Raw genomic sequence first — 60,328 nt, forward strand, 5'->3', positions numbered from 1 at the left:
CCCGCCAGGGGGGGAGGGGGGGGGGGGGGGGGGGGGGAGAGGGGGGAGGGGGTGGGGATGACAGCATTTTTCAGGTTTTTGGCGTTTCTGAGATTCGCCCCGTCCAGCTTCTCACCGCGCTCGCGCCTAGCGAGGGCTGATGCTCCGGCCAGTCTCGGCTCTAGGAGGGGGTGGGGGAAGAGCCGGTCTTTCCTATCTGGACGGCCACCCCTTCACGCCCTGCGAACAATGCAGCGCCCACCCCACCCCCAACACGCACACACATTCCCCATTCCCCAAGGCACGCTCCGCGGGCGGGCGGCGGGTTCCTCCGCCCCACGAAAAGAGCAATGGAACAGTTCACGGCCGCCGCAAGTTCCTGGTCTTCCTTCCTTTCCGGTGATAAACGGCGGGGCTACAAGCCAGTTGCTGCTCAAGATGCTCCACCCGCGGGCTCAAGCCTGTCTCCCTTGGCCCTGCAGGGGCCCAGATCAGAACCGATAGTCCCTTGACCTCCGCAAGGCGCAAAAGCTGAGCGCCAGGGCGGCAAGAGGCGCGACCGGTGCTGGGCGCAGACCCTCGGCGGGCTCCTGCTGCCTCAGTTCCTCCCTGCATGATCTTTGGCTCTCTACAGCGCCGTGGAGGAGCTGGGTGTGCGTAAACACCGCATCTTCCCCAGACGTTTTGGCCGAGGACGCCTGGGTGAGGTCCGGAGGGTCAGGGACCTTCCCGTTTCCCCTCCCTTGGAGCTCTGTATATAAGCCCAGCACTGAGGAATCAAGGCCACAGGTCTTCACTTCCCTGAGGCCTGAACCCTGCCTCCCCAACCTTGCCCTGCTTAGCTCCAGATTTACGAGGGCTTGCTCTTCCTTTCGGTATTAGGAAGAGAAGCGGAGGGATGAGTTGAAAATCATCTCCGGATTCTTGCCTCCTGTACACGGCTGTATCCCTAGCCTCTCCCTCCTTTCCCCACATTGCCCGCTCGGGGACTTATGTTTGCCGGAGGGTAGCCTCGCCTATCCGGAGCGCTCGGTCCTGTGGCGGGGCACCCGCTGATGCTCTTTGGCCCGGAGCTTCCCGAAAGGTGCCTGCCTCCGCGGGTGCTCGAGGCCACGCAGAGGTGCTTCTCCCTCCCCGCCTCACCTCACCCACAGACCTCTCTTGCCATCATTTCATCCACCCTTATATAAAACCGCGCGACCCACCCGCCCCCCCCCCACCCCGCCATCCTACCCGGCGCAGCGCCCCCTCCCTTGGCTGCGCCTGGGCGGGCGGGCGGGGAGCTGAAGGGACCGGGGCGCGCTGGAGGCGCGCAGAGCTCTCCGGCAGCCCGCGCTCGCCGCGCCTGGGGAATTGGCTGTGGGCGAGGCGGCCCCGGCTGGCCTTTATCGCTCGCCCCGCTGGTCGCTTGAAACTTTATCAGCGAGTCTCGCCACTCGCCGCAGACGCGAGCGGGGGGCGGGGGCGCAGCAAGGCGCCGGCGGCCGTGACGAGGCGCTCCCGGCGCTGAGCGCTTCTGCTCCGGGCACGCATGGCGCCCGCACACGGAGTCTGACCTGATGCGGACGCAAGGGGGTTAATATGAACGCCTGTCTCGGTGGAATCTGGCTCTGGCTCCCTCTGCTCTTGACCTGGCTCAGCCCTGAGGTCAGCTCTTCATGGTGGTAAGTGCACGCGCACGGGCGCCGGGGTATTTTGGGGATGGGAGTGGAGACCGCAGGGGCCACATAGACCCTTCCCGGCGGCGCTTCCCCGCGGCCGGGGCAGTCACGGCTTCCGACCCGAATCCCAGCTGCTGCCCTCTCCTATCGCCCCTTCGATTTTCCTCGGAAGCCCATTCCAGCTTCGACAACTTCAACACCCCCGCCCCCCTCCCAATTCCCCCTCAACTGAGAGCTCGGATGTTCGGTGTATTTGGATCCAGTTGAGCGACAGCAAAATCGGGATCTTTGAGACAAGCGCTAGCCGGGTCTCTAGCTCTACTAGCACAGACGTGTGTGTGCGCGCGCGCGCGTGTGTGGGGGTGAACTTACCTCCAAAACTACTATCGTGCCCCCATGCTCCCCCTCCCCCCAGAAAACCCTCAAGATAAAAACCGACGGGCCAATTCAGGCGGGCAGGAGCGGTAGAACCCAAAGCGTGTGATTTTGCCTTCTTTCCCGTCCTTCCACATTCCTAGTGCTTCACCCCAGTGGGGCGGAAGAACATTTTGCTGCCTCCAGGTAGAGACCTACCGCCTTAATGCGAAGCTCCAGAGGCCGGGGGCTCTAAGATGTCAGTTCGAAACCACAGTCACCCCAAAGAGTAACTTTACTGCTGTCCCTTATACGTGGATCTTCGATTTATTCTGCATAGTGAGGGAACTTTGAAACGTAACAGGTCTTAGCATCCTTAAAAGTTCCAAAGGGAGAGGCTCTCCCCACCCAGAAACTCATCTCCATCTCCTTCATCTTGAGAAGAGATAGAGTTGAGAGCTCTTTAACGTTCTTGCACCTAAAACCTTCCGAACTGATACTTAAAACACTGATTCAGGAAGACCTGTTATCTGTTATGATGTGCTGTTTTTTTTAAAAGAATCTGGCAAAAGTAAGGCGTCTCAGCCCAGTGAGAGACTGGAGCAGGGAACTTTAGGAAGACACGAGCTCTTCAAAGGAGCAAGGCAGAGAAAGCATGGATGGAAAGAGGGGTTCAATTCCTTCCTAAGCCACTTTGAACAGAAAGGCGTTTAGCCTTGGCATTGCTGACACAGGATCAAAGATTGATTTATCAGAGTGACCGTTTTTCAATAAAATGACTATTTCTGTTTCCATGGGTGTATAAACATTATTTATTGCCCAGGCTTTTTGTCACATTGTCTCTCAGCTGTCACTTAAATATATTTTTGGGGAGTCACAGCTGTAATGATTTTATGATCATATAAAATAATGAAAATACAAGAAAAAGACATTCTCCTTGTTTGATCGCTTCAAAAGACACCTATGGCAGCTTGGGTTATATAAAAGGTACCTTTCTAAACATTTCACAACTAATAGAGAACATCTGCGTAGAGATGATGATGTAATTTTTTGTTAAAGTTTCTTCTCAAAAGTACTTTATGGAGCTATAACACTGTTTGATTCTTCCAAACATGTAGTGTCCTTAATAACAATAGAAAGATTTTTTTTCCAAAGGTTCTCTATAAAAGCCAAAAAGAGCTGGAAAATGGAAATATTTAACAGATTCTTTAGTAGGAAGAGAATGGCATGCCTGTGCAGAGAGTATAACATCAGATACCGGCAGGTGTTGATTAGACAGATACAGACAGTTTAAGACACTTAAACATTAGATCAAATAAATGGCAGTGAGGTGCTTCTAAAGGTCGGCTTCCTCCAAAGCCAAGTCCACACACATTGTGTATTGAGATCAGAGTCTTCTTGGAAGAATTCTTCCAAAAACATGTTGCCCCTTCCCCCCTCATCCCATTCCCCAACTGCAGACCTTGCCTCTCCCACCCTGCCCAGAGCATCATCTGGTGGCCTCGGCTTCACGTCCAAGAAACAGTCAGCACTCCGTTTTGGGGTGGCTTCTACCAGATCACTCACCATGCCTGCTGTGCCGCTTCTCCAGTGAACTAAAGTTAAATAACCTTTGCCTTCTACTATCCCCCAAAGGATAGGAATTCATATTTGAAATGCTGCTTTGAAGTCTTCCCTCTCCCGGGAAACACCGTGTGAGGCCTCGCTGTTCTGTGCTCTCCCCCGTGTTGGTCCTTCCCAGGTACATGAGAGCTACAGGTGGCTCCTCCAGGGTGATGTGTGACAATGTGCCAGGCCTGGTGAGCCGCCAGCGGCAGCTGTGCCACCGACACCCGGACGTGATGCGTGCCATCGGCCTGGGCGTGGCCGAGTGGACAGCAGAGTGCCAGCACCAGTTCCGCCAGCACCGCTGGAACTGCAACACCCTGGACAGGGATCACAGCCTCTTCGGCAGGGTCCTGCTTCGAAGTAAGTCTCCCGCCTTCACGCAGCTCATGGGCTCTACCCTCATATACACACACCCTTATCTGGTCTTCAAAGTCCCTGCTCGTCTTGTCTTGCATGCTATTCAGTCAGAGGCTTGTTCTGTTGGGTGGCATTTGGCCCATTTGACAGACAAGGACTCGAGAAATCAAGAAACTTGTCTAAAGTTTTGGAAGAGGATGTAGTGCCCCAGGCTGGTGTCTTTTTATACTTGGCTCTGTCCATCCACGTCAAGTCACAACGCTGCCTGTCCCTCCAGGTTCAGATTTTGTCTCTAGAAGAAAGGACGCAGCAGCCACAGAGCGCTTTTGACTTTTTAACTCTTCTTTCTGGGACTTGAAATTTCCAGAAGGAAATGAGCCGAAGATTAGGATAGAATGCCCAAATCTTTTATTGGCCATAGATGGTCATTATTACAATAACAAGTCAGTGTTATTAAGAAGCAGAGACAGATCTCTGCTCACCACCTTTGACCTCCCATTCGGCTACTCAGCTTCGGGTCCCCCTGTTTCTAAATTAAACATTTTTTTCAGTAAACTGTAAATTCTGTGAGGCAGGAACTCATCTGCTTTCCCTGCACCTTACTTGGTACCTTGTGTGTTGTAGGCATCACTCATTCATTGAATGGTTGAATGAATGGATGAACTTGTAGTGAGTGCCTATCCTCCAGGTACATTTTAAGCAGAAGGGTATTTATGGACGGTAGGGGTGGGAACCATGAATGCACAGAGGTAGACCTTGGAGATATTGCAGGTTTGGTTCCAGATCACCACAATAAAGCAAGTCACACGAATTTTTTTGGTTTCCCAATGCATATAAAAGTTATGTTTATACTATGCTGTAGTCTATTAACTGTTGAAAAAACAATGTACGTACCTTAATTTAAAAATACTTTATTGCTAAAAAAACGGTAACCATCATTTGACGATGCAGGTTGCCCCAAAGCTTCAGTTTGTAAATACACAATATCTGTGAAGCACAATAAAGTGCAATAAAATGGGGTACGCCTGTGGCTTCTTTTCTTTTTTTTTTAGAAAGCACATTGAACATTATCTAATTACATAATAAACTTCTTAAAAGTTCTGAATGTGGAAAGTAGCTTACTAACTTGTACACCATCAGAGAAAATTAACTGAAAATCAGATCTTATTTTCAAAACATCCCCATCCCTTAACCTGGTCTTAGCAGCATTCTCCAAGAAGTAGCACATCCCATTTGCTACTGGGAAATCTTACTGAAAACACAACAGTTTATGTGCGAACCCCAGAAACAGGAAACTTTCCACTTGTTTTTGCCCACCTCCCCCCTCCCAATCCTAAGAAAATCATTCGGGCTGTGCACTTGGTAATGCTTAACAGAGGGTGTTTCTATCAGGTAATCATCACAGCCCCAGGGTTTTATGAGGCCAAATGCATAACTGAATGTCTCTAAAATCCCCCAAGGGCATAGTACTCTCACTCTCAGTGTACCCCTAAAGTTAATTGACTGTGATATTCTGCAATTTTATTCTCTGGTTTAAGAACTACATTCTTCCGCATTCCTTTTGGAGTTTTGATATGACATCACAAAATTTTTGAAAGGATGATAATAAATTTCAGCTACATGGAATTTTAAGACTTCACCTAGATTAACTCACCAGTGAATCAATTAATGGACCTTATCAAAGAGAGTGTGCAAATATCTGGCACAATAAATCTTTGCATATATTAGGTACAGGCTCTTGGTGTTAAAGATGTATCAGGATTTTTCCTTTTCAAAGGTCTCAACCATTTTCCAATGATTACAAATTAAGTGTACTTCTCATTTATAAAATGATCACCTATAGAGTCTGTCTATGAAAATCCATTAAGATGTCTCCATATTGAAAAAAAAACCCTTTCCATAACAAATCAAAGGAAGCAAGTTTGACCACTGATTCTAGAGAGAGTATCTGCCAAAGCTGGAGATTCATTCAACTTAATCTTGGCAATGTTTGTTTCTTCAGAGCTGTAGAATGGCTGAGAGGGAAAAGGTTATAAATAGAGAAAGCAGAACAAGTTTGACTTAGTCTAAGCCTTCAGGTAAATTAGAGATTATAACTGTACTCCCTTCAGATTTCTTTCAGATGAAGCTGAATGCTTTGCCAAAGTACTCAAAACTTAAAACACTCATGCTACACAGTTTCTTTCCAATCTTCACAGAAGGCCAGATTTCTTCCTGGACATTTACGTAAACTCCTGTGACTGTCAGTGATGATTTTGTATTGGTTATGGGAAGGCTGAATTTGGCCTAAGGTAGCTTATCCTGGAAATAATCACGAAATTCCAATGAAGCTATCCAAAGAGTTTTACAATTAATTGCTTGGAGGGAAATTCACATCTTAGAGTTGTAACGAACTCCTCCTTCGGAAACCTAAATGTCCTCATAGATAAATAGGAAAGCCAAAGGGCAGTACCACATATAAGGAGAACATAAAAGTTACTGACATATCCTGTGGTCATAGAGAAATGGAGAACATCTGCCTCTTTTGCTTCAGAGAGCAAGAGTAAGGCAGAACGATTTTTAGGAACTTTCGTAATTTGCTCATTCAACCGACTATCACCAGACACAGGCAGAGAAATGTAAAGACAGAACTAGTAAACTCAAAAATAATCCTGCAAGAATTTGCATATACTTCCAGAATTCTAGAATAAGCCTTAAACAAAAAGGTGATTAGGTTTCATCCTTGTTAAAAAAAAAAACAAAAAAAAAACAAAAAAAAAAACAAGCATTTAAAAAAAAAGAGTTGAACAACCCATAACTTTCCAGAAAGCCTAGCTTCTAGTGTTTTGCCTTCCCAGCTGCCTGTCCCAGCCTATACACTTAGTAAACATTGCTTGACTTATCTCAAGCCAAAAACTAGAGAAACTTCAATAGTAACACATCAGGAAGTCTAAATATCACCATTTAGATTTGGATTTTGTTTCATATTGCAATGGCTTTAAAAAGAATCAGTTTTTCTAAGAAGAGGCCCGAGATCAAAATTTGTTTTGTTACAAAGCCAGCTCTTGAAATGTGCTACTATTTTGCACATAGCATTTTAGTGATTCATCTAAGACACTTAACTGAAAACATCTTAAGGTCGTATCTACATGATATACCAAAACATCTGGAGGTAAAGTGAAAAGATATTCCATGTGCTAATTTTTTATTTAAATAAATAAATATCTAGCTATTTAGTAATGCGTTTGAATAATAAATGACAAATATTTAGAAAGGTGATGGCTTTGCTTTGGAAATTATCTCTGAAATGTAGCAGATTTTTAAGTGATTTTTTTTTTTTCTTTCAGCCAACAAGTCAATGTAGTTGTTTGCAAGTTAGGCCAGGATGCATTCTGTGCCTAGACAATTTATTCCTCTACTAACCTTCAAAATACTGTCTGGTCACTGACATTCTATCATCTGCATCTTCTATAGCTTTCCCCTAAAAGACCACCTCATAAAGTTTCTCTTCTTTCTCCTTAAGAAATAAGACTAGTGCAAAATATATTATGCATTCAGGAATTTTCCCCCATATATCTCTAAATGTGGGCACTGAACTCCAAATCCAAAACCAGGCTTTAGCAGATGAATGGGATGACTATGGACAAGGTATTTTCCTACACGGTAAAATGGGTAAAATAAAAATTTTATTTATCTAAAAGCCACTAGCAGAGATTAAGCCACATTTGCATCTATTAGTCACCATCTTTTACAAAACATGTCAATTCCTCTTAGAAAATCATCTGTGATCCTTATAACACAATCTGGAATTCTAAAACAGCTCCCACAACCGTCACATTTCTCTCTGGAGAGCACTACCTGCTACCTATGGCAAATATTCATATAACTGATTTTACCTAACTTCAAGGCATGATTGATTCCTTTTTTTTTGGATGGTTAGAGGTTTCGGGGGAGATATTTTTTGAAGGCTGAGGCAAGTGCCATTTAATATGGTGTAGGTACGTTTTCCTGATTTTTAATAATGAGACTAGCAGAGCAAATATTGCAAGGGATATATAATAAATTTTAGCACTGAATGACAAATGGAAACAAGCAGGGCTTCGACGCGAAAAGGTGGTTGGTTCTCCCAGCTGTGTGGTTCAAAAAGTCACACTCGTCTTGACATAGTGAATCACCAAATGGCTCTCCATTTGCTGCCTTGCATTTGCATTAGCTTGTTCGGCTTCTATTTTGATGGTGAATATATTTGCTGCAGCAACCATTAGTAAAAAGGCATGCTAATAACAGTGAAATACAGCTCCACTTGAAAAATGAGGTGCACACAGACCCTAAAGAGCCTTATATCTGTCACTATACCACAACACCGTGTTATGAGTTACTACAGATTATTAAAATAATTTAATGTAGTTATCGCACTGAAATATGTACCCTTCAGCCTGGAAGTGAACGTAGCCTGTGCTCTAATAAAGAACAATTCTAAGAAAGTACCCCAAAGGGTTCTTGCCCAGGTCTAATTATAGGCGGTAAATTTGTTTCCTTCCAGAAAAAAACAAAGAAAAGCTTTTCACTGTCTTTTACCCAATACCAGTGATTACTGCAGGTGTTCCAGAAGAAAGTAAATTCACCTTAATAGTTAGACGTAGTATGTAACTCAAGGATATTGCATATTGCCTTCAATCATCTCTCCGTTACCTGTGAAAGCTGATGGCAAGCCAAAGCTCTCCAGGGTTAACCAGAGGTGCTGGTTACTGCTGTGAACTGTCTTTCCACCTCAACCCCTAGATTACTTTGAATTCAGTATTTCAGTAGCAATCATTTACACTCATACAAGTGTCCTCAGTAATGCCTGGAGGTCGGGAAGGTTTTTCAGTGAGAGCTGTAGTAGCACGAATACCAAAATACGTTATGGAATGATAGAATTGTAGATTTCAGACTGTATGCTGCAGAGGAGGAAACCAAGGTCTAGAGATGTCCTGCTCCTCTCTTCTGGGACATGTGGGATTCTAGGTTATAGCAAGAACTTGTATGAGACTAATATGAAGCCAGGAACTGGGCAGGGCAGGCTTTTGCTGCATTTTCTTTTATACTCTATTTACTTTAAGGCTAGTTGTCCTACAGTTATCCAAATTGATAAAAGCTTGTATTAAGCGTGATGATTCATATTCAAGAGCAAGCCTTGGCTCTAGGAAAGAATTCTTCAAGGATACTTTGTCTAGTGGCAAAGTATGTCAGAGGCAGAACAAGTATTCAACAGCCATCGTGTGAAAGTTATTCAGAACGAGCAATGCCAGACTACTTTTAAGAAAAGCATTTTTGTTACAGGTAGCCGGGAATCTGCCTTTGTTTACGCCATCTCCTCAGCTGGAGTTGTATTTGCCATCACCAGGGCCTGTAGCCAAGGAGAATTAAAATCCTGTTCCTGTGACCCAAAGAAGAAGGGAACCGCCAAGGACAGCAAGGGCACTTTCGACTGGGGTGGCTGCAGTGATAACATTGACTATGGCATCAAGTTTGCCCGAGCCTTTGTGGACGCCAAGGAAAGGAAAGGAAAGGATGCCAGAGCCCTGATGAATCTTCACAACAACAGAGCCGGCAGGAAGGTATGGACTGCAACAGTGCTCGTTTTGTAGACTGCATGGCCTTATAAATCACTTAAGGCAAGCTTATCTTAAGCCTTCCTAGAGTGCTAAAATGCTATCATCACAACTTCCCACTGTCCCCCAGCCCAGAGCTTGTTTGTTCTAAAGAATACCACCAACTGGGTTGAAATATCCCCACCTGCACTCTACCTTCCCTCCCACAGCTAAGCTGAAGGAGTCCACCCACTTCTTTTGGCATTGGGTACAGTCAAGTACCTATGGTCTCTCTGGATACTGTATCATCTAGTCAGAAGATAGCATCTGTGGTTGAGGATAGGGCTGCATCCCACATACCAGTGGGACACTGAATGCTTGTATCTAAGGGGTAGCAAGTCCCAGAACATCTTCTCTCAAACTTATCATGAAAGCAACTCACCAGGCATGGCTTGTTGGCTTCTTCTAGATTCAGGGAAGCTCTTTTCAGAACCAGAAGCTGCTTTCAGTCTTAAAAGCCCCACCTTGGGCTTTTAAGGGGTTTCTGGTACTGGACGAGGAAGTGGATTAGGGGAAGACATGCCCCAAAGAGGCACACTGGCCCCTTAACCTCTAGTCCTGACTAACCTCTTGGGCTGTGGGTACCTGGTCAATATTCATTCCCTAACTCCCATTTGTTAGATGAGGAAATAGACCCTCCAGTGCTCAAGGTCACATGGAGAATCAGAAGAAAAGCCAGGACTAGAATTCAGGTTTCAACTCCCAGCCCTGGGGTGGTTTGGCCTAGGATTAAACCATTTCAATGCCAGTGTTCAGATCCACTGATGAGCCATGTCTTTGGGCATGGTGGCTTGACCAGAATAACTAGAGAATCTGAATGCTGCACATTAGACCTTTGTGTAAGAAGCATAAACTGGTTGGCTAATCAAACATTCAGTCAGATACATTCTAAAATAATCTAACTGCCAATGAGAAGAGATAACTATAATTTGTCTTTTATCAACACCAAATAAATATGTTCTTGACATTAATATGTAAAGAAAGATCAGCATAAAATTGAAAAGTCCCCATGGGGGCTTTAATAGGAAAAAAGAATAGAAAAGAATGCAGATCTGTTTGGATGAAAACCCTTTTACTAGGCTCACAGAGGGAACAGATCTCATTTAAAGGAATTTGGAAGGAAAGAAGTCTTGCTTAGCACATGGAATAAGATGAGTGTGACCTGAGCAGTTTACAAATAGTACCTTTCTTGAACTTGGAAAATCAACATTCCTAATTTTCACAAATTTATGAACTTATAGTGACTACTGCCAAGAATATAGACTACGGTTGTGCAATCCTACAACTGTGGTAATTACCATTTGTGCAATGGTTTAGATAAGGAAAAATTTACATTGACCTTTGTTTTGACATTGATACCATATGTATAGGTTATAAAGTGTGGCGACTTTGATAGGAGAATGCTGCTTAATTATTCAAGCACAGTATGTGGTTGGATCTCTCAGACTATCTGTACAGATAAGAGCATATGGTCATACACTGCATCCAAAATAACGTTGACTCATCAAAATAAATGTTAATTTTGCTTAATAGATCATTAGATATTGAATGTTTCTACTCTTCAAGACAATAGATCTTAGCTATTATATCGTAGGCTCTGAATAAACATGCTTTTTAATGTAAATTACATGATTCCTCACTGTGTAGAGGTGAACAGCTGTCAGGCCTCAGATATTCTCCTGCCTACTCTGCAAAACTTAGGAGGCTACTTTTGATTGGAATAAAAGTGCACACACTGACTTTTTAAAATGTGGCTTTAATTAATGGTGGGTGGGCAGACTTTTTCAAGGAGATGCATGATGTCAGTGAATATGAACTTTAATGAGAGTAAATGTATTGAGATAAACATGCGTCTCTAATTCTCTTCTTGCGGTCATTAGACCCCCAGTCTCTACTCCCCCTTTGTACCAGCAGAAGGTCTGTGGAATCAAAATGAGAACAGGCTGGGCTTGAGTTTGAAGGCAGGCCTCCTGAGCTAAGCCTCTGACTGGCCTAGCTCTAGAAAACCCCAGCCTCCAAGGCTGAGAGCCACATCAGTTCATTTTTCTTTCTTCTTTGTGCTTTTCAGTATTTCCCAAATTGTCCACTACGAACATCTTCTACTTTTTAAAATGGGGGGATGGGGTGGGGTAGGGAGCAAGGGGGCAGGGCCAATACATTTGAAAAGAAAAGCCATCTATTCCAAGATTGTTCTGCTTAGCCAACGCTACAAATCAGAATTCAGCACTGCCATTCACAACAGGCCTTAACTTTCCCCTAATATTTGAGCAGTTTAATTCTTTTATTATAGCAGCTGGTTAGAGCACCCTCATGTGTCTCTGTACTGTAATATCATTTTAGATCTTCCATCACTTTATTTTAATCACAGCTTCAACAGAATTTGTAATGATGCTTCTTTCCTTCATGTTTTCTTGGAACTCATCTGAAGTCTAGTTTTCTGCCTCCAAACAGGACTATTGATAAGTCTTGAAAAGATAAATCTACCTTGTTCAAAACAAACATTTTATCAAAAAAGACAGTCCATGGCTTCTCTTAGCAGTTCTTTTTAGATCTAAAGAAGCCATGCTATGAAAACTTCTAAATTACATTTTAAGATAGGTTAAGGTAAATTTCAGGTGAAAGTTACTTGGTTGATAGTCACCATTTGTTTCCTTTCAGGATCTTGAAAACAGCTTTAAATTAGCCACTCTTTCTACATGAAATGATCACAACTTCTTTTACCTTTCCTAAGAGAATCTGTCTCAAAATATTCCATGTACCCAATCAAATACTGCCCTTTAATCACTAGACATTTCCATAATAAGAATAAGAGGAATTCCGTAAAAATACTTTTCCCCAAAAGTATTTCTTACCATAGTGAAGATGGAACAAGGGATGTGAAGCGAGACCTACCTTCGTTTTAACCCTGCAATACCGGTGGCTTAGATCACTGAATTCAGGCTCTTTCAGATGTAAAGAGGATTACGTAGTGCTACGGAAAGACAAGGGTAAAGTGAATAGCACAGAACCTGGCAAGTAGTAGGTGCTCAGTAAAAGCTAGTCCCCCCTTCCCCCTTTAGTGACGTGAAGGTTATCTGTAACTCAGGGTACAGAATCAGGCACAAATCCAGTTTGAACTAGTACTTAGGATTCAATCTGATCTCTCCACGTCCCCATAGGCTCATCTTCGGTACAGTCTAACATACTAATAAAAAATAGGCATACGGCATTAGCTAATGTACAAAAGACCATCAAAATCCTTTGTAATTTGATCTTCTAAAAAACCCCTATTGGAATAAAAAACAGTATTAGTATTTCTATTTTTCAGATGACGAAACTGGGCCTTAGAGGGATCAAGTGACTAACACATAGGGCCATACAATCGTGAAGTGCTGGGCTTGGGGGCTCAAACCCATGGCTTTCATCTTTTTGTCCTTATCTACCTTTCCATGTTGTCTCTGTTGAGAATTTCTGAGAAAGATAAACACACAGCATTTCTGTACTGAAAAAAACAAAACAAAACAAAAAACAGCAGCAGCAGTCCTTGGAAGGTAGTTTACTGGTGATATTTTTTTCTTCTTTGTGTGTGTCTTTAACTTTACAAGTTTCCTCAACTGAATATGTATTATTTATTAATAAAAGGGAAAACCTTGTTTAAATACCAAAAACATAACTTCTAGTCACCATGAGCATGCCCAAAGCTTATTTGGTGGATTTCCAAAATTTCAACTCAAGGCACTGCAAGTTCTAGAGCACTGTTCCTATGTGCTGTTGGACTAAATTTGGGAAAAGCACTGTTTCTGGTGCTGTCATATGTAGAAAAGAATAAGACAAAATCCTGACCACAAGAAACTAAATTTTAATCAGGGAGACAAGTGAAATACAATTGCGAGGCAAGCTCTATGCTAGATGGTATAATAGAAGAATCACCCAAAGGGCCAGTTAGTTGAGGAGAGAAAGGTTGTGTCATAAAAGAGCTGGGTGTTGAAGCTGGAGATAAAGGTTTCCTATGGCTGAGATAGGGAAAATGCTTTCCAGGATGAAGGGACTCCAGACAAAGTAAGATATGAGAGTAGAAAGAACATCTAAGTTGAAGAATGACAAGGGTACTAGGGTAGAGCTCATGGCTGAGAATTAATAGGAGCTGAGGCTGCAAATTTGAGTCTCGGCCAGATCTGGAGAGCCTCAAATGCCGTGCTGAGATATTTGGGTGCTGCTGTGAAGCAATGGGAAAGTATTGAACAATGCAGGAGATGTTAAATACTTAAGTTCCAGTTTTATGTACTGTTAATTTCTCTAGAGTCCACTTTAAAAGAATGATAGATTTCAAAGTTCAAATCTTCTGTAACAGGTTTGAAAGAATGACTTTAAAAAATAGACTCACTAGGAAACTTATGAGAAATTTCTACCTCCCTGAATTTTATTTTCAGCCTTACCTATACATATAAGGACTGATGCAGACAGTAAGCTTCCTGATGGATAGTAATAAAAAATTAGCATATGGCAACTGTGTTGCTATTTATATTTTTAACATAGTGTTTACATTGTTATTGGCTCATTAGGGGTTCTTAGCTATTGACATCATGTTGACTGAGGCAACATGGAGGCTGGGGCTCTGGACACTGGCTCTAATACTTGAGCATGACCTTGGACAAGTTACCTAACAAGGATTGCTACAGAAAATAAAATAGATACACATATGCACCAGGTTTTAAGCAAGCCTAGGAGGTAGGTACCATTACTATCCATATTTTCCGTATGAAGAGACTAAAGTCTACATAATAGGGTGGCTGGAATTAGGAAACAAGTTGAATTTATTTCCTAGCTGAAATTCAAACTTAACTTAGCCTCCTGTATTTTACATTTATATATATTTAGATATCCTGTATTTTATATGTGAGAAGTTTGGAGGGCAAAGGATCCAGAGTTTCTAGTTCTGTGCTCTGCCCAATCCAGCACCCCTCAAGGTCAGTGCTATTGAGCGCCGGACCTGCCCCCGAGCTCGGCCCACTGAGGCGCCAGCACAAAGCAGATACTTCCAAGTTCTGACTACAGGAAATACCTCCAAAGTCAACACAAATGGATATTGTACAAGATGTAAGCGTAGCCTTACAGGCAAGTAAATCTTGGGCCTAATAAAGACTTCCAAGAATAGATCCTATGATGCCACTTAAGATAAATAATACACAACGGGTCTGAACCAAGAGAACTGGGTGTGATGAAGAAGAAATCACTCTCGAAAAGTAAGGACTATCAACAGAAAAGAAAGTGATAAAACTGAACTGAATTACAGAGCCAGACTGCTTTAACCTCCTGTATATCCTCATCTTCCTTTCAATAATGTTGAGCATCTTTTCGAAGCACAACTTTCACTTAGTACAGATTTATGTTCTGACTGGCCTTCTCTGTTCATAAAATTAAACGCATTCTGAAAAATTAGATCAGTTCTGCCAGCCTCACCTCTCTCGTGTTGGACCCAAAGACAGAATGTTTTTGATACTGTCAATCTTTCACCACGTATGAATCAAAAACTAACCAGAATTAAAGTCCCAAAGCAGAGAAAACTGTTAACAAAATTGTTACAGTTCCAGGTAAAGTTCTATTGTTCATAGAAAATGTTTTTTAGACTGGCCTCATTAGTCAATAAGAATTATTATATACATGGTTAGTCAACGGTAATGTTCTTGATTCCACAAATAAGTTCCACACCTTATATTTCCTAGCTAAGCCCACCCACAGTCACTGTTTTTAAACAATAACAGTGCTCAAGAAATCACAATGTCTTATATAAGTTAATAAATGATTGCATAAGCAAATCAACTGCACAGTTTGCTAATAAATATTCCTTGTTTTCCTAGTTCCAGAGCATGTATGTTTGAAAGATATGTTGGTCTGGTTTTCAGTAACTCTTATTAGAGATGTGGACCTGTCAAAGGGATTTAATTGTTAATAAATGTACTTGGCTTTAAGCCAGCATCTGAAAATTAAATAATATGTTTTTAATGTGTGTTTCCCTCAGGAAAACTGATATAGGACCAGAAATATGGTAGTTGCTTTGTGGCATACACCCAACTAAAAAGTGAAGTACTAACACTTCTTCAAATGCTCAAGTTAAACTAAATACTTTAGTTGAAACATAGCATGTAAAGACCTAAAATAAATTCTAAGCAGGATTTCTAAAGCAAGGTCAGTAGTTAAGTTTGCATAGATTTCACAGGGTATAAGGTGGACTGCCCGTTTTCTGATAGGGAGAGAATCAGTATAGCAGGACACAGGGGTCATAAACTGAGCAAAATGCAGGTACTTACAAAAAAAATTCTCATGATCTGCAAAGAAGTCATAAAGACACCCTGGCGTTGCTTGGGCTCCATCTCCAAAAAGCCTAAGTTAAGAGACTAAAATTTCACTCTCCTTGGGAGAAGTCTGTCTTATTAAAACTGTCAAAATAATTCTTTGTGGACTAATTTGATGCGCAAACACTAAATGTAAAAACTTTCGTAGAACCCATCCACTGAAACCAGAGACCATGAACCCCCCAGAAGTTCATAAGAAAGGCTGGCAGAGTGATTTAAAGTGTCAACCTGGTGTCAGACAGGCTTGGGGTACATCCTGCCTCAGCTACATTGCCTGTGAGACCTAGGGCAAAGTCCTCAGGGTCTAGGTATCTCAATATCCTCATCTGTAAAATGGGGATGAAAATAGTATATGCCTTATATGCTTGTGTGGATTAAATAAAAGTGCTTAAATCAAGTGCTCAGCATGGCTTAACTTATGGTAAGATCCTAATGAATGCTATGCCTTGTTATTATGCTCTGACCTTTAGTTGGGATAAATATAAAATAGAATTGTTCTAGCTTGCACAATGCATGTATTTCCTTCTTCCATGCCCCCCATTTTTTTTTTAAAAAGAACAGTCAGACTTTTGTTTCTGTGGGATAGAATATTAATATTTATAAGTTTCTTAAATTCTAAGAGTAGAAAATAGCCTCTGCAGACCTGAAGGCTTAAAGTGCTCAAAATCAAAGATTTAAGGGCCATCAAAAATCTACTAAGATTTTAGCACTGACAGAACGATGAGCTTACTGAAGATTTTTTACTGAGATAAGTTATATATTACGCTAAAAATGGTTTCTATGAGGCTAAATGCCAAAAGAGTACTCCTGTCCTCAGCAGTCACACTTATTCATCTTTTTAAAAGTAGTGGACTTCCCTGGTGGCACAGTGGTTAAGAATCCGTCTGCCAATGCAGGGAACCGGGTTCAACCCCTGATCTGGGAAGATCCCACATGCCGCGGAGCAACTAAGCCCGTGTGCCACAACTACTGAGCCTGCACTCTAGAGCCCGCGCTCCACAAGAGAAGCCACTACAATGAGAAGCCCGCGTACACTGCAACGAAGAGTAGCTCTCGCTCGCCGCAACTAGAGAAAGCCTGTGCGCAGCAACAAAGACCCAACACCGCCGAAAATAAATTAAATAAATCATTTAAAAAATAAAAAAATAAAAGTAGTCATGTCAAATGAGCAAAGGTTTAGTGATGAGATGCCACAGAGTAAACACTGGTGGGATTAAGCATATAGTGAGGGGAAGTGGCTGATGAGGAATTGTGCTGGGCCCCTGGGGGATATAAAAAGCCAGGAGGGCTGTGAGAATTTACAAAGAGGGGCCTAAGGAGTAGGTTGAAAATGGAATCTTGACAGCAGTCCGCATCAAAAATCAAAGAAGGAAGTGGTACCAGAGACCTTTTAGAAAAGATTCGAGACAAAGTGGGAAACAGGACCTAAATGTGTCATGGGCTGAGGCCTGTTTCTGGAAGAAGCTTTCAGCATCGCACATTGGAGAGAGACAGCAAGTCACTGTAATCGATTCTTTTTCGAGTTCTTTCTGTTATAAAAACAATACTCACACGAACAAAAGTAACAAACTGAGCAGTGCAGAGGTGTGTCTCACAAAATGAGAACATTTCCTCCCCTCACAATCCTTGTCTCCTTCCAGAACATTTCAAAGTGCAATAGGACTCAAGGCTGTGGACAGAACATATACTATTTCACCTCTTCCTTCCTCCCTCAGACCTCATTAAAATTATAGTAATGGAATAAAAATGGCTTAAATCAGCAATAAAGAGAATAGTCAAAGAAATGAGAGAACTCAACAAATTTCTGGAAAGTGGAAAGGGAATGAAGAAATCACAACATAAAGCAGGATGGAGAAGCCTCAGCCTAGAAGAATAAAAGCAGATGATGGGGGGGAAAACAAAAGCAGATGAGGAATGTGGAAACCAAGATACCCTGAGAAAATGTCAGATACAAATGAGCACTGGAGAGAAGCATAGGGCTGAAAATTGGGATTAACTGAAAAACCCATTGGTGGCATAAAGAACCCCATCCCCTCCCCTTCACCTCCAAGCAGAACTCTTGGAAGTCTAGTGTCGAACCTTCTAGGCTTTCTGCAGTTAGAGTCTCCAGAACAGCCAGTGTCCTACCTACTCACTAGAAATCAAACCTCTGGTCCACAAGCCCCACCATATAACCAGAGTACCTAAATACTTTTTTATGACTTCACTCTTAAATATGAAGAGACTGTCCAAGAATTACCGTATATTTTATTAAATTCAGAAGCATAAAAGAAAGCAAACAAACAAAAAAGCAGTAAGTCAGGCAGAGATGAGAAGAAAATTTTTTAAAAGCCAAGAAGATCCAAGAAGATATTAATATCCATGAACAACAAGAATGGATGCTTTGAAAAAGTGGCAATTAGAGAACAAGAGAGAACTTGGAAGAGAAAGCCAAAGAAATCTCCCAGAAAGTAAAACAAAAAGCCCAAAGGACAAATGGAGAACCATAAACATCACCTCTCTTTCCCACTTGAGTTTGAAACCAACTAAAAAACGAACAAGGGAGGTAGATAGAAGGAGTAACAGCGTCCTTGCAGGACTGGAAAAAAGGCTGCACTGGAGGGTGCAGTTTTGAAGCTTCGACTCCACCGGGAGCTGGGCAGACTTACTCACCCCATCCCAGGCTGCGCACCGGGGCCCTGCAGGGAGCCCCTTGCTGAAGGGCAGGAGCTGATCATAACTCATCTGCTCCACAGGCAGGCAGATGCCCAAAGAGAAGGAACCCAGGCACACAAGCCCTGCTCCTTCTTTTAAACTCACCAGTTGGATAAGTCAGTTGTCCTACCCTGGGGAGAAATGAGTAAGGGGATGGAGAGAGCCAGGAGTGTTAGTCTAATGGAATTTATTCCTCAAGAAGCCAGGAAGAAAGTATTAAAACTATAAAAGAGAAAATATGAGACATGGAGGATTGAGTCAGAAGGTTCAGCAACTTGACTAAGTAGAATGCCATAAAGAGACTAAAAAAGTGTGTGTGTGTTGGGGGTGGGGTGGCATATTAAGAGAAAACTCTCAGTGATGAAGTTTCTAGATCAAAAGGGCCCACTGAGGGCTGAGCAGGACTAATTTTTTAAAAATCCTAAATATATCACTGTGATATTTCAGAACTCCAAGGATAAGGGAAGGTTTCTAGAACCTTTCCTGTGGGGGGTGGGGGTGAGAAAGTGGAATGAAAACAATAATCAGTTGCCAGAGAATCAGCCAGACATCAGACTTCCCATCTGTAACACTAGAGGCCAAAGCCTGTGGAGCAATAACTTCAGTTCTGAGGGAAAATTATTTTCAACCCAGAATTTTAAAACCAGACAAACTATTAGCCAAGTGTGAAGGCTGAATAAAGACATCTTAACACACAAGATTCAGAAAATGCATCCCCCATGCGCCTTGAAGGAGTTACTCAAGAAGGGGCTGCAGCGAAGGGAAGGAATGACCCAAAAAAAGAGAAAACATGGCATCTGGCAGAGCAGAGTGTCCACCTAGGAGGGCAGGATCCCAGCTGTGTCCAGATGGGACTAAGAAGATGCAGGACCATGGAACCCGCAGGAAACGAGGGGAAGTAATGGAACAGGTGAAATGAGCCTGAGAGTGGAAGATATTAGGTTACAGTAAACACACTTGGTAGCAAGTGTGTGTGTGTGTGTGTGTGTGTGTGTGTAAAATGACAAACCAAGTAGGGCAAAATATTTAGTAATTGGCAAATCTGAATGAAGAGTTCATTGTACTATTCTTGCAACATTTCTGTAAGTTTGAAATCATTTCAAAACAAAAAGTAAAAACAGCAAAATCTATTAGTAATCCTAAAAAAAAGAAAGAAAGAAAAGGACAGGCCCTGCTGACGGAGACTGGGAAGAAGAAGGGGAGGAGGAAGGAAGGGCTGCAAATATCCTCATCTCATAAGAAAGAGCACCAGTAACTTTTGGAACTAGAAGAGATGTAAGGGTGCTCCTTGAAGTTGGAGAGATCATCAGAACCAACGTTACAGAACCATGTTGGGAGCTGGGGTGAGGGAAATGAGGTGTGAATTAAGTTCTCACCCCCCATAAGAAGTCTATCAGCAACTATCTAACGTTGACCGATACGTAAATAGAGCGACAGGCAGGGCTGCCGGACTCAGCTGCGCCAACCGTGCGTGGCGCCCCTCTCCAGAGGGCTCCATTCACTGCACTGTCACTGTAGATTTGTTTAGTTACGAAGAGAATTTTCTGGTGGATGTCCGTATAGTATCTGGAGGATGGGATGTCCTTCTGTTTCCCACAAAGCTGGCGGTCAGCTAGCACAGAACTGGTCGTATAGACATTTGGGGAACCACCACAAGGGCAGAATGCATTTAAAGTGACCGCTCTGGGGTTGTGCCGTGCAGACCGGGAGGGGAGATAAGAGGAGAGGGTATAGCACAGGGCTATTGCTTTTCACTGTCTTTTCTGGACTATTTGATTTTTTCAAATCATGCGCACACAGCTCTTTAATTTTAAAATTTGAAAGTAATAATTAAAAACAAACAAACACAAAAAAGCCCCAGACTGGCAGCGCCTGGGATGTATGTCTCGAGGTCCCCCCCCCCCCCCCCCCCAACCCCGACCGCTTCCTTCGCTCATTTCCTTTAAGGTGCAAATAAAAGGTCTGCAGCCGCTCCATCAGCGGCCTGCGGGGGAAGCCCACCATTCCCTCAGCCAGCGCCTCCCGAGACCGCGGGGGAGCGTCCCTCCGGGCAGGACCCTCCACTGCAACCTGTCTCTCTGAGATTTAAGGTGCAAATAAAAGGTCTGCAGCCGCTCCATCAGCGGCCTGCGGGGGAAGCCCACCATTCCCTCAGCCAGCGCCTCCCGAGACCGCGGGGGAGCGTCCCTCCGGGCAGGACCCTCCACTGCAACCTGTCTCTCTGAGAGCGCTTGGCTTTTACTCCACTGGTCGCCATCTTTCGTGCCCTCCAAAGCAGCACTAGCGCAAACTGCTGCTTGTGGGAAATTTTCCCTGGAGGTCAGAACATTTTGGAGACATAGGGTGGGACACAACTTCTAATTCAGTCATCAGATATCCCAGTTCCTAGGACCTAAGTCCTAAGACCGACCCCTCCACGAGTTTCTCACCTGCTCCGGCCCTCCGTGGGCCCCGGACCCTGGCCGTGGTGCGCGGACTCCTTTCCTCCTCTGCTGCTTTCCCGGGTGTGGACTTGATTCTCAACCTGGCTGCGTATTAGAAGCACCTGAGACCGGAAGTACCATCAAGGCTGGGCCCCACCCCCAGGGCAGGTTCTGGTATATTCAGCTCCGGGAGAGGCCAGGGTCTCTGTGACCGGAAGGGTCCCCAGGTGATTTTAATGTGTATCCAGAAGGAGAACCACTGCTCTGTTCTCTCTAGGTGCCAGAGAACAATCCCCAAATTCCTGGGGTTTTTTTGTTTTTTTAACTCTTTCCAGATCAAGCAGCCCCTCAAATGGCAGCCAGATTGTAAATGAACATTCTTTCCCTTCCTTCTTCTCTGTGTATGCACACATACGCAGGCCTTTAAAAAGTGGATCATACCACATATACTGTTCTGCATTTTGCTTTTCATCTGACATCCTTTTATATTGTAAGAATGATCTACATCATTATTAATCAAAGACCACATCATATTCCTTTATTAAGCACATACCATAATTTGCTTAACCCTTGTCCTGTTGATGTCATTTGGTTTTTTCCTAATATTTTGCTATTGCTAATTATGCTGCAGTGAACATCCATGTGGGTATGCATCCTTCAAAACTTGTGCAGATATTTCCAGAGTGTAATCGCAAGGTCAGGGGATACCGTACATTCTCACCAACAGTTTGTTATAGCATCTCCTTTCCGTACTCTTACCAACACCAAATATTATCAAATTATCAATCTTTTTCCTATTTGCTAACCTGCTAGGCAAAGAAAAAAAGGTGTTTCATTGCTTCAGTTTGCATTTCTCTGATTACTAGTGAAGTTGACCATCTTTTTGTCTCTTTGTTAGTACTTTGTATTTCTCCTGTGAATGGCCTGTTTCATAGATTTTTGATGACAATTAGTTTGGAAGATGCGATGTAATTCCTCCCCATATCTCTCTCTACGACTTTTCTGCCCCATTATAATAGGTCTCTAATATTATTCACTTAATTCTTGATTTATTCAAAAGGATAGAGGGAAGCAGAGTATGCACAATTCAAAAGTTGAGAAAAACACAGTGCAATTTATATAAAGATTTTAAATGTGTTTTTAGAAAGAGCATGGATCTGGGAGTGAGACATATCTGATTCACATCCTAGTCTGCCTCTGTCTAGCTGGGTGACTCTGGGGAATTTTACTTTCCTCACTGATCCCAGGTTATGTGGGAAAAATAATCCGCTTTGCCTAATCATGGTAATTAGGTAAGATAATGGGCGGAGCCTGGCACATAGTGCAGTACTCAATATGTGGTGCGTATTATTATAACGTTATTACAACATTTGAATATTGGAATTCTTCCAGACTAGGCAACCTTATCGTGAGCTTCTCCATCCCATTTCTTACTCTTACCTCAACTACTGTCTAAGTCAGGCCACCTAGCCTTAGGTCCCTTCCCTCTGCCTCGCTGATGGAGTGGGGTATTGCCCTCTTCAAGGTTAAGGGTTTGAATTTCAAGTCTGCAAACCTGGGACATAGAAGAGGTGGAGGTAGCACCCAGGTGTGATTGAGCACTTCTCGGACTGTGTGTTAGGAATGGGGCCTGGAGATGCAAGCAAACCCAGTACCAGAGAAGGTGTCTCACTTTCCCCCTTGGTTAATTGTCAAGCCCGTGATTAATCCACAATCAAGAACTGACCTAGAGTCTGTCATACAGAGTGAAGTAAGTCAGAAAGAGAAAAACAAATGCTGGATGCTAACACATATATATGGAATCTAAAACAAACAAACAAAATGGTTCTGAAGAACCTAGGGGCAGGACAGGAATAAAGACGCAGACGTAGAGAATGGACTTGAGGACACGGGGAGGGGGAAGGGTAAGGTGGGAGACGAAGTGAGAGTGGCATGGACATGTATACACTACCAAATGTAAAATAGCTAGCTAGTGGGAAGCAGCCGCATAGCACAGGGAGATCAGCTCGGTGCTTTGTGACCACCTAGAGCGGTGGGATAGGGAGGGTGGGAGGGAGACGCAAGAGGGAGGGGATATGGGGACATATGTACATGTATAACTGATTCACTTTGTTATAAAGCAGAAACTAACACACCATTGTAAAGCAATTATACTCCAATAAAGATGTTAAAAAAAAAAACAAAAAAAGAACTGACCATGGTTCCAGTGGAAATACTTTCGGTTATAAGTAACAGACCCCGGGGACACTAAATAATGAGGAAAACTTAATATCTTGGATCACGAGAAGTCTGGAGGCAGGGCAGGGCCGCAGTGGGTTCATTCAAGCAGTTCAGCAACACCCTCCAGAACCCAGTTCTTCCTGTCCTTCCAGACTGCCGTCTGCAGCTTGTTGCTTGTCCTGCACTGGCTGCCTCATGTCCCAAGGGGGCTGCTGCAGAAAGTTGCATCCAGAGACAGAGAAAAGGACTTTCTCCCCTTTTAAAGAGTGAAGAAACCTTTCTTACAAGCCTCCCAACAGATTATTCCTAACATCATATTGGCCCAAATTGAATCACCACATGCCCTCTGCCGAAAAAAATCAGTAGCAATTAGTATTATTGATTTGGGCTGCTCTGAGTCAGAGAGAAGCCGGGCCACTTCTGAAGCACGTGGCTGCCCAACACCTGAACAGAAGTTAGCAAGGAAGAGGGAAGTGGCTGCTGCCACTCAACAGGGAATGATGATGATGATCAACAGGGTGTACAACTGCCACTGCTGTGTGTATGTATAAGGACTCACAAGGTGTATTTTAAATTAATATGCAAACCCTTCAGTTACCAAGTTCGAACTTTGCAACCTGGAAACTTAGTATTACAAAGAAAGGGAAGTGATGTTTCCTGTTATTTTTAAATCTAGGAGCATTACTTATGAGTAAATAACCCAGCTTTTAAAGGAATAAGCTTTGAAGAATGAGCATTCATAGTCAATTCCCAAGCAGTTGGCATGGAGTGAGTCCTGTGTGGCTCCATCGCGATCTTAGGATAGAGGGCTCCCGGACAGGTGACCAAAATGGGGCACACTGGGGGAGCCAAGACGGCCCCCCTAGGGGTGTTTCTCTGGCAGAGGCCTGCTGTCCAATTCACCCGGTGAGCCTCATACCAAACACCTGGAATATAAAGATAGGGGGCCAGGGTGGGGGCCATATGGGGAGTGTAGTTCCAGAAAAGGAGTTCATTCTAAGAAATCCTTTAAAGATGCCCAGATCCCTGGGACCTGGGAGACCAAACTAATGCCATTTCTCCTGCTTCCTTCTCTGTCCTTCCCTCCAAAGCTGGCTCATCCTGAAGAGGACAGATTTCAAATGTAACAGGGCACAGTCCTCCATGAGGGGCAAAGCGGGAAACATGTGGTGGCAAGGCCTGAGCTGGGAAGGGGATGAGTGAATGCACAACTGGGGAGCCACCATTCTGTCTCGGCTCCTTTTAGAATGCTTTTGTGGGTCTGACCTTCTGGAATGATGAGCATTTCTGCACACGTAGTCCTATTGATACTATAGCCTTGTTCAGAAACTGAGTCTGTGGAAGAGGAAACACCAGGGCAGAGTTACCTGGGGTGAGGCTCCGGGGAGGGAGAGGCAGCCTGGAGCATTGGTTTCTGTGGAGTACAGGGGAGGGTGAGCTAGGGGGCTGCAGGGAGCTCCACCTGGGCTGCGTTCTGGAGCCACCCGCCCATACCCCATACCTAGACCAATCATACCAGAACCTTAGGGAGTGGGCTGAGCAAGGTTCCAACTACCACCTCCAAGTTCTTAGAAATAGGTCTCTCAATGCATTACCCTAAGAATTTTGTTCCTAGTACCACCTTGAATAATGTCATCAAGGGGTTTCATTCCCCTTCTGCCTATGCCCCCCACCCTTGATACCCTCTGTCTTGGACATGCAAATGGAGAGGATGGGGACCCTCAAAAGGCAGGTTTCTCCTCCTCTGCTCCATGACTGAGCTGAGGACCAAAGGCTCAGACTTGAGATCTTCAAGGCCCGTCTCCCCCACTGCCTTTTTCTGAGTGTCACTGTGCTTTTGTTATCTGATGAGGGAGCCCCTAATTATCCCACTTGCCTCTGCTTCCTCTCTACAAAAGAACAGAGCGAGCCCAGCCCTTTCTGCTAAGCTGAATAACTTGGGCAAAGTTGAGTGATAATCTCCCCAGTTTAATGTCACCCTGAGGGTCACCAATGGACTTTTCCAGTGTACCCTGACTCTGTCCTATACCAGCTGTGTAACCTTGGACAAGTGCTTTAACCTCTGTAAGTCTTGCTCCTCAATCACTGCAAAATAAATACTGTAGCACAGGATTGTTGTGAAGATCAGGGTCATCAAGATAGAGTTCAGAAAGCATTATCACAATGCCCAGAACATGGAAAGCACCTCAGAAATAGGACCAATTACTATTATTGTTTTATTGAAAGAAAACGGGCTTAGCGATTACTTTGTTAATTTGAGTAATAGGATACATTTCCAATATATTGATAGTAAAGCTATATTTTTTTAGAAAATACTCCAATTCATTCCCTCATTCTTCAAGCCGGCCCCATACCCCAGTAAATTCAAATTAATGGGGCTTTAGTTATCCCCCTAGGGAAGCTCATTCGCAGTCAGGTGCTGCCCCCCGCCACCTGCTGCAGTGTGGTATGGCTGAAGAGACCAGCAAATGACCCCAACATCTCCCAGTCCTGAGCCCCAGGATCCTGGGTCTTTGGTCACTTTTTTTTCCCTTTTGAAAAAAATTTATTTGATTGAAGTATAGCTGATTTGCAATGCTGTGTTAATTTCTACTGTGCAGCAAAGTGATTCAGTTATACATATATATACATTCTTTTTCATATCCTTCACATGTACGTGCTGGAGTCCGCCTCCACTGAACTTGCCCGTCTTCTCCCACAGGCTGTAAAGCGGTTCTTGAAACAGGAGTGCAAGTGTCATGGCGTGAGTGGCTCATGTACCTTGAGGACCTGCTGGCTGGCCATGGCCGACTTCAGAAAAACGGGCGATTATCTCTGGAGGAAGTACAACGGAGCCATCCAAGTTGTCATGAACCAGGATGGCACTGGTTTCACTGTGGCTAACAAGAGGTTTAAAAAGCCGACGAAAAATGACCTCGTGTATTTTGAGAATTCTCCAGACTACTGTATCCGGGACCGAGATGCAGGTAAGTTCAAAACACTTTATTCACGGCACCTAATTCTTCCAACAATCAGCACCCTGCAATTTAAATGCAGAGTTAAAATTTAAATGCAAAGTTCTGTATTTTCCGTCTGCCAATCCTATAAGCGCTTTCTGCTGCCTTCAGCTTCAAAGCTCAGGTTCTTTATAATTCATATTTAAAGTGCACAGAGAGCTCTCCTAAGCACCTGGAGAAACCGGTTGATAATGTGCAGATTTTGGAGAAATGGGAACCCCACAAGAATGCACATGGCAAAAAGTCAAAGTATGCAGATGAGCAAAATTCTTCAGCCTGGACAGAACTCTAATTAGTGGGTTAATGTCCATATGCATAGAAACACAGCATCTTTCCTGTGATCCTGAGGCTGAGAGGAGGACAGCTTTGCGGTGTATCTGCTGCCCCTTTAAATCCCACCTCTGTGACTGTGGAGAGAGTCCCAGGGATTTACAGTTAGCCTGTTCTGAAATCCTCCATACTTCACACTCCCTTGCTCTTTCCACAATGCTCAGAAGTTGCCAAATACTTGAAAGCAAGAATTCATCCCCACTGGCTCAGCGTAAGAGGCAGTTCGTTTATTAAAGCCACACCCTTCCCTTGACGACGGCACCTTCTCTGTCCTGAACTCACTCAAAGAGCAGCTCCGTCAGCCTTAGCGCAGCTGTTGCCACCTGTGGGTTTTATACGTGTGCTTTCCTCCACCTCTTGCCCCTCCCAGTCAGCGCTGAACTCCTTGCTTAGCACAGTCCATGCAAAGACTCTGGTACAAACTAAGAATGAGTACAAGTCTCAGTGGAGAGGAGGTGATGGAGAGCCCACAGCCAACTTGGCTGAAGCCAACTTTTCAGACTTAGTAGAAAGCAAGGGAATTCATTACCAGGAAAAACATCCTCGAATTCAAATTCTGAGTTTGTTTTTCATTCCAAAGTAATTGCAAAGGAAACAGTAAAACAGTGCAGACGTCAGCAGCTCCTATCACAGGTCTGACCAAGAGGCATGGGGAATGTCACAAGAAGTCCAAAGCCTCTTCTTTGTCCCCCAAGTGGTTGAATTTCCTTCATGGTTTGATGAGCTGGTTCTTTGCAGCACTGGAGCAAGTTTGTACATGCAGCCTCTGGATTAATAACTGCTGAGCGAAAGGGCCAGATGCTGTGCCCTGCTGCATTCCTCACATGCTTTGCGACCTCTAAAAAGTCATCCTACCTGTCAGGCCAAAGTTTCGCCGAATCCCCAAGAAACATGTGCGTTGGTACAGGAGGGTCCCAGAGGTCTGGGTCCCTCTCTGCCATTAACTAGCTGCTTAACCTCAGGCTCCTCAGACGGGCATGGGGCTGATGACATCAGGGTCATTTTAGGAACTATGTACTGACTCCTGTGTGCCAGATACTGGGCTAAGACCATTGCACACATGGTCTTATTTAATCCTTAGAGCCTCCCTATGACATCAGTGCATTGGAACTGATTACTGAAAAAAAAAAAAAAAGACTAAGAAGAGGGTGGCTCCTGGTTGATCACCACCAACCAAGAACCAAATTCACATCTTATATTTTGAGATCAGATAAGCACCGTGGATATCATCATCCCTATTGTACAGATGAGAGAAGTGAATGACCAGTTCAAGATCTCACTGGTCTTGGAGGGGACGGATGTCCAGCTGTCTGACCCCACAGGCTGTGCTCCTAACCCTAACACTGCAACTTGTCCTTACCTTTCTCCCAGGGCATGTATTATGTGAAAGGCCTGGTGAAGCAGAAACCTCATTTTAAACATAAGAGGACCTGCTTCCTCGGGACATCTTTTCTGGTTTTTTGGATTGAAGCAGTTTGCACGGTGAAGCAAATGGTTATGCTCGATGAACATTTAACTGCTTCATAGATAGTCATTGAAATAAAGACCTTACTTTCTCTTCCCCACAAGGAGATTGGGAATCAAACCCCTGCTGCGTCTTCAGGATACTAAAAGTTATTCCTGCACACTTTGCTTTTTCTACTGCCTGTATTAGAACACATTTCTGCTTCTCGATCCTAAAATAGCAGACACATCTGCAGCACCTGCCATGTGTTAGGGCTTGCTCTACATTGTCTCTCACTGAGTAAGGTGGGTATGTTATTATCCCACTTCATGGGAGGGGCAACTGAGGCTCTGACAGGCAGGCTGTGGATTTTGCCCAAGGACTCTTGATGGACACGAGGCAGGGCAGGGACTTGAGCCCGAGTCTCCGCACGCTTGTAACCATTTTACTCTGCCTCCCAATGCACCAGCCGCTGGGCACACTGCTGCAGGTGCAGGCTTTCTGAGGGAGGCTATGTAATTTACCCCCTCTCCTAATTTATTTCTGCTCTATTTTAGGCTTAGTTTAGCTTCTCTGATTTAAAAAGATGTGAATTGGGTTCTGGGTTGGTGTTGATTAACCAGGAGCCACCTTACTATTTTTTAAGTAGCCAGTTCCATTGTTTTAGACCAGATTTCCACTAAGATTCCTAGGTTAGTCATAAATTGTCTGAACTACACTTAATGCCTTTATTTTTCTGCCTAGAAAAATGCCAGAGTCATCCATGAAAACTCGCAATATTTCTTTTGAATTCTGTTGACCATCGGATGATGATTTTAGTGAAAATATGATTCAGGGCGTTTGATATCATGTAGAGAAAAGTTTGGATTGCTGACAGTATTTTTTTTCATTGTTCATATTTGGACAAATAACACATACAAATAGCACACGTATGAGATGCAGATTTTCCCTAAGACAGCCTCCTTCAACCCGCATAGCTGCCAAGGGCCTTGTGCTGGTCTGTGTAAAGACGAGGCTTTCTCCTGGCCACTTTCTACTGGAAATTTCTGTAGTATGCAGTCTAGCAAGTCAGTCAGAGTGTGTGGTTCAGAATCTTCCTGGAGTAGCTCATAACTTCTGACTGTAGAGGCAGGGAGATGTGACAGAGTCTGAGACCTGTGAGAAGGGGAGATTCCTGAGGCCGACTCAGTGGCATTCCTTCTCCGGGCTCTGCGCCCTTGTTTGGGTCGGTGCTAACATCCTCTGATGTATGTTAAAGAAGCACTCACAGTTAACGAGTCAGGACATCACTGAGGGAGTCTCTCCCCTCACTAGGATCACACAACATCAGGAAGGACCTGTTTTCTGGTAAATGGAACATGTTCAAGATGGGTTACCATCAGAGGTATCCAGGCTCTGAGATAAGTCAGAAGTTTGCAGTAAAATTTAAATTAAATAACATATATATATATATATATATATTCACTTGCTCTATTAAAATCGATATTAACTTCTCCCTAGATTACACCTCAAACTACCCACTCTGCTGTGTTGCAGTTATTTTGTTTTATCTTGCTTTTTTTATAAAAAAAATATTATGCACATTTAATATTCAACTGATTGGGCACCTTCTCCTTGTCAGCACTTGGAAAAGCAATGATGGTGAGCAGGTTGAATATTGTCAAGTAATAGATATTTGGAATTGGCAGACTTTAGTCTTGCTAGCCAGCACCTGCTGCCTGTTCAAATTCGCTCATAATCTGACTGAAGTAAGCCGGCTTGTTTGTCATTTCGGTTTGTGGAGTGGATAAAGTCTGCAGGTCTAGTCCACTATTTTCCAATGTGAGGGCCTCTTCAGAGACCTGTTGAATCAGAATCTCAGGAAAACCCCTGAGATTCTGTATGCTTTTCAAACTCAAGCACATGAAAATTTGAAAAATCCATGATTTAGGTAGTCCATGGTTCCTGATTTTCCCATAAGTATTAGGTAAGAAGAAATCCAGAGAGATTTTTTTTTAAAATACCTGATCTCTTACAAAGGAAAGAAAGCTTTTTTATTTGAGGAGCTCTAAATAAATGTCATTCAAAAATATCCCTGCCCTGACTTACCCAGTGTAAGAGGGTGTCCTTTCACATTAAGGCCCTGCATTTTCTGGAACCCTCTTTTACTGGGAATAGCACACTGAAATGATCTCGGCCATCAAAGCTTCCATTGGAATTAGCTTGACAGAGATCAGCAAGTCAGCCCTTTAGTGAAGTCCTGAAATAGTGACACCAGGACTAGTGAATTTTGGTGAGAATTACAGAAGGGTGAGTCAAGACCCTAGGGTATTCCTGGGTGAGGACAGACCCAGACCTCAGGTGAGGAAAGGTGATGGGAACTTTGGGTGAATTCCTACTGAGAATCAGGCCATGGGCTACAAGCTTTATGTGTATATTCTCTGAATCTTCACAACTGTTACCTCCATTTACAGAGAAGGAAACTGAGCCTCTGAAAAGTCAACTTGCCCAAGATTTCATGGCCTGTAAGTGATAAACAAAACAGAATCAATAAAGTCAAAACCAAAATCTAGGGCTTCTCTGGTGGTAGCGACTGGGGGGCTGTGTAATAAAGAGGCAGCACGAGGACACAGAACATAATGGGATGAGGTGCCCACAAAGCAGGGAGGTGGGAGGTGGAGAGACTTCACCCATGTCCAGCTCAGGTTACCTGGAAGCCCCTTTCAATGACAAGCCCTTCCAGAGTGTTAATGTCTTCAGTTGCTCCTAAGAAATGATAAGCTCAAAACCTGACTAAGGAAGATTTTCTTATGGCAACAATAATAACAAAAGACATTTTCTCCCAGTCTTCAGTTGAAGAAGGTGAGTGCTCTGATGTTCAACTATAAATACTCCCCAGAGATTCGGAGAGTAGGTACAGCCATGTGATGCTGTGCATGTGACATTTTGCAGGCCAAACTTGAGGGCAGATCTAGGAATTGGGCTTTCTGGGAAGGGTGGTTCTGTGGTTATCTCCTCTGGTTATTGCCCCAGGCATCTGTAAATCAAAGAAACCCTTAAGTTAGAGATAGGTGCATCGCTAACTAAGGAATGCTGCTGTCCTCTCCAGGGAAGCGTCTGCACCTAATCACAGGCCACTTTCACTGGTTCTTTTGTAAAAACCCTGACCTGGGCCAGAGGTCACCCTGAGGTCTCTTCTCCCACTGTAGAAAACAAGCAACCCTCCGCCTCTTGTGCAGTCAAGTACAAAAAGCAAATGGAGTTCAACTGTTGTTTAACTTGTTGCTGAAAACCTGATACAGGTTTCCCTCACTGTCTGGAAGTAGAGCCTTCCCATGGAACCTTTCGTAAGCCGAAATGGTATAAAGCGAATAAGCAATCACCTTAGGATACATCTTGCTAATAGATGCACAAGATAAATTGAGATAAAGCACAAATCCTCACAGACTCCTTTCAAAGTGATGGTGCCCTGATGCTGAGATGCTGTGTGGGTCCTGGGGAGCTTGATGCGGGGGTCACCCCTGCTGCTCAGATGTGCGCTGCCTCTCTAACAGCTTGCTGCAAAAACGAACGCTGAGCGCTCTTTTCACTTTTCGCCTTTTTTTGTAAAAGCGAAAATTCTCTTGGGATTTCTTCCAGTTAGCAAAAAAAAAAAAAAAAAAAAAAAGAACAGGTACCAATGTAGGTCTTTCGTAAAAGTGAAATGCTCAAAGTGAACTTTCTCACCATCGGGGGCTACCTGTACCTGGCTGAGAGCTGCAGGCTGTGAACGATGTAAGATCTCCCTTGGGTATCACGGTTTTTTCCACATTAATCATCTTTAGCAAACCGCTCAGTACCCGTGGGAACACACAACTCCAACCATGGCTTACAGAGTTTGGTGTTCTAGACCTGCCCTGTGGTGTGGTCTGGTTTGCAGAACCTCTGAATGCTGGGCTTGTGACCTGATGAAAAACAAGGGAACACCATGTCAGCCAATAGCAGTGGGTGTACCTTGTTTTGATGCTAAATGTACAATTCCGACCAGGACACCTGAGCTCCCTCATCTCGTCATGGAACAAATATTTATTAAGCCTCTTCTATATGCCAGAAACTACGATAAGCCCCAGGAATGCAAAAATGAGGTAGACAGACTCGGTCCTTGCCCTCGTGGTTTCTTAGGCCTCCTCATCCTTGTGGACGAGCCAGGTGGGTGGCAGGCAAGGAGACTCAGGCTAGGTGCTGGGGAACCCTGCCTGGACAGGAATGTGATTTTCTTAGGTTTCAGTCTTCACTCCATTGCACTATTACAAGGTCTTACCTTACATTTGTCACTTAGAAAAGTAAAGAATCAGTTATTCATTCCTTTCTGTGTTGAGCTTTACGGTAGAAATTTCATGAGCTGATACCTCACAAGTGCTACAACAGGAGAGAATGATATGAAAAATGTATTGGTGAGGCTTCTAAGTCACCATTTTTCCTGTCTGTCCCACTGGATTCTGATTCCATGATGGCAGGAACTATATGTCTGTTCACCACTGAATCCGTGGCATCTAGTACATAAACATGTGTTGAATCAAATGGCAAGCTATAAACAACATAAAGTATGTTCATCATATTAGCTGGATTCTTATATTGGTGCCGTGTCGTAGCTTAAAGATAACTTTACCTTCCTTTGACGGGTAATTACTAAGCACGTCTTCACTCATCACTGATTACTTTATAATACACAGCCTGTGAAAATTCCCATTTAAGCTTAAGTGTTAAATGGAATTTTTCCTCGTATTCAAGTGCATTAGTGGGGCATTTACAGAGCTTAAGATGCTGCTGGCTGCCCATTTCCTTGGATGAGATCAAAGGTCTCAAATAAATGCAGCAGCAGACTCTATCTGTTGCTTTTAGCTGCCACCACATACTCAGTTCTTTTACTCTTTGGGGGAGCCTTTTTCATTTACTGTTATCAGAGGGATTACTGGGTAGTTCATCTGATTTCATTGTTAACATAGCAAAATACTTTTTACCTCCAGTGCTATTTTATGTTATAGGCATGATCTATATATCTGCATTACCTTTTGGAATATAGATTTGCTAGAATTACTATACTTTTAGGATACACTAAAAATTACCCTAATTTGAATTAGTTGAAAGTAACAATCAGATTGAATTTGTGAAAATTTTTTTTTAAAAGGGAATTTTTTTCTTTCAAAAGAAAGAAAATTGCAGGAAAAAAAGATTTTATTTTCTTATTTTGAAATCTTTGACATAATTTAACTACTAACAACAAAGGATTTACCAAATAGACATCCTTTACTTTTTTGGGAAATAGAAAAAAATTATCTCTAACTACCATATTAATGTGTTGCAAGCAAAAGAATGTTTAAGTACTTTAAAATAATGTATTTGCTTACTTCCTTTAAGCTTTCCCCCTGAAACCTATTTTGTGCTAGTGTGGTAAATCTCCTTTTTAAAATATGCAAATTTCATATTCCTAGGGAAAGAGCCCTGTATTACAGATTAGGAGACTTTGGTGCTACCTATTATTATTTCTACTGATTACTAATTGGGTAGTCTTGGGCAAATTAACTTCTCTGGGTCTCTTAAGATATGGGTTTCACCTAGAAATTCCTAAGGTTCCCATGATTCAATTATGAATGAATGAATTGTTCATTAATCTTACTCTAAGTTTGCAATAACACAACCTGAACTTGATGCCACAGGCTCTCTTAAGTTGTCATTTTGAATTTCTGTCATTTAAAAATGTGCCCAGGGCTTCCCTGGTGGCGCAGTGGTTGGGAGTCCGCCTGCTGATGCAGGGGACACGGGTTCATGCCCCGGTCCGGGAAGAACCCACATGCCGCGGAGCGGCTGGGCCCGTGAGCCATGGCCGCTGAGCCTGCGCGTCCGGAGCCTGTGCGCTCCGCAACGGGAGAGGCCGCAGCAGAGGGAGGCCCGCATACCACAAAAAAACAAAAAAAAAAAAAAAAAAAAAAATGTGCCCATTTCTTGTATATGTTCTCTGTGTATCAAGTGAGATAATTTGAATAAAAACCTGGCTTTTAGCTAGTCTATTCTCCCATAGTGCCTGGGGACTGGGTGACCCCTCCCTGGAGAATTGTGCCTTCCTTTGGCAAGGGAAGGCTGATCTTAATTTTTAAGGAATTGATTTTAATATTTAATAAATCAGGAAGTATATGTTGACCACCTGAGAACTATGCAGTATATAGAAGAAATATAAGACCTAATGCTGTCCTTGGGAAGCAAGATGCATGAGAAATCATGAAACATTTCAAAACAATGTATGAGCTCTACTGGCTGTCGTGCTAACGTTATAGGACTTAGGTAGGTGGTCCAGGTGGGCTTGGAGCAGCCAGGGAGCGCTCTATGACAGGTGCTGAAGTAGGCCTGAATCTTGAAGGATGGGAAGACTTTCGATCTAAAGGAATTCGAGGAAAGTCCAGTGCAGCAGATGAGAGTAACTCTTATGAGCAAACAGTCTACATGGCTGTGACATCAGAAAGTCTCTTCAGGAGATGGCCTGCTTAGAGGATATGGGTGGAGAGTAGTGGGAAATGCACTTGGGTAGGCTAGCTAGTGCCAGATATGGAAAGCCTTGACAAATCTAACCTCAACAACTTTAATTCCACGATAGGATTTGCTAATTTAATGGGACATGCTTTCCTGTGCCAGTCAAACCTGTCCTAGTTATTATGAAAATGTTGAGTAAAACCCTCTGAGATAAGTGGAGAGACATTGTCCTTCCCTGCTTTAGCTTTGCAATCACTGATGCGAGGAAGGGGGAAGCCTTCCAAGTAGATGAATGTGCGGTCTCTAACATTTGCTCTTTAACATTCTTTTCTTCCCTCAATAAATCTGTGTTGTGAATGACAACGTGTAAGTCAGCCAGAGGAGAAACAGCCTATTGGATGACGGGCTTAAGTGAATCTTGCCTCATGCCCTAACAGTCAACATATGGGCTTCTGTCAGCCTGGAGTGGCAGGAATTTCCAAAGATAGAGGCCCATCCAGAGCGAGCGAGCGAGCGAGCGAGCGAGAGAGAGAGAGAGAGAGAGAGAGAGAGAGAGAGCGAGAGAGCGAGTGCCCTTTCTCCAGGTCCCTGAGGTGTGGGTCTGGGAACTATTAGCAAAAGCCCTCCATCCTCCTCCGCTGTCAGGAAGATGCATGTCAGGGGAGACAGAAGTGTTTTTGCACTGGGAACCCTGACTCCATCATTAATTTTATAGCTCTGGGGATGGGATGCTTGATTCTGTAAAGTTCCCTCAGCATTGCTTCACCAAAAGTGCATTATGTGGTCCCAAACTTACGTGATTTAGAAACTCTGATTCTTCATCTTTTTCCCATGCATATGTGAGCTCTTGTGTGAATCAGGGTGAGGAAATCACCTGTGGGAGGAGAGAGGTCCATCTGGCTGGAACCCGCACCTTCCCATGGTTACAGACTGCCCGGATTTTACGGGCACTGACTCTAGGCAGATGGTCTGATGACAGCGCGGTATGAAGATGATAGATGAAGGTTTGGGTCCACTGAGCCTGAGTCTGCACCACTCTGTCTGGGGACTGGGATCTGTACCGAGGCAGGTCACACATCTGGGCACACTTCACAAACCTAAGGCAAAGGGAAGTCAGGGAGAAGAGCTTCCAACTTGTCACTTCTCTTAAGTGAACTGAGTAAATCAAAGTGTAGTAAGAAATAACATTATAAAGCAATATAAATGATCTTTTAAATAAACATGTTAAATCTGAAGCATCTAAATATGTGTTTATCCATTTAACATATCAATTTGGGAGACTAATGTTAGGGCCATTACTCAAAAAATTTTTTAAATTTCTCCTTTGAAGTATTTTTAGAGCCAGCCACACAGGCTTTGTAGATATTGTATGATGCAAATATTTGACCCATAAAGATCAATTTGGCATTTGGAAATGGTGCAGAGAATCTTAGAATGAAGTCTGAGAAGAGCTAGGTAAGTGATCAAGCTATGCCATTTCACTTTTGGTGAGATGCAAATTGGTGCTGTAGGCTTTCCTGAACAGAGAGCTCTGCTTAGGGACGGCTCCTCCCAGAGTCTTCAGTCGTAGCCACAGCAGCAACATATATTAGAACCAACTTGGGAGCACGCGTGTTTTGGAGATGTGCATTCTGGTATTGCAAAGTATTTAGTCTGTCTCATTCCTCAAAAAGGTGCCAGGAATTCAACAGGAATATCAGTACAGGAAAAATGCAGTATAAGCTACAAATACCACGTTAACAAGCCTTGTTCACTTTCTCCTAAAACTTCGGGTGTCCTAGTTGTCTACAGCATATCATGCATTGGAGGAAAAGGTCCCCTCCAAAAGAGTTATATGTCAGGACCTTTGCAAGTTCTTCAGTTAATAAAATAATGAAGGGAGAGAACAGGAAATCTGCTAAAGCACTGATCACATACTGTTACACATGAGCCTGCTTTCTGGGGCCTGGCGGGACAAGAGGCCAAATCACAAGGTCAAGAGCTCCATCTCTGGAGTCAGACAAGCCTTCTCCAAATCCTGACCCTGCCACCTGCTTGCTGTGTGATCTCGGGCAAGTCACTTAACCCCTCTGACCTTCTGTTTCCTCATTTCCAAAACAGTGATGATAATAGTACCTACTTTATAAGCACTTATGAGAATTAAATGAGATAATGCAGGCAGAGGCTTATCCCAGGGCCTGGCCTGTGTTAAGTGCTCCACAAATATTGGCCCCAGTTATGAACAAAAAGGAGAGAAAGAGGATAAAAAAGGAAGGTGGAGGGGGAAAAAAGAAAGAAGAGGGGAAAAAGAGAAGAAAAGAAAGGATGGAAGAACTGCAGCTCTATCTGGCTTTGAAAATGTGAAAACTGGCTCTTCTGGTAGGTGTAGCTGGCTTTATTTCCCCAGGGCTCTTGTTATGGCCTAGGTGGGGTCATCAGATCATCTAATGAGTGACTCATTACTTAATAATTTGTGTATTATTTAGAAAAAGAGATCTAAAAGTATATGTCGCAAATATTCAGAACTAAACAAGGAGCCAGGTCATAAAACTCAGTGGCTCCTTTTCATAAAGCACATGTGAGCACTCTCTCTGTCTCTCACACACACATATATGTGTATAATCTTGTATATATATATATACGTATAGTCTTGATTCTTTTTATTTCAAGAATCATGATGGTGATGTTTTCTGTCTTGCAAAGGCTAATGGAAAGTCCCTAAGACAGTAGAGCCTTATTGCTATCAATAATAATGAGTCCTTATTATAATTTCAATACAGGAAGCAATACCAACAAGTTTTGTGTAGCTTCTGCACTCTGGCAAACTCTCTTTTCAGGGTTTTGATGAAATGGCTCTATATTCTGCTCAAACGGCAGCAAGTGTCAAGACTGTCCGTCCTCCCTGCAGACTGTCATCAGATCTAATGAGATCCAAACCCCAAAGCAGGGCCAGTTCATAGTCCTTCGCTAGGCAGCCTCGTCCTCCCCTCGGCTGGCCCATCCTGGCACCGCTGATCCCTCAGAGGGGCCGTTGCTTCTCCAGGCTGCGACCCCACAGCGTTCTCACATCAGTGGCTCTCAACCTTCAAAAACCCGTCTCACATTTTCTTCTGGGGCTTCATTATGCCCTGTTTGGGCAGCCAGTGGAGAGTGGTAGGTTCAGATTCATCGTGAATTCCAGCACTGTGTAGCTGAACACTGAACTGCTGAGAGAGCTCAGTGCCAGAGTCTTTGTCTCCTTTTCTGAAACCACTTCCTAGTTAAGCTCTTGTCCGCGGCCATCACTTCGCTCCTCTCAGACTTTGGATGATGTTGAGGCCACTTCACTGAACAGCCTTCTGTTCAGTAGGAGTCTAGTTCAGTTTGCTGCATTTGGGGGACAAAACCCACCAGGACCGTTAGTCCAGGCTGAGTTAGACCACAAGATTCGACCTCCTTAGGCTTGCAAGCCGCCAGGGAAAGACCACGGAGTTCAATGTCAGTAAAAGGCCCACAGCCTGATTCAGGAATGAGACATCTGGCCTCCCTGTCCTGGCCCCTGTACCCCACAGCCCCAAAGGGGATAAAGAATTCTAATTGCATGGTAATGTATTTATATTCTGATAAATGCATGTCAGTGGAAGTGAGCAATGCTTATTGATGTGCAGGGCTTATGAACAAAACACAAAAGGTAAAAACTCAGTTACCTCTGAGATGGCAGGTGAGAGCACTTTTCATACCCCCTAGGGGTCTCATTCACACCCAAGGCTTCAGTTGCCACCTCTGCCAAAGATTTCCTAATCGGTGTCTCCATCCTGACCTCTCTCCTGCGTCCCAGAGAGGATTTTCAGTGACCATTCCTACCTGTATGGCCCACAGTCACAGCCAACGCAACATGCTGAAAACTAAGTTCATTATCTGCCCCCCAAAGCCTGCCCCTCCCTGGTGTCCCCCACCTCAGGGAATGTCACCCGCGTAAACCCCGGCACTCCCGCCAGAAGCCTGGGAGCACCTCTCCACTCTCCTCAGCCTCTCAGCCGCTGGTCCAGTCAGTCACCACGTCCTGAGGTGCAGCCTTCTCAGCTTACCTCGAGTCTGTTAACCTCTTCCATTCCCACTACCACTGTCTCCATCCAGGCCACATCGTGTCCTGCCCAGAGTACTTTATTGGTTTCTAACTGGTCTCCTGGCCTTCACCCTGGCCCCCGTCAATCCAGTCACCCATAGTGACCCTTCTGAGTCACTATGAGGTGGGCTTCTGCCCACCTCACTGGCTCATCTCCTGCCACTGTCCCCTTTGAGCACGACCCTCCAGCTGCGGTGAACGCTTTTCTTCTCTAGTCTTCATGTCTGTGGCCTTAGCTGCTGCCTCCTGCTCCTCTCCCTCCTTCCCCTCCCCCTTCCCTTCTTGTTATTGAAATATAAAATGCATCCAGCAAAGTGCATGTACCACATGTGTACAGCTAAGTGAACTGTCTCAGATGAGCACCCCCAGGTAACACGTGCCCAGATCAGGAACCTGAAGAGAACAGTACTCCAGAAGCCTCCTTCAGGCCCCTTTTCACTACCTCCCCAAGAGATATCACTATCCTGACTTCTAATAGCACAGACTCGTTTTCCCCGCTTTTGTACTTTATATAAATGAAAACCTACACAACGTATCAGGTAACTCCTGCTGCATAGCAAACCACCAATCAACGTAATGGCCTGAAATCACCTTAAAGTTCCACCTTCAGCTTCATCACTCCTTGCAGCTCTGCTCTTTTGTCCACTTCATCACCAAGCTTCTTGCAAACTGCCCACACTCTGTCATCACCTGGCCTCTCCTCCTGTTCACTCTTCAATCCACTGCACCCATCCGTATTGTTCCACTGAAGCTGCTCTCATCAAAAGGCACGAGTTACCTCCTTATTGTTGAACCAGATGAACAGTTTTCAGTCTTTTCCTACCTGACACTCCCCCACCATCCAACTCACCCTTTAATTCAGTGAGTCACCCAGTCCTAGGGATTCCTCCTCTTCAACCCATCCTGTATTTGTCCTACTTCTGTCTCCACTCATTATCTCTTGCCTGGACTAATCCAACAGCCTCAAGATACCTCCCTGCCCCAAGCCACTCTTCCAGATCTATCATTTCAACATATTCTTCCCTGAATAGAAATCTGGACTGGCTCACCACCCACCATGGAATAAAATCCAAATTGCTGCAAGGCAGGAAGACTCTTTGACCTGTTGCTCCAACCTCTCTTTCCGTGCTTTTTGCCTAACACACGCCCTCTGCCTCGGCCGCGTTGAATCTGCACAGTCTCTTGTGTGCTTGACCTCTGAATTTCTGCTGGGAGGTTCTCTCTCTCGCCAGAAGTGCCTGTCACCCCATTCTCCCCTTCAAATCTTCTATCCATCCTTCACGTCATATCTGTAATGCCACCTCCTCTACAAAACCATTAACAGCTCCTTTTCTGATCCTGTTTTCTACTATTATTACTAAAAAATATCATTATTATAATATGCTTGGCGTACCCCCACTAGAACATAAACTCCTCGAGGCAGGCAGGATCTTTGCTTTGTTCACTGATACAGCAGCCCAAGCTCCCAGAACTGTGCCTAGCACATAGCAGGCACTCTTGTTAAACACTTGTTAAGTGAATGAATGGTTAACATTTATTGAGCACTTATTATGCCAGGCGCTTCCAGGCAGAATCTCATTCAGGCCCCACCACAGCCCTATGAGGAAGGAACTGTTTTTATCCCAGTTTTGCATAGGAGGAAACTGAAGCTTAATGAGATTAAGTAACGTGCCCAAGGTCACACAGTGGATGCATGGTAAAGCTAGGATTTGAACCCTGATTTGCCCAAGCCCTAAATAACCTCTCTCTACTGTCTTGAGCTTTGTGGTGGTGTTTTCACAAAACTCTACCGTTGGCTACCGTAGGTCTTCAGCAAATGGAGCAGTTATCTTGAAGTAGTGGAAATAACTCTTTACATATTTATCTCTTCATTATATCATGAGTTCCCTGAGAATAGGAAGTGAATCCTAATTATTTTATTTCCTCACGGCCACCGCCAGAAACCCCAGGTAGCCGCACAGTGTCTCACACAGTTTGCGTTCGCTAAATGCTTACTGAATTAAGTAAAGGGGTCTGCTGTTTAGAGAGGCAGCGTGTGGCAGCCAGTCCTTTTTGCACAGTCAGGAATTCTGAGTACTGTCCCGATGGTTGCCCCGAATCCAGGCCCAGCTGCTGTCTCTTCCAACGCTTTGCTTCTTCAGCACGATGTAGGCTCAGGGCCATCCCTGGCTAACCCGCCCGCCACCCTGACTCCGGCCCTTTGCCGTCCTTCCTGTCCTTATGAAATTGCCCTGCCTGCCTTCCTGATGTCAGTGGTCTGATCACGCAGAGCAAGTGCTGCCCCTCCTACTCCTCTTCTTGACCCCATGCCCTGCTTGAACCTGGCTGCTTCCTTGGTCATTCTTGACAGGCAGGGCAACATGACATTTATATAGATAATTGGAACACAGGGTGGAATGTGATAAGCACAGAGTCACGAGGCACTGGAGGAGTTATGAAGAGGGAAAAATTCCTAGTTAAATGATGGAGGAATGGAAAATGAAGCCACTGTCTTTTTCATCCCGATAAAAGGTGGTTTTTTTGTTTTGTTTTGTTTTTAAGAAAGAGTTTAGCTTCTTTAGGTTTGTTGGTTATTTAGGATTGTCAATTGCAAGTAATAGAAACTTGAGCGCTTTAAGCTGAAAGGTGAAATTTATTGTAAGGATACAGTCTCTCGAGGTATCCAAAGGTTGGAATGCAGCCAGACCTCAGAGAGAAATGTCCAGAAAATAGTCCAGGGTCTCGGCAGCATTCTCTTTCCATGTCTTAGCCTCACTGTCTCTGTACATCTGCCTCGTTCTCGTCTCTCTGTGATGTCTTCTCGTCCACAGACCTCATCGTGGTACATGGCTGCCAATGGCTGCTGTGTTTATACTTGGAATTTGTACTAACTGTCCCCATCAGAACCACAAATCCTCAGGGAAATCTACCTCATTGGCCCAGCTCGAGTCCAGTGCTCACCCATGGCCCAGTCACCTGCTGCCAACAGAGCAGGGTCACGTTGTTCACCATGGCTGCCAGGCGCCCTGCTCTGTGCAGAAAGGATCATTGTAAGCTGAGCAGACTCTCTAAAAATGTCCATTACACTTGGTTCTGTTACCAGATAAGGCTCTTGTCAAAGAACTCTGGGTGCCTCCCCAAGAAAAGAACAATTAAAGAGGCTTCCTAGCTTTGAGATTCTTTGAGAAACAAATACATAAATATGAATTGCCAAATAGCAAGCATCATCCTAATTAACTAAGACAATGTCCACCAGTCATTTCTAACAGGCTTTTAATACCAGTTTTGTTTATCAAAGACCTAGAATCCTGGCTTCAACCAGGTGTCTCACATACATCTAGATGACCCACTAGACCAAAGCACGGAAGATAAAGCAGGCTGGGCATTGCTCCCTCCTCAAGGCCTTACACAAACGATGCCCACACCTGCCCTTCGGCAACCAGAGTTCTCTTGTCTTTCTAATAAGCCAGCGTAATCAGGTCCGGGGAGACAAAATCCCCACCATTGGAGGGTTCCATACCCCAACAAATCCCAACAGAACTAACTTTGGCCACAGCTTCCTTAATGTGATTTAAGGCTGGGAGAGAGAGGACTAGTATGGCTCCTTCTTTCATCCTGATCCGGCCTTGCCCACTCAGTGACCCATCAGTCTAAGGCTGGGTAAGGATAATCTGAAAAGCTTACCCAACTTAGAAGTGGGAATGCTGGAGTCAGGATGTCCAAGGCAGCTCCAAAGCTTCACGTCCATTCTTCCTGGATGTGGTGCTCCCTGCTGTTGCCCCCAGGGTTGACACGTGCTCCGTGGGTCCACAGAATTGGTGGCACAGCCCCGGGATGCGGTGAGGTGGCATCGGGGCCCCGTCCTGGAGGATGGCCCCGTAACTCTTCCTCTCGAAGCATACTGTGTTCCACCCACACCATTTCACTGACACCCCCTGGCTTGTCTTCCAGGCTCCCCGGGTACAGCAGGCCGTGTGTGCAACCTGACTTCCCGAGGCATGGACAGCTGCGAAGTCATGTGCTGTGGGAGAGGCTATGACACCTCCCGCGTCACCCGGATGACCAAGTGCGAGTGTAAGTTCCACTGGTGCTGTGCTGTGCGCTGCCAGGACTGCCTGGAGGCCCTGGATGTGCACACGTGCAAGGCCCCGAAGAGCCCCGACTGGGCGGCTCCCACATGACCCCAGCGGAGGTCACCATCCACCTTCCCTCCCACAAGGACTCCATTGGATCTGCAAGGATGCTGGGCTCTTGGGTTCCCTCTGGGAGATGTTACCTTAGGCACGTGGCCTTTGTCTCTATGGAAGCCTCTTCCCGCTCCCTGGGGGCCCAGGACGGGGCCCACAGGCTGCACATTAAGCATGCCCTATTTTCTCCGACTTCCGGCATCCTGAGGCACGTCTCTTCCTGGTCGTGGCAGGCTGTTAGAGGGGGGAGGGGTGGTGGGCCCAGACCACTGTCTCTACCCACCTAGACATTTCCTCTTCTAGAACAGTTGGCCAGAGGGAAGAAGAGTGTCTCAAAGGAGCTCCCTCTGTGTTTTCCAACAAATGTTCACAGTTAAGAAATTCCATACTTCTGTCCGGAGGGTAAAGTATAGAAAGCAGGATAAACCCCTACTGAATTAACTTTAATTCTTGAAAAGACCAAGCAAGGCTTTTGCCTGATCAAGTGATTTTCACAGCCACCACCTCTGGGGTGATTGGTAATTGGCTGGAGAAAAATGGCTTTCAATAAACTTTAGGTTTCAAATGCACGCATTTCGAGGCATTTGTTGCCATATTACGATCTGATGTGACAAGGTGGGTCTGTTGTCCTTTGGTACAGTTTGGAGACTGTGCAATAGCAAAAGCCTCAGAAAGTGATTGCTTTGCATTGCTGTCCACTCAATATAAAGAACTTTTTAGGGAATGAGATCACTTAGAATCTGAAGGGAATTTAAAAGAAAACTGATGATCTGGCAGTATTCTGTAACTGTTGGGTGAAGATGGAGGAAAGTAACCTAGTGAGTGGAATGTCAGAAAACACATCTGTACAGATAAGGGGGGAAGGGGGGGAATGAAATTCCTACCTGGTGTGATGCTTGTGGCCCATGGAATTCTGTAACTGAAATGGCTTTAAGAATGAAAACTTTGGGGATGACAAGACCAGGGAACCAAAATGCTGACAGAGAGGTTTCCAGAGCGAGGTCACGCCTGGACAGCCCCTACCATAAGTGGACAACTAAAAGAAGTCGGCCATGTGCGCAAAGGGGCATCAACTAGTTCCTGTCACCCTTCAAGCACACTGTAAAGACCTGTCGTATTTAATTGTGTTCATTTGACGCTTACAAGATGACAAGATACCATAGCCTAAAGCAAATAACACATAGCCTTGCTTATAAAGTTGGTAACCCTAGTGTATTATATTGCAAACAAATTGTAACTTGGAGACTATATTTAAGGGACCCAGCTGTAATTATGGGAACATCAATATGCAAATTGTGGCCGGCTTCTGCCCTAAACCGAAAGATGACATCCAAGGAAAATGGAGAGGCTGCCTGCCCCATTTTATCAGATGAAAGATGTATCAGATGAAAGAAAGGTGAAATACACGAAGGTACTCCTCATCCCCCCCCCCCCCTCCAGTTAGGTTCTAGTTCTAAATGTGATCTCTTCACAGAGCTACACTAACAGGATGATTCATTACAGGCATCTGGTGTCAAATTACTGATGCTTGCTTACCCTTTGATACTTTCGCCTTCAGGTTCTCTATCCTTGATTTAGAGCAGGACATTTACACCAAGCCTCTTGGAAATCAACCCTCTGGAGTGCTTTGTCATAATGATATTTGCCTCCTAGCTTTCTTAAAAATGACAGAATTCATCTCTTTTCACTCACTCCCAAACCCTAAAATTAATGGTCTAATTTTTCCAAAGTGGCTCTTCCTTCTTTTTATTCTATGGATTCAGAGGGTGGGAGGAGTGGAGCGTGGTGGTGGCTGCTCTGAGCCCAGTGTGGGTCTGGGAGCGGGGAGGGGGGGCGAGTGGGAGGCCGAACAGGTGAGCTCAGTCTTAGTTACACTAAAGCTCGCTGTGGGAGGATGGAGGGACTTTCTTGGGGGTCCCAAAGCCATCCGCCCCCCTTCCTGCTGGATGAACTGTGAAGTCATAAATCCATGGATATATTCAGTCATGGAAAGGATCTTAGAGGACATCTTAGCTCCCCTCAGCCTGTACCTGGGGAAACTGAGACCAAGAGAAGTGAAGGGATCTGTACAAATACCAGCCGTTACCCCGACACTCCCACAAACAGGACCACACTCTAAGAGTCTTCAAGAAAGTTAAGCACTTTATCTATTAAATGAAACTAGTTTGTCTCAGAATTAACTTGGTGGATTCTAAGCAATTTTAGTATCTTGAGGGGATGTTCATTGTTTGTTTGTTTGTTTATCCCTGGCATGCTTAGAGCTGACTTTCTTCTTAGGCTGAAATGCAACCTTCCTGATAAGGAGCAAGGGGACAAGGCACGTCCACGTCCCCTTCCTCATAAACTGCCTCTTGCTGCATAAATAGTCCTATTTTGTAAGAGAGACTACGGCAGCCATCTCCAGTGGCAGTAGATGAAGCCACCGTGGAGAGTAAAATAAGAGAGTGAAATATTTTTATCTGCTTTTACTTCTGAAAGAGAAAATCTCCCAATTTTTAAAAAGGTGAAGATAATTTCAAACTTATTTTCTTTAGGGCCTGGTACAGGATCAATATTTCATGACTCTAAAAGATACTAAACTCTTGATTATCCGGGGTTTTAAGGGAACGTATGGCATGAATTACCCAAAATAAAATAATGAGGGAATCCATTCAGGTCAAATCCCCTTACAAATTCCCTCCCGGTAAATATCTCATTATAAGTGGAAGTTTTCTAAGCTCAAGATGATGCCTATTGATTTTTCTGCCATTTCTGAAAACGTTCCACACAGTAGGAGATCTTCACTAGTTCACTGGAGTTTTCTTAAATAAAGATATAATTGCACATGATTCTCAGACTTAGCAAATGGGTTTTTTTCTTCAATAGATTTGCTTCTCTCAATTGGTCTGTGGTGCCGACTGATCTTGGTATTCGGTGAACACCCTTTTCAATGTGCATTCTAGTTACAGCGTCCTGGACAGTCCCTCATGCTCTGAAAGCATTAACACCCCACCTTAAAGAGACCAGTTTATCTCCTCAAATGGCTTAAACTCAAGCACAAATGCCCTCAGTGCCATGACCACACTTGGCTCCGGCACTGTGCCCCTCAAGGATGGGGGCCCTGGCCTGTTATTGGACCACAGTTACTTCAGGATGGGGGTGGGAGAGGCATAGGGCAACCCCAGGCATAGAACACTGCCTATCTGCTCTGCCTTTTATGGGCGTCACTAGATTGAAATGAGCATCCCAGAAGGATCCACCAAATGGCAATTTAATCTGCACGTGGCCTGATCATGGGAGGGGGAGTGAGAGGGAAAGAGCCAGGTAGCTGTTGCCAAGAGACCAGCTGAGTTTGATGATGGTGGAGAGTGGCTTTTTCAGCTCTTGTGGGTAACCTCCACCCTTCCTTCTGTTGTTGCTTCCCTGTCCCCTCCCAGCACCTACTTCCAAGGCATCTGGAGGCCCCTGAGCCTTAGGGCCTCGGGCCGTTGCTCAGCTGTCCATACCTGTTGTCTAGCTCTGCTCCAGGCTGCCAAGGTTAATTTCAAGAGATGTTTTCAATTGTCACAACGATTTGCCTTTTTATAGGAGTTATTACGAAGCTTGAAAACATCAGGTATCACGTTTCTTTTTCAAAGAAAGGTAGCTTTAAAGTCAGAAAATCCAGCTTCACTTTGGCACTTCTAGGCCTTGTTAACTTATTAAAGAATCTTACATTGACTCTCTGAGACCTACAGCAGGCCTCTCTCTCAGAGGCAGCCAACATGACCGTGCATGCGCTTGGGCTTGACAGTATTTTCAGGCCAGGATATTGTTATTACTTCTCATTTATTAAAGGCTGGCCTGGGGCCGGTGTTGTCTCGCTCAGCTAAAGAACATTCATCTCCCCTCTTGCCCACTCTCAAAATAAAGGCTCAGAGAGGTGTCCAGTGGACCGGAACCATTCTTTTGTCTATTTACTGTACTTCAACCTGAGTTCCTTACCTTAAGAGCAAGAGTTGTACTCTCAACAAATAGACCTCCCAGTTCCAAAGCTGGTAAATTGCTTTTGTCAGGTCTGTGCTGACCTGCAAAGCAGTCTGCTGGTGTAAGCTGACAGCTAAGGTGTGCTGATTTTGACCTTCTCCTTACCTAGGCAGAGAAAATTTTCACTCATCCATGAGAATGTTCTTTACATTTTTCTGGGGATCGGCAAGGTGACAGGTGGTTTGCAAAGCCCAACATGATCGTTATTTTTCTAAATTGTAGTTGTTCCAGCTCTAGTTTTTTTTTTCCTGAGATTCACATGGATTTCTTGTTTAACCAAACCTCCCACTTCCACAAGCTAATAAAAGTGTCACGCAGATTGTTACAAAGAACTATTGTTATTTACAAGTCTGCATTTTCTGTGAAATCAAAATATAATAAAGCTAATTTTCAGTGTTGACTTTGTTATTCTAAACTCGGATAGTCTTGCCAAACCCTCTGGTGAAAAGAAATCCCTGCAGGTTATGGAAACCGGCTTTTCTCAGGACCACACTTAACACAACTTGATTAAGAGGTGTCTTTCAAGTTTGTAAAGATTTTCAGGGAAGGCAATTGACTTACCTCACTGATAACTACAATTCACAGGTAAGACATATTCTAGATTGAAAAATTATTCCAGGCTTTCACCTGTGTTCTCCTGTGGTTGCCACCTAAGTGCTTGGCCCCTCTTGGCACTAGCATGCTTTGGCAGCGTTTATAAATTCAGTGTCTCTCCACAGCAGCTAGACGCATCCCCAACTTCTCCATATTATTGTTTACCAAAGAAGCGCTTGCTCTCAGCTGAATGTTTCTTTTCTCAGCTTGATTAAAAACATACAAGATCCCTCACCCCTTTATTGAGGTCTGTGCATCCTGATTGCGTGTGCCACTTACATACAAGCAGCAAAAGCTCAGAAAATGGAAATAAACTCTCCCACAGCAAGGGAAATCCACTCCTCCCCCCATTTTCTCTTCCTTGATCAGCTATATTTTGGGGTGACCTGACTAAACAAGGTGCTGACTCTACGTCAAGCACCCCAAGGTGACCAGCCCCCTAGTCAGGCTGCTCCTGGTCCCTCTAGGATTCATTCCTAGAAACTCCCACACTTGCAAGATTTGAAGAAGAGGTGGTGACACAACACATGTGTCTGTGTGTGTTTTTCAAAAGGCATTTCCCCGAAATATTTTTTGCCCAGACACTGTCAATGAAATTCCCTTTTTATCTAAGCCTTTGTGTGAGAGCGCTGTCCTGCACATTGTAGGATCTTTAGAAGCAACCCTCGTCTCTAATCACTGGATGCCAGGACCCCTGCTCCCTAGTGTGACAACCAGAAGTGTCTCCAGACATTGCCAGATGTCCCAGGTGGGGTGGTGGGAGCGACGGGTGATAGTGAAACAGTTCCCGGTTGAGAACCGAAGATCTAACACTTCAAGTCCTCTTAGTAAAATGCAGTGTGTTTTCAGAAGTTGGAGGCTGAATTCTTCTTAGGAACTCCTCAGTTTCACAACACTCAGGGACAAAAAGCCCAAGATATGGCCTGGAGCGGGAGGAGTGAGAATGTTCTAGCTCTGCCTAAAATAGTTGAGTGATTTTGAGTTTTTCAGGACAGAAGAGGGGTAATAGTCAAGAGGGGTCACTGCAAAATGGAGAAAGTCTGAGTTGCAAGCAGATATAGTGAGACTTTCCAGTGGAGAGCCCGGGTGGGTTATCAGCTACAGGTTGTTCACTGCGTGCGCGCGCGCACACACACACACACACACACACACACACACACACACACACACACACACTGCCTAGACTCGTGTGGGTGGTATTTTAGTGGAGTGAAGGAATTCAGAGAGTTGTCCAACATGTGCCAACGAAGGTGGGAAAGGGCCAGCGTGTGCTGGATGCAAGGTGGGGTAGAGTGGAGGAAGAAAGACACTGGGTGATAGACAAAATGAAGGGTCACCCCAGCGGGCTGGAGAACTTGGGGCAGATGACGACTGGAAGGAAACAGAAAGCCTGTCTTCTTTTACTTGACAATTTTTCATGGGCCAAACTGTATTTCTATTTAGGCTACCCAAAGAAGTAAAGAGCAGATGAGAACCACTTGGATGAACAAACGAACTCTTCATCTGTTCCTTCATGCTATGATCCAGTTCTAGATGATACAGCATGAGTAAAATCTGATCAACAAGATCAGTTTACCATTTAGACTATTTTTGGACTCAACTTGATTTTGTAATTTCCGAGTACTGACTAACCCCGTGAAAGCCCCTGTAATTGAATCACAGGCTCTGGATTTTCCCAGGTAGTGAACACAATCCTATCTTAATAGCATTGCCGGCTTTCCTAAGTTCCACACATGAGAGGAATCACACTACTGCCTGTAAACCCAATTCAAATACTTCAGTGATGAACATGCATCCAGTATCCACTCAGCCGGCTTGCTCACGCTGGTGACTTGGGCAGAGGCTAGGGAGTTTGGCAAACCCATCTGTAAATGTTTAGGGGCTTCATGTTACAGGTGGAGGTTGCACACCAGCCGAACAAATAGCAGGAAATACAGAAAATGAAATCTGAACTGGAGTCTCCAAATGTCTACCCGCCCACATAAATTGGCATCTGCCCCTTGATCATTATTCTGCAATAGTAATGAAGACTTCATGAAAGGCCTTGAACTCTGAGTTGTCATTGTGGAATTGTGCTTAATCAAGACAAATATTCCCAGCCTAAGAGTATGACTAGAAGAAAAAAGGAGTAGGGATTTAATTTTCTTACATATTGTTATAACTATAAACAATGCCTTATCTTCTCTACAACTCTCATGAAATAATAAGCACTTGTGTTTTTTAAAGTATTTGGACCAGTCCTTGGAGATTTTATTAGAATCATGATTCACAGATGAGAAACTGTCCTCCTCTACAGTGTTTAGTAACACTGTATGTCTCTGGCTATTAACCAGTCATTCACTGGTGATTTTCCTTTATTTTTTCTGAACTGACTGATTGGCTCAAGAGGATCCCTCTGGTTTGGATATTATAGACATATAATTAAACAGTTTCTGAAAATTATGTTGTTCTGTCATATGGATATGGGACTTCAAGAGAACAGTGAGAATCCCTCCAGGATTCATGGAATCACAGAATGTCACATTTGGAAGGAACAACGCACATAATTTATTCCCACCTCTGCATTTTATTCATGGGAAAACAAAAGAAATTTCATGGCTTGGACTGTGATGTAAGCAAGACACTCTGAATCATCTTCAGGCAAGAACAGTTATTTTTCATTCCATCAATGTGTACTGAGCATCTCCTGTGAGTCAACTGCTGTGCTACATACTGGAAATGCAGCAGTAACTTAGACAGACGTGCCCTTTCCCAGACCCTTCTGGGGGGCTACACGGGATGTGTGGGGGTTTTTTGTTTGTTTTGTTTTGTTTGTGCGGTACGCGGGCCTCTCACTGTTGTGGCCTCTCCCGCTGCGGAGCACAGGCTCCGGACGCACAGGCTCAGCGGCCATGGCTCACGGGCCCAGCCGCTCCGCGGCATGTGGGATCTTCCCGGACCGGGGCACGAACCCGTGTCCCCTGAATCGGCAGGCGGACTCTCAACCACTGCGCCACCAGGGAAGCCCGGATGTGTGTATTTTACTTTTTACTTTACAAGCACTTTCACATGCAGGGTTGGATCTAGTCCTTAGGGCCACCCTTAGATATAGATATGATTATCCTCCTTTTTTAGATGAAGTAAGTTTCAGAGAGATTTAGTAATTTGCCCAAGATCGTAAAAAGGCTTATAGGAGGGAGAGCCTGGACTCAAATATTTGTTTCCTAAGTCTCACTCCAGTGATCTCTCCAGTACACCAGAGCTCTTTCTGATTAAAATGCAAGGAGAATTATTCTGTGCAATGGGCTAGGGAAAACTGCTTAGTTAGTTCCATGACCATATTTTCCAGCAGACGTGTGGACTGCCAAAGGACTTCTGACTTCACTTATGGGCAATCCAGACAGCAAATCATATGTAGAGTCATATGTAAAAATGCTCTACCAGAAAGTGACTTGTACTTATACATTTAACAGGGCACTTATATTTAAAATAAAGTAGTTTTGAGATTCTTCTAGAAAATCTAAGATTTCTGGTCATAAGAAGTCTATTTACTCTGTCATGTGGAGATTGACTCCACAACTGAAGAGGGTTCAAAAATATTATGTATCAATTCAAACATGGTAAGAATTATGATTTATTCAAGAGTATTTTCCGGGCTTCCCTGGTGGTGCAGTGGTTAAGAATCCACCTGCCAATGCAGGGGACACGGGTTCAAGCCCTGGTCTAGGAAGATCCCACATGCCGTGGAGCAACTATGCCTGTGTGCCACAGCTACTGAGCCTGCACTCTAGAGCCCACGAGCAACAACTACTGAGCCCACGTGCCACAACTACTGAAGCCTGCGTGCCTAGAGCCCGCACTCTGCAACAAGAGAAGCCACGCACCACAACGAAGAGTAGCCTCCACTCTCCACAACTAGAGAAAGCCCGCGTGCAGCAACGAAGACCCAATGCAGCCCAAAATACATAAATAAATAAATAAATGTATATTAAAAAAGAGTATTTGCCAAATTCCTATCTAATAACTGATTACTCGGGTTGAATAACATGTCAATAATTTTTAAAAATATTTTTCTTAATAGTCTTGCCCTTTTACCCTAAAGAAGGGAGACAGCTAAAATTTTCTTAGCAACAATGCCCAAGAAAAAAAAATTTCAGAATTGTTTTCAAATGTAAGAATGTATTTCAAAATATTTTGAAGGCACAAAGTGCTTATAAATATGATATTAGCATCTATTAGCAATAATAATATTTTACCTTGTTTAACATGAAGTATGGATGGCCTTTCTCTCCTTAAAGCAAACTGGGAAGACTTGTATAATCCTAGATTATTAGATAATGTTTCTAGGAACAACAGGTGATCTCTGCTCTACCTTCCGGTCTAGAAACAGTCCAGCAGGGCTGGAGTAGTACATATTGTTGGCACTGACCTCCAATTGATTTCTAATCTACGACTCCTTTAGTCCAGCCTTGTGGTTGGGATTGCTTCTGATGGTGGCCAAATCAGCAAAAGGAAATTCTCTTTAGAATGTAAAGGAACCAAGGATAAGTCCTTACATGAATATCTGAGGAGTGTAGGAGAGCAAGAGAGAATCTTTGTCTAGATAGAATGTTAAACAATGGGCTAGGGGAGAGGGTGGAGAATTTTTATTACAATTATTCTAAAAGCGTATGGAATAGATTTACACTCATGTTTATTCATGATGAAAAAAAAACCTGCCCCCAGATATGCATTTTAATTTGTGAGAAAACTGCTAAGCAACGTGAGATCATGGAGAAGGTGGTCCTTAAAATAAATAAGTAAATAAAATCTAGGGAATGTAATCCTGCCTAGAATGTGATTCATTCTTTTGGAGCAATAAGTGAAATGATGTCCAAAAGCAATTTTCATATTTCTTGGACATGTAAGCATTTTTCCTTGTACAACTATAGCAGAATCAGATCCCTAGGTAGATTATATAGACAACCATGAGGGGAACAACTCACCCCGAAATGTCATTTTTCTTTCATTGTTCCAGAATGGGGCTTAAAATTCTCACCCTTACCAATGCTGCCTGGGGATGAGGAAACTATGTTAGGAACTTTTCTTTTAAAATGCATGAACTGGGGGGACCTTCAAGATGGCGGAGGAGTAAGACATGGAAATCACCTTCCACCCCACAAATACATCAAAAATACATCTACATGTGGAACAACTCCTACAGAACACCTACTGAATGCTGCCAGAAGACCTCAGACTTCCCAAAAGGCAAGAAAATCCCCACGTACCTGGGTAGGGCAAAAGAAAAAAGAAAAAAAAGAGACAAAAGAACAGGGATGGGACCTGCATCTGTGGGAGGAGCTGTGAAGGAGGAAAAGTTTCCAAACACTAGGAAGCCCCTGCACTGGTGGAGATGGGGGGTGGGGGTGAGTGGGGGGAATGCTTCGGAGCCACGGAGGAGAGCTCAGCAACAGGGGTGAAGAAGGCAAAGTGGAGAGATTCCCGCACAGAGGATCAGTGCTGACCAGCACTCACCAGCCTGAGAGGCTTGTCTGCTCACCTGCCAGGGCAGGTGGGGGCTGGGAGCTGAGGCTCAGGCTTTGGAGGTCAGATCCCAGGGAGAGGACTGGGGTTGGCTGCGTGAACACAGCCTGAAGGGGGCAAGTGCACCACAGCTAGCTGGGAGGGAGTCCAGGAAAAATTCTGGAACTGCCTAAGAGGCAAGAGACCATTGTTTTGGGGTGGGTGAGGAGAGGGGATTCCTTCCCCGTGTGCCCACAGAAGGCAGAGCACCACCTAAGCGAGCTCCAGAGAGAGGCGCAAGCCATGGCTATCAGCTTGGACCCCAGAGACGAGTATGAAAAGCTAACGCTGCTGCCGCTGCCACCAAGAAGCCTGTGTGCAAGCACAGGTCACTACCCACACCCCCCCTCCCGGTAGCCTGTGCAGCACGTCACTGCCAGGGTCACGAGATCCAGGGAAAACTTCCCTGGGAGAACACACAGCATGACTCAGGCTGTTGCAACGTCATGCTGGCTTCTGCCGCCACAGGCTCGCCCCACGTTCCAGTTATGACTACTGTACCCCTCCCTCTTCCTGGCCTGAGAGAGCAAAATAGCCCTAATCAGTCTCTGCTTTAACCCCCTCCTGTCTGGGCAGGGAAAAGATGCCTGAGGGCAACCTACATGCAGAGGTGGGGCCAAAAGAACCCCAAGAGCTGTGCAAACAAAGAAGAGAAAGGGAAATCTCTCCCAGCAGCCTCAGGAGCAGCAGATTAAATCCCCACAATCAACTTGAGGTACCCTGCATCTGTGGAATACCTGAAGAGACAACAAATGTTCCCAAAATTGAGGTGGTGGACTTTGGGAGCAAATACAGACTTGGGCTTTGCTATCTGCGACTGATTGGTTTCTGATTTTTGTGTTTATCTTAGTTTAGTTTTTAGTGCTTGTTATCATTGGTGGATTTGTTTATTGGTTTGGTTGCTCTTTTCCTTTTTTTTATTTTTAAATTTTATTATTTTTAATTTTATTATTTTATTATGTTTTATTATTATTATTTTTCTTTCTTTCTTTTTTTCTCTTCCTTTTCTTCTGTGCCATGTGGCTGACAGGGTCTTGGTGAATCAACTTGAGGTACCCTGCATCTGTGGAATACCTGAAGAGACAACAAATGTTCCCAAAATTGAGGTGGTGGACTTTGGGAGCAAATACAGACTTGGGCTTTGCTATCTGCGACTGATTGGTTTCTGATTTTTGTGTTTATCTTAGTTTAGTTTTTAGTGCTTGTTATCATTGGTGGATTTGTTTATTGGTTTGGTTGCTCTTTTCCTTTTTTTTATTTTTAAATTTTATTATTTTTAATTTTATTATTTTATTATGTTTTATTATTTTTTTTTTCTTTCTTTTTTTCTCTTCCTTTTCTTCTGAGCCATGTGGCTGACAGGGTCTTGGTGCTCCGGCCGGGTGTCAGGCCTGAGCCTCCAAGGTGGGAGAGCTGTGTCCAGGACATTGGACGACCAGAGACTTCCTGGCCCTTCGTAATATCAATTAGCGAGAGCTCTCCCAGAGATCTCCATCTCAGCGCTGAGATGCAGCTCCACCAAATGGCCAGCAAGCTCCAAGGCTGGATGCCCCATGCCAAACAACTAGCAAGACAGGAACACAACCCACCCATTAGCAGAGAGGCTGCCTGAAATCATACTAAGACAAAGACACCCCAAAACACACCACTGGACACGGGCCTGCCCACCAGAACACAGGCACCAGTCCCTTCCACCAGGAAGTCTACACAAGCCACTGAACCAACCTCACCCACTGGGGGGAGACACCAAAAACAACTGGAACTACGAACCGGCAGCCCGTGAAATGGAGACCCCAAACACAGTAAGTTAAACAAAATGAGAAAACAGAGAAGTATGCAGCAGATGAAGAAGCAAGGTAAAAACCCACCAGACCAAACAAATGAAGAGGAAATAGGCAGTCTACCTAAAAAACAATTCAGAATAATGATAGTAAATATGATCCAAAATCTTGGAAATAGAGTGGAGAAAATACAAGAAACGTTTAACAAGGACCTAGAAAAACTAAAGAGCAAACAAACACAATAAATGAACAACACAATAAATGAAATTTAAAATTCTCTAGAAGGAATCAATAGCAGAATAACTGAGGCAGAAGAATAGATAAGTGACCTGGAAGATAAAATAGTGGAAGTAGCTACCACAGAGCAGAATAAAGAAAAAAGAATGGAAAGAATTGAGGACAGTCTCAGAGACCTCTGGGACAACATTAAACACACCAACTTTCAAATAATAGGGGGTCCCAGAAGAAGAAGAGATAAAGAAAGAGTCTGAGAAAATATTTGAAGAGATTATAGTTGAAAACTTCCCTAACATGGGAAAGGAAATAGTCAATCAAGTCCAGGAAGCACAGAGAGTCCCATACAGGATAAATCCAAGGAGAAAAATGCAAAAATATTAAAAGCAGCAAGGGAAAAGGAACAAATAACATACAAGGGAATCCCCATAAGGTTAACAGCAGATCTTGCAGCAGAAACTCTGCAAGCCAGAAAGGAGTGGCAGGACATATTTAAAGGGATGAAAGGGAAAGACGTACAACCAATGTTACTCTACCTAGCAAGGATCTCACTCATCAACAGAGAAACTAAAACCTCTACAGACAAGCAAAAGCTAAGGGAATTCAGCACCACCAAACCAGCTTTACAACAAATGCTAAAGGAACTTCTCTAGGCAGGAAACAAGAGAAGGAAAAGACCTACAATAACAAACACAAAACAATTAAGAAAATGGTAATAGGAACATACATATCAATAATTACCTTAAATGTAAATGGATTAAATGCTCCAACTAAAAGATATAGACTGGCTGAATGGATACAAAAACAAGACCCATACATATGCTGTCTACAAGATACCCACTTCAGACCTACCGACACATACAGACTGAAAGTGAGGGGACGGAAACTGATATTCCATGGAAATGGAAATCAAAAGAAAGCTGGAGTAGCAATACTCATATCAGACAAAATAGACTTTAAAATAAAGACTATTACAAGAGACAAAGAAGGACACTACATAATGATCAAGGGATCAATCCAAGAAGACATAACAATTGTAAATATTTATGCACCCAACATAGGAGCACCACAATACATAAGACAAATGCTAACAGCCATTAAAGGGGAAATCAACAGTAACACAATCATAGTAGGGGGCTTTAACACCCCACTTTCACCAATGAAAATAAATAATAAAATAAGATTACCCAAAATGAAAATAAATAAGAAAACACAAGTTTAAAATGACACATTAGACAAGATGGACTTAACTGATATTTATAGGACATTCCATCCAAAAACAACAGAATACTCTTTCTTCTCAAGTGCTCATGGAGCATTCTCCAAGATAGAGCATATCTTGGGTCACAAATCAAGCCTCAGTAAATTTAAGAAAATTGAAATCGTATCAAGTACCTTTTCCAACCACAACACTATGAGACTAGATATGAACTACAGGAAAAAAAATCTGTAAAAAATACCAACACTATAAGACACTGATGAGTGCAATTAAAGATGATACAAGCAGAGAGATGTTCCAATCCATGTTCTTGGACTGCAAGAATCAATACTGTGAAAATGACTCTACTACCCAAAGCAAATTACATATTCAATGCAAGCCCTATCAAACTACTAATGGCATCTTTCAGAGAATTAGAACAAAAAATTTCACAGTTTGTATGGAAACACAAAAGACCCTGAATAGTCAATGCAATCTTGAGAAAGAAAAACGGAGCTGGGGGAATCAGGCTCCCTGACTTCAGACTATACAACAAAACTACAGTAATCAAGACACTATGGTACTGGCAAAAAAACCCCTGAAATATAGATCAATGGAACAGGACAGAAAGCCCAGAGATAAGCCCATGCACATATGGTCAGCTTATCTGTGCTAAAGGTGGCAAGAATATACAATGGAGAAGAGACAGCCTCTTCAAAAAATGGTGCTGGGACAACTGGACAGCTACATGGAAAAGAATGAAATTAGAACACTCTCTAAAACCATACACAAAAATAAACTCAAAATGGATTAAAGACCTAAATGTAAGGCCAGACACTATAAAACTGTTAGAGGAAAACATAGGCAGAACACTCTATGACATATATCACAGCAAGATCCTTTTGGACCCACCTCCTAGAGAAATGGAAATAAAAAGAAAATAAACAAATGTGACATAATGAAACATAAAAGCTTCTGCACAGTAAAGGAAACCTTAACAAGACGAAAAGACAACCCTCAGAATGGGATAAAATATTTGCAAACGAAGCAACTGACAAAGGATTAATCTCCAAAATTTACAGGCAGCTCATGCAGCTCAATATCAAAAAAACAACCCAATACAAAAATGGGCAGAAGACCTAAATAGACATTTCTCCAAAGAAGATATACAGATGGCCAACAAACATATGAAAGAATGCTCAAAATCACTAATCATTAGAGAAATGCAAATCATACCACCATGAGGTATCACTTCACACTGTTCAGAATGGCCATCATCAAAAAACCTGCAAACAATAAATGCTGGAGAGGGTGTGGAGAAAAGGGAACCCTCTTGCACTGCTGGTGGGAATGTAAATTGATACAGCCACTATGGAGAACAGTATGGAGGTTCCTTAAAAAACTACAAATAGAACTACCATACGACCCCGCAATCCCACTACTGGGCATATACCCTGAGAAAACCATAATTCAAAAAGAGTCATGTACCAAAATGTTCATTGCAGCTCTATTTACAATAGCCAGGACATGGAAGCAACCTAACTGTCCATCAACAGATGAATGGATAAAGAAGATGTGGCACATATATACAATGGAATATTACTCAGCCATAAAAAGCCCATGCACATATGGTCAGCTTATCTGTGCTAAAGGTGGCAAGAATATACAATGGAGAAGAGACAGCCTCTTCAAAAAATGGTGCTGGGACAACTGGACAGCTACATGGAAAAGAATGAAATTAGAACACTCTCTAAAACCATACACAAAAATAAACTCAAAATGGATTAAAGACCAAATGTAAGGCCAGACACTATAAAACTGTTAGAGGAAAACATAGGCAGAACACTCTATGACATATATCACAGCAAGATCCTTTTGGACCCACCTCCTAGAGAAATGGAAATAAAAAGAAAATAAACAAATGTGACATAATGAAACATAAAAGCTTCTGCACAGTAAAGGAAACCTTAACAAGACGAAAAGACAACCCTCAGAATGGGATAAAATATTTGCAAACGAAGCAACTGACAAAGGATTAATCTCCAAAATTTACAGGCAGCTCATGCAGCTCAATATCAAAAAAACAACCCAATACAAAAATGGGCAGAAGACCTAAATAGACATTTCTCCAAAGAAGATATACAGATGGCCAACAAACATATGAAAGAATGCTCAAAATCACTAATCATTAGAGAAATGCAAATCATACCACCATGAGGTATCACTTCACACTGTTCAGAATGGCCATCATCAAAAAACCTGCAAACAATAAATGCTGGAGAGGGTGTGGAGAAAAGGGAACCCTCTTGCACTGCTGGTGGGAATGTAAATTGATACAGCCACTATGGAGAACAGTATGGAGGTTCCTTAAAAAACTACAAATAGAACTACCATACGACCCAGCAATCCCACTACTGGGCATATACCCTGAGAAAACCATAATTCAAAAAGAGTCATGTACCAAAATGTTCATTGCAGCTCTATTTACAATAGCCAGGACATGGAAGCAACCTAAGTGTCCATCAACAGATGAATGGATAAAGAAGATGTGGCACATATATACAATGGAATATTACTCAGCCATAAAAAGAAACGAAATTGAGTTATTTGTAGTGAGGTGGATGAACCTAGAGTCTGTCATACAGAGTGAAGTAAATCAGAAAGAGAAAAACAAATACCATATGCTAACATATACATGGAATCTAAAAAAAGAAAAAAAAAAGGTCCTGATGAACCTAGAGGCAGGACAGGAATAAAGATGCAGAGGTAGAGAATGGACTTGAGGATACGGGGTGGGGGAAGTGTAAGCTCGGATGAAGTGAAAGAGTAGCACTGACATATATACACTACGAAATGTAAAATAGATAGCTAGTGGGAAGCAGCTGCACGGCACAGGGAGATGAGTTCAGTGCTTTGTGACTGCCTAGAGGGGTGGGATAGGGAGGGTGAGAGGGAGGCACAAGAGGGAGGGGATATGGGGCTATTTGTATACATATAACTGATTCACTTTGTTATACAGCAGAAACTAACACAACATTGTAAAGCAATTATAGTCCAATAAAGATGTTAAAAAATAAGTAAATAACAAATAAAATGCGTGAATATTATTGAGCTTTATTCCTTAAGTCAACAATTATTTATTCAACAAAATCTGGCACAATTTACCATCTACCAAATGGTATTTTCCCCAGTGTTGGGGAAACAGCATTGAAAAGGTAGACAATATAAATCAGAATTCTCTTTCTGGTAATATAGCAGACGAAATATCCCCCAAAGAAGCCTTTTGCTGCAAAATGTCTAGAAATTCAACAGAAGGTAAAATCAGCCTCCTTTGAAATGTGTAAGTGAATTCTTCCCACCCCAACACTCAAATACAGGAAAGCTCCAAAGGCCAAAAATAAAGAGCAAACTGAAAACTCAAGTTTTGGTGCCCGAGTGGAAGTTTACTAATCTCCACCTCTAGAAGACTGGCCATGTCAGTGTAGGAAACAAGGTATGGGGCCTTCTTGAAGTGAGGAATTGGAATTAGGACACAACATCCAATCCTTTCCCATGTAAAGTCAGAACATTCAAAGGGCTATACAATCAGTAAAGGAAAAATCTGACCACTAGGCACAGGGAATCAACTGGGAAATTTGTTTGCTATGAAATAAGATTAGGGTAGAGAAATATAAATTAGTTAATGAATTAATTAAATTTATAGCTCTGACCATTTACAACTACCAGTCTCTCCTCATCTTAGTTTGAAGTTAGAATTTACATAACTTGTTCCAGGAATTGCCTACCCAAGAAATTAACCTAAAAAAAAATTCTAGATTGAGGTGCCCAGCAGATGCAAGAACAAAACCTTTCAGTGGGTCATACTTTCAACCAGGCTTGTAGAGGATTCTCCTAGGTAGAACTTCACCAAACCTGAGTTTATAATCTAAAATTACAAAACATGCCACAGAATAAGACTACAAGATTGAGAGTAACAGAAAAAAAAACCACAGACTTAGATACTCAAGAATATTAGATAATAAAATTATTATACACAGACTACAAAACAAATCTGTTTAAGGATGATAAAAGAAAATTCAAAATGAATAATAATAAAATAATAATAATACTTAAAGGAAAAAGATTAAGTTAAAAGATAATTGAGGGGGCTTCCCTGGTGGCGCAGTGGTTGAGAGTCCGCCTGCCGATGCAAGGGACACGGGTTCGTGCCCCGGTCCGGGATGATCCCACAT

The 60,328-nt window shown here is 43.6% G+C and overlaps 1 protein-coding gene across 1 annotated transcript; it reads left to right on the top strand.

The window, feature by feature from the left end:
- Positions 1-1,260: 1,260 nt before the first annotated feature.
- Positions 1,261-44,157, top strand: WNT2 (Wnt family member 2). Its single transcript, XM_007114397.2, has 5 exons — positions 1,261-1,643; positions 3,736-3,962; positions 9,261-9,538; positions 25,942-26,206; positions 42,508-44,157. The coding sequence occupies exons 1-5, from the start codon at positions 1,561-1,563 to the stop codon at positions 42,735-42,737; spliced, it is 1,083 nt and encodes a 360-aa protein (XP_007114459.1). The 5' UTR covers positions 1,261-1,560; the 3' UTR covers positions 42,738-44,157.
- The last annotated feature ends 16,171 nt before the right edge of the window (positions 44,158-60,328 follow it).

The sequence above is a fragment of the Physeter macrocephalus genome, chromosome 5, assembly GCF_002837175.3.
Source record: "Physeter macrocephalus isolate SW-GA chromosome 5, ASM283717v5, whole genome shotgun sequence".
Lineage (NCBI taxonomy): Eukaryota > Metazoa > Chordata > Mammalia > Artiodactyla > Physeteridae > Physeter > Physeter macrocephalus.

What these genes read in the sequence shown, in the direction of transcription:
- WNT2 (XM_007114397.2), top strand. Translation starts at nt 1,561, where the DNA reads ATGAACGCCTGTCTCGGTGGAATCTGGCTCTGGCTCCCTCTGCTCTTG. An exon ending in CGGCAGGGTCCTGCTTCGAA is followed by an intron (nt 3,963 to 9,260) that starts GTAAGTCTCCCG and finishes TTTTTGTTACAG; the next exon opens with GTAGCCGGGAATCTGCCTTT. An exon ending in ACAACAGAGCCGGCAGGAAG is followed by an intron (nt 9,539 to 25,941) that starts GTATGGACTGCA and finishes CTTCTCCCACAG; the next exon opens with GCTGTAAAGCGGTTCTTGAA.